This window comes from Tachyglossus aculeatus, chromosome 3, assembly GCF_015852505.1.
Source record: "Tachyglossus aculeatus isolate mTacAcu1 chromosome 3, mTacAcu1.pri, whole genome shotgun sequence".
NCBI lineage: Eukaryota > Metazoa > Chordata > Mammalia > Monotremata > Tachyglossidae > Tachyglossus > Tachyglossus aculeatus.
This window is the reverse complement of record NC_052068.1, coordinates 104,843,483-104,915,571: the sequence shown is the minus strand read 5'-3', so window position 1 is coordinate 104,915,571 and position 72,089 is coordinate 104,843,483. Positions and strand designations below refer to the sequence as shown.

Sequence of the window (72,089 nt, the reverse complement as noted above, 5' to 3'; positions counted from 1 at the left end):
CTCTGCACACAGTAAGTGCTATGTAAATTCCATTGATTGAATAACAGCATATAATCAGGGCTTTATTTGTTCTGCACACAGTAAGTACTCAAAAATACAATTGATTAATTGATTGATTTATTATGATGCTCAGCTCTGGGAGATCCAGAGAGTTGACACACAAAGTGATCAAAGCAATCCCATTAACCCTTAAAGGAACTTAGCTTGCTGTTTCTAATGCCATTATGCGGAAGCAGCATGGCCTAATGGGTAGCACATGGGCCTGGGGGCCAGAGAATCTGGTTTTTAATCTCGGCCACATAGCCTGCTGTGTGACCTTACACAAGTAACTTAACTTCTCAATGCTTTCTTCTGCAAAATGGGGATTCATTCATTCATTCAATCGTATTTATTGAGTGCTTACTGTGTGTAGAGCACTGTACTAAGCACTTGGAAAGTACAATTCGGCAACAGATAGAGACAATCCCTACCCAAAAACAGGATCACAGTCTAGAAGGGGGAGACAGACAACAAAACAAAAGAAGTAGATAGTCATCAATAACATCAAAATAAATAGAATTATACATATAGACACATCATTAATAAAATACATAGAATAATAAATATGTACAAATACACAGAAGTGCTGTGAGGAGGGGAAGGGGTAGAGCAGAAGGATGGTTTAAGGGTGATGGGGAGGAGAGGAGGAGAAGAGGAAAAGTGACGCTCAGTCTGGGAAGGCATTCTGGAGGAGGTGAGCTCTCAGTAGGGCTTTAAAGGGGGGAAGAGAGCAAGTTGGGTGGAAGTGAGGAGGGAGAGCATTCCAGGCCAGAGGTAGGATGTGGACCAGGGGTCGACGGCGGGATAGGTGAGAATGAGGCAGAGTAAGGAGGTTAGCGTCGGAAGAGCAGAGTGTGAGGGCTGGGCTGTAGATGGAGAAAAGGGAGGTGAGGTAGGAGTGGGAAAGGTGATGGAAGGCTTTGAAACTAATAGTGATAAGTTTTGTGCTTCATGCGAAGGTTGATAGGCAACTGCTGGAAATTTTTGAGGAGGGAAGTGACATGACCAGAGTGTTTCTGTAGAATGATAATCCAGGCAATACCTGATCTCCCTCCTACTTCGTCAGTGAGATCCACGTGAGATCTGTTTATCTTGTATGTACCACAGCACTTAGTACAGTGCTTGGCCCTATAAGTGCTGAACAAACACCACAGTGCTTATATGCAGCTCTGTAAGTGCTTGGTTCTATTCTGCAAGCATTGAACAAATACCAGTTATTATTACGAAGGTCTTACCAGATACTGGAATAATAAACACAGTACTTCCCCTTATTCAGTCTCCACCAAACCCAAATGAACTGCCCTCATGACTGCAGCTGGGGTGATGGGGAAGATTTGGTCTAGAAGAACCATAACAACCTTAAATCCCAGAAAAAGAGTCACAAATTTAGCCCAGTCATTAAATTGATTCATTTAGGTGACTTGAGTATTTCTAAGTGAACCTGTGGCCAGCCTTTTTTCCCCTGCAGCTCGTGCCCTGTGCTCTACTCTCTGTCTTCTGAAATTACAGCATTCTGTTGGTGCATTGTCTCATTGGAATGGCATACTTTCAATAATATTTGTCATGCACTTTCTAGTTCCAAGTTTGGGTCATTGCTAGTCTACATGTAGAGTAAGATCCATAAGAATCGAGAAGGAGAGAGGCATTTAAAAGGGAAAGATTATTCTGATTCCTTTATCTAATCAACCATTCATTGGTATTTATTGAGTAGTTACTGTATTCAGAGCACTGAACTAAACGTTTGGGTGAGTAAAAGACAATAGAGTTGGTAGACATAATTCCTGCCCAAAACTAGCTCCAACCATGGGGCTTGCTTACCCTGCCAATGTGTTTATACAGCCGTGAAATGCTATCTACACAATCTTTATGATATACTGTTTTACTGTTTTAATATAATTAAAACATCTAATTGTACTATAGTTTCATTGTTGTGATTTCAACTCAGATATACCACATTTAAATGTAACAACTGTTAAAGATCTCAGTTTTTATTAATGGGAATTTTTCGTCTATTATTTCTTTTTTCAAATGGTATTTAATGGCATTATATGTCATTTTGTATTATAGGTTACTTAAATTGTGATTACTTGTACATCACATCGTTTGAATGATTAAAAATAATTTCTCTTCTGCCCAACAAAATGCAAAAATCCTCACTGAAGTCTAGATTATCAAGACCTTGTCTCCACCATGGGTATCACTTTTATTTAATGGTATGTGCTATGTACCAGGGACTCTACTATGTGCTGGGGTAGATAAAAGTTAATCAGGATGTACACAAACCATGTTCCACATGGGGCTCATAGTCTTAGCCGCCATTGTACAAATGAGGTAACTGGGCATAGAGAAGTTAGGTATCTTGACCAAGGTCACAAAGCAGACAAAGGGTAGAATTAGGATTAAAACTCAGATCATTCTGATTCCCAGGTCCGTGCTCTAGCCACCAGGACAGGATGCTCCACATCCATGTAGTCCAATTAATCAATACTTCACAACATCACTAAAGTCTGCCCTTTCCTCTCCATCCAAACTGCTACCATGTTAATCCAAGCACTTCTCCTATCCCATCTTGATTACTACTTCAGACTCCTCATTGAACTCCTCGGCTCCAGCCTCACCCCATTCCAGTTCATACTTCACTCTGCTGTACAGATCATTTTTCTACAAAAATGCTCAGTCCTTGTTTCACACCTGCCAAGAACCTCTAGTGGTTGCCCATCCATCTCCACATCAAACAGAAGCTCTTTACCATAGACTTGAAACCACTCAATCACCATAGCCCTTCGTACCTCACCTCGCTACTCTCCTCACACTTTACTCCTCTAATGCCAACCTATTTACTGAACCTCGATCTCCCCCACTTTGCTGCTGACCTCTCGCCCACCTCCTGGCTCTGGCCTGGAATGGCCACCCTCTTCATGTCCAACAGACAATTAATCTCCATGACTTCAAGTAATACTATAGTCAAATCTCTTCAAAAAGGGCTTCTTAGGCTAAACCCTCATTTCCTATTCTCCCATTCCCTTCTGCATTGCCCTGATTCCCTCCCTTTATTCATCTCCACCAAGCCCCAAAGCATGTATGTGCACATCTGTAATTTATTCATTTAAATGAATGTCTGTCTCCCCTCTAGACTGTAAGCTCACTTTGGGCAGGGAATGTGCCCGTTATATTGTTTAGCTGTACTCATCCAAACGCTTAGTAGTGTTCTGCACACAGTAAGTGCTCAATAATTATGATTGATTGATGGACTGAAGCAGAGCGCTCTACTAAGCCCTTGAGAAAAATCAATAAAACAGGGGTTGGTAGACATGTTCCCTGCCTACAAGGAGCTTACAGATTACAGGAGGAGCTTTTACAGTCCTGGAATCATCTAGCCTTCATGCTGAGCTGCAGAGGAGCTTAATGGCCTAGTGCTTTTTTCAACAGCCAGATGCCCAGTAGAAAAAAGAACCTCTTCGGGCCCTGGAGGCTTTAATAAGTGTTCTACCATCTACTGCCTCTTGGTTACTTGGATCTGCTCTCGACAGTTCCACCCAACTTGGACCACTTTAACTATCAAAATTCAATCAGATTATGTGATTGCTTCATCACACCTGATACCTGATTAATAATAATTACTGTATTTATTATCTGACCTTCGACTGTGTGGATCACTAGAAATTCTGGGGAGCATTAAGGAAAATGGGGATGCTGGATCATTTAATTGCATTAATATGGAACCTGTAAGCCATACAGCAGGCTACAATAAGAACAAAATAAGGAGTAAAAGATTTGTTTCCCATTAGTAAGGGTGTAAGACAAGGATGTATCTCATCACCTTATCTGTTCATCCTCTATACCAAATACATAATGAGAGTAGCTGGATTAGATGAAGATAAACGGGGAGTAAAGATTGGAGGAAGGAATATAAACAATCTTCGTTATCCTGATGATACTACCCTACTAGCAGAAAGTGAAAAGTTTTCAAGGTCTTATTACTAAAAGTTAAGGAACAGAGCAAAAAGATAGGCCTATATTTGAATGTCAAGAAAACAAAGATCATGACAACTGGAAGTTTTAATATATTTGTAGAGGATGGAGAGAAGATTGAAATAGTTGACAATTTTTCTCTCCTGGGATCAATAATCAATAATAAAGACTTGCTATGAAGAGCCTATAAAAAGTCATGAAATGTGTTGGTGGAACAATTGCCACAAAAATACAAATTGTTAATTCTATGGTGTTTCCAATGACAATGTAAGGATCCAAAAGCTGGACAGTGAAAAAACAGGATAGAGAGAGCATCAATTCTTTTGAAAAGGGTGCTGGAGAAGGCTTTTGTAAATACCATGGACTGTCCAAAAACCAAACAAATAGATTTTGGAGAAAATTAAGCCAAAGTCGTCTTTGGAAGGCCAAATGGCTCAATTTAGATTAGCATATTTTGGACACATAATCAGGAGGACTAATTCTCTGGAGAAGACACTAAGGCTAGGAAAATTCCAGGGAAAACGTTGAAGAGGCAGACTAGCAGCTAGATGGATAGAGACCATAACAGCAATAATAGAAGAACCGTTGGAAAGGTTACAGATTATGACAGAAGTCAAGACATTCTGGAGAAAATATATCCATAGATTTGCTATCAATCGGAAATGACTAGATGTCACTTGATATTACTATGTGCCAGGCACTGTACCAAGCCCTGGGTTGGATTCGAGAAAATCAGGTTGGCCACAGTGCATTCCCCACGTGGGGTTCACCGTCTCAACTCCCATTTTACAGATGAGGTAACTGAAGCACAGAGAAACCAAGTGACTTGCCCAAGGTCACAAAGCAGACAATGGCAGAGCTGGAATTAGACCCTATGATAGTCTGACTCTCAGGCCCAGGCTCTATACACTACACCATGCTTCTTCTCATTTTCTTACACACACTTGTTCATAGCGAATATTGTACTATTCTTTTATACTCTCCTAAGTGCTTAGTAGAGCACTTTGACCTTTGTAGGTGCTCAAAAAATACTACTGATTAACTATAACAATCTCAAGACCCTTGTCTCATCCCATTTTTGAAGGATGTGATGCCTGTTCTGTAGGATGGCTTAAAATATAGAGAAAACTGAGTTCAAATGGTAATTAGTTGGTATTTTATTCAGTTAAGCGAGTATTCTGACATTGACCTTTCTGGAGGTTATAATGAATTAACCAGAGGAATTGAGATTGAGCATAATAGAATGGGCGAAGAGAGAAGAGACAGCAGGGGTTGTGTCTGTGTACTCTATTGTACTGTACTTTCCCAAGTACTTACTCCAGTGTTCAGTACACAGTAAATGTTCAAGACATACAACTGATTGATTGATTGGCTGACGTATAGAAGACCACTGTGAGTGGGATCAGGATTAGAGGAAGACCCAAGAGAAAAAGTAAGATGGAAGAATGGAGGAGGGTAAATGACTACCCAGAGTGGAAGGATAGAAAAATCTGCACTGAGCACCTACCCAGGTCCCTAAGGACCATACAGGACAAGAGAGAGAAAGATGATTATGCACAGAGTGAAACTCTGATAGGTAAACTCAAGATAATTCAAGGTCTGCCTCTCAACCAACGTAGTTGAGGTTTATTGCAAAAGTCATGAATGAATTTAGGGAACTTTGTGAGAAAACGAAATACTCCTAACTAAGGCATGATAAACAACTGCTTTGATTCATTTTTTCAACTCCACAGCATAGAAATAGCAATATCTACCCCTACCTACCTCTTGATTTTTTATTGGACTTAAATCCAAGATAATAAGAACACTCTCTGCAGTTTCGAGGTTAAAAAAAGTATTAAATTATCTAGTGATGCAGTTCCCAAATGCCACCTAGTATTTAATTCTCAAGGACTTTCTCAGAATCCATAAAAACAATACTTTCATGATTGGGTAAGGTTTTCCTTTCCTTTTGGTCATCTCTGACTTCTTCTTTCATGGCGGTCATGGCCTGAGACTAGGATTAGTGGAATGCAAAATTCAATGGCTTGTGGTTTAGGTACTCCCAGGTGTGATGTGTATTTGATCTAAATGAAGCTTGGAACCTTTCTTTCTTCTGAAAAATATGGAATTATTTCAACACCTTTCCGTCTAATTCTGACCAGTGTCATTGAAAATCTGATCATCTATATTGTTACTGTGGTGGAGAACCTGGTTATTACACTTCTAATTGTTTTGACTCCAGGTTCTCTCCCCTCTTTTCAATAGTCATCACTGTGCTGCCAGTCTGGTAGGACAGCAACTCCACTCTCCACTTGCAGCAGATGAAAGACAAGACACTAATGGTAGCTGGAAATGGTACTTTGGTAACAGAATTCATTCACTTTGGATTCACTGATTACCAAAATTTGCAAGCCATCCTTTTTGGATTCTTTCTAGTGATCTACATGATCACCTTGATGGGCAACCTTGGCATAACTGTGTTAATTCTGGCCAGCCCCCAATTACACACCCCCATGCTCTATTTCCTCAGTCACCTGTCTCTCTCTGACATGTGCTATTCGTCATGGGTCACTCCAAAGATGCTGGAGAACCTCCTGCAGGGGAAGAGAACCATTTCTTTTGGGTGTTGTTCTGTTCAATTTGCTGTGACTGCAATCTCTGGGACCAACGAGTGCTTCTTACTAACAGTGATGGCATTTGATTACTACTCTGCCATCTGCAGGCCTCTGCTCTAGCAACTCATCATGCCCAACAAGGTGTGTCCAGCTGGTCGTGGTTTCCTATGTAGGCAGCTGTGTCAATGCTGTGATTTTCGAAAGTTCATTGTTTAGTTTGTTCTTCTGTGAGCCAAATGAAATCAATCACTTCTCTTGTGATTTGCCTCCTTTACTGGAGCTTGCCTGTTCTAACCCCCAAGCGGCTCAAATCTTGAATTGTCTCACTTCGATTCTCATCATTTCAGTCATGATTCTCATAATAGCCATCTCCTATCTGTGTATCCTCTCTGCAATTCTGAGAATCCCCTTCACTTAGGGGAGACAAAAGGCTTTCTCTACCTATGCCTTATATCTGATCGCCATCTTGCTGTTCTATGAGACTCTGCAGCCAAACTCCAGGTACTCAATGGATCAGAAGAAAGCGATGTCTGTGTTCTACCTCGTGGTGATCTCCATGCTGAAACTCCCGATTTACAGCCTGAGGACTAAGAATGTGAAGGAAGCAAGGAAGCTCTGAGAATATTATTTGGTTCTTAAAAGATATCCTGGCTGACTGATGCAATGAACAAGAAGCTTTTTTGATCCTCACACAATTAAGGGAACTGAGGTTAGCTGTGGTACTCTAAGGTTTTAAAATAGGTTTGGGGTAGAATCTTCCCTTTGTGTGTGAGGAAATTGGGTATAAATGATTCTTTCCAGCTGAGGAGGGGATAAGACTTTCCCTCTAACCCTTTCAGTATCTCTCTTAATACTGGGCCTGGTCTGGTCTGGGATTATTACTGCAGCTGTTTTCACCATACAGCATGCCAGGCAGGGATATGGGCAAGGGAACAAATATTGCATGGAGGATAGTGCCTGGCCCTGGGAGTCGGAAGGTCATGGGTTAGTACCAAGTTAGTACAATCATTCATCCTATCCCAATTGAATTACTGCATCAGCCTCCTTTCCAACCTTCCATCCTCCTGTCTGTCACCAATTCAGTCCATACGTCACTCTGCTGCCCAGATTATCTTTCTACAGAAACGTTCTGGACATGTCACCCGACTTCTCAAAAATCTCCAGTGGTTGCCCATCAACCTCCATAGCAAACAACAAGTCATCACTATTGGCTTTAAAGCTCTCCATCACCTTGTCTCATCTTACCTCACCTCTCTTCTCTCCTTCTACAGCCCTGCCCACACACTCTGCTCTGCTGATGTCTTGATCTCTCTTGGCCCACTGTCGACCCCTGGCCCACGTCCTACCTCTGGCCTGGAACACCCTCCCTCCTCAAATCCGCCAATCACTCCTCCCCCCTTCAAAGCCCTACTGAAGGCTCACCTCCTGCAATACACCTTCCCAGACTAAGCCCCAATTTTCTTTAGCTCCCCATCCATTCTAAGTCACCTCGACGTGCTCCCTTTGCCCTTCCCCACCTCCCTGCCCCTCAGCACTTACATATATATGTATATATCTATAATTCTATTTATTCATATTGTTGCCTGTTTACCTGTGTTGATGTAAACCCTGTCTCCCTCTACTCTCCCGCATGGTTCAGTGGAAAGAGCCCGGGCTTGGGAGTCAGAGGTCGTGGTTTCTAATCCTACTCCTCCACTTGCCAGCTGTGTGATTTTGGGCAGTCACTTCACTTCTCTGTGCCTCCATTCCCTCATTGGTAAAATGGGGATTAAGACTGTGAGCCCCACGTGGGGCAACCTGTTTATCCTGTATCTAACCCCGTGCTTAGAACAGTGTTTGGCACCAATACTATTAGAGAAGCGGCGTGGTGTAGTGGATAGAGCATGGGCCTGGGAGTTGGAAGGTCATGGGTTTGAATCCCAGTTCAGCCACATGTCTGCTGGGTGACCTTGGGCAAGTAACTTCACTTCTCTGGGCCTCAGTGACCTTATCTGTCAAATGGAGATTGAGAATGTGAGCCCCATGTGGGACAGGGACTATGTCTAACCTGATTTGCTTGTATCTACCCCAGCGTTTGGTATGGTGTCTGGCACATAGCAAGTGCTTAACAAATATTATTATCATTATTATTATTAGCATATATATATCTATAATTACATTTATTTATATTGATGCCTGTTTACTTGTTTTTATGTCTGTCTCCCTCCTACTAGACTGTAGGCCCACTGTGGGCAGGGATTGTCTCTATTGCTGAATTATATTTTCCCAAAGCTTTGTATACTGCTCTGCATATAGTAAGCACTCAATAAATATGATTGAATTGAATAAATGCGTTTTATATCTGGCTCTTCCAGTTGTCTGCTGTGAGCCTCATGTGGGACCTGATTATCTTGTATCTACCCCAGCTCTTAGTACAGTGCTTGGAAAATAGTAAGGACTTAATAAATGTCACAATTATTATATCGAGGTCTTAACTGCCACTGGAAGATTAAATAGATTACCTCCCCTTCTCCAATCTCCACCAAACCCAAATGAATGGACTTCATGACTCCAGCTGGGCTAATGGGAAAGATTAGTTCTAGAAGCCCACATCCCAGACCAAGAGCCACAAATTTAGCCCAGTCATTAAACTGATTCATTTACACCACTTGAGTAGGTATAAGTGAGCCTGTGGCCAGCATTTTTTTTACCTGCAGCATGTTCCTTGTGCTCTACTTTGTGTCTTCTTCACAAACTGCTAAATCCTGCTAGCATATTGTACTGTAGGAACAACATACTTTTAATAATATTTGTCATGCACTTTCTAGTGCCAAGACTGGGTCATTTGCTAGCTTACATGTAAAATAAGATCCATAAAAATCTAGAAGGAAAGATACTTTTAGGAGAGAAAGATGATTCTGATGCCTTTGTACAATCAATCAATGGTATTTAATAATAACAATAATAATGATAATTGTGGCATTTGTTAAGTACTTACTGTGTGTCAGGCACTATATTAAGTCCTGGGGTGGATACAAGCAAATCGGGTTCATTCATTCAATCGTATTTATTGAGTGCTTACTGTGTGCAGTGCACTATACTAAGCGCTTGGGAAGTTCAAGTTGGCAACATATAGAGACGGTCCCTACCCAATAACGGGCTCACAGTCTATAAGCCGGAGACGGACAACAAAACAAAACATGTGGACAGGTGTCAAGTCATCAGAATAAATAGAATTAAAGCTAGATGCACATCATTAACAAAATAAATAGAATAGTAAATATGTACAAGTAAAATAAATGGAGTAATAAATCTGTACAAACATATATACAGGTGCTGTGGGGAGGGGAAGGAGGAAGGGCAGGGGGGATGGGGAGGGGGAGAGGAGAAAGGGGCCTCAGTCTGGGAAGGCCTCCTGAAGGAGGTGAGCTCTCAGTAGGGCTTTGATGGGAGGAAGAGAGCTAGCTTGGCGGATGTGTGGAGGGAGGGCATTCCAGGCCAGGGAGAGGACGTGGGCTGGGGGTCGACAGCGGGACAGGTGAGAATGAGGCAGTGAGGAGGTTAGCGGCAGAGGAGCAGAGGGTGCAGGCTGGGCTGTAGAAGAAGGGAAGGGAGGTGAGGTAGGAGTGGGCGAGATGATGGAGAGCCTTGAAGCCGAGAGTGAGGAGTTTTTGCTTGATTCGTAGGTTGACAGGCAGTCACTGGAGATTTTTGAGGAGGGGAGTAATTACCCAGAGCGTTTCTGCACAAAGATGATCCGGGCAGCAGTGTGAAGTATAGACTGAAGTCCCTGTCCTAACTGGGATTCGTAGTCTTAATCCCCATTTTACATATGAGGTAACTGAGGCCTAGAGAAGTGAAATGACTTGCCCAAGGTCACAAAGCAGACAAGTGATGGAGCCAGGATTAGTACCCATGATCTTTTGACTCCCAGACCAGTGGTCTATCCACTACACCAGCATTGTACTAGATGCTTCGGTGAGCAAAATACAAAAGAGCTGGTAGACACAATCCCTGTGCCAAACCAGATCCAACTGTGCAGCTTGCCCACCTTTCCAATGTGCTTATATTGTGGTGAGACACTAGCTATGTAATCTGAATTCTATTATAATTAAAACATCTAATTATACTATATTTTCATTGTTGTGATTTCCCCCAAATTTACACCATTTTACTTGTACTGTAACAAGTGTGAAACATCTCATTTCCATTAATAGGAATTTTTCACCTATTGTTACTTTTTTAAAACGGTATTTAATGGTATTAAATCATATTTGTTATTATAGGATATTTTAATAGTGATTACTTGTATAGCATGTGCTTAGAATGATTGAAAATATTTTTCCCTCTACTCAACAAAATTCAAAAAACTTCAGTGAAGTCTAGATTGGCAAGATCTTGCCTCCACCATGGTTATCACTTTTTCTTTTTCTTTTTTTTAGTATTTACTAATCAGGATGGACATAGTCAATGTCCTTCATGAGTTTCACAGTCTTAACCCCCATTTTACAGGTGAAGTAATTGAGGCTCAGAGAGGTTAAGTGACTTTCCTAAGATCCTAAAGCAGACAAGTGGCATAACCAGAATTAGAACCCAGGTCCTCCTGACTCCCAAGTCCTGATTACCATGTCCATGTTCTAGCCAGTAGTCCATGCTGCTCCAAGAGAATTTTTCATTACAGAAATGCTACATTATTTTACTAAAACACAGATGCAAGTATGCACACAAACACATGAACACATTTATACATAGGTGGGAGAGGATGTCTTTTAGGTTGTCAGTGGAGTGACTGGATCATGTTTGGGTTTGAAAAAGATTAATATTCCTATCTATTAATGTTTGCATGCAGACAAAACCTACTGAGAACAGTGATTTTTCATTTTTTAAATCAATAAAACAACATCACAGTCTAGAAGCAAAATGATAAACAGAGAATTTGGAGAGGGCCTGGAAATACCAAGGCTATAACATTAACTTCGTTTCTTGGAATTTTGAGCTTTTGATATAGCTGGCAAGAATGTTTGCATGAATAAAATATGGAGATGATGTATTTTCATATCCCCGTCCTTAATTATTTAATCATTAATCAATTCAGCAATGATATTTATTGAACACTTGCTGTGTGCAGAGTACTGTATCAAGTGCTTGGGAGCATACAATACAACAGAATTGGCAAACCCCACCCCTATCCTGAAGAAGATTCGATGACCTTGATTCTCCCTCTTACAAACAGCTGGCAGCAGAAATCCTGTATAATTTACACCCGTGTATTCTTTCCCAGCACTAAGTATATTAAGTGAGAAGCACGATTGCCTAGTAGATAGATAAAGCCTTGGGACTTAGAAGGACATCATTGTTATCCCAGCTCTGCCACTTGTCTGCTGTGTGACCTTGGGCAAGTCACTCACTTTTCTGGGGCTCAGTTACCTCATCTGTAAAATGGGGATTAAAAGTATGAGCCCAATGTGGGACAGGAACTGTGTCCAACTTGATTTACTTGAATACTCCCAGCACTTAGTACAGTGCCTGGGATAGACTGTAAGCTCGTTGTGGGCAGAGGTAACATAAAAATAATAATGGTATTTGTTAAGCACTTACTATGTGCCAGGTACTGTAAACCCTGGAGTGGATATAAGAAAATCAGATTGGATACAGTCCCTGTCCCACGTGGGGCTCACAGGCTCAATCCTAGTTTACAGATGATGTAACTGAGGCCCAAAGAAGTAAAGTGACATGCCCAAGGTCACACAACAGACAGGTGGCAGAGCCGGGATTAGAATCCACATCCTTCTGACTCCCAGGCCTGTGCTCTATCCACTATACCATGATGCTTCTCTATGCCTATCATGCCTATCGATTCTGCAGTATTGTACTCTCTCAAGCACTTAGTGTAGTGTTCTATGCACAGTAAGTTCTCAGTAAATGTCATTAATTGATACAGTAGTTTGCACACACGTAAACACTTAGTAAGCATCATTACTACTACTATTAGTTCTGAAAGGAGGATGACTGAGGCAGGTCTGGGGCAGAGGTAAAGTCCATTAATCCAACAGTGATATTTATTGAACTCTTACTATGTGCAGAGCACTGTTCTAAGTGCTTGGGAGAGTACAATACAGTAGAATTAGCAGACATATTCCTTGCCCATAATGAGCTTATGATTTGGAGAGGGAGCTTAAGTGTTTGACATAAAAAGGAGACTAGAGCCCAAAACGTATGGTTCACATATGGGATAACTGACTCTGTCCTTAGGGCTATAGGGTTGTCTCAGATACAGAATGACCATTTAAGTCAGTACCAAAGTTTTTCCATCTGAAAAGGACTGAGATTCACTTCCTGTTACATTTCCAACTTGTAGTGAACATACTTCCAGCACATAACTGCTAAATAATTTAAAATGCCCCTTCGACTCTCCCAGTGGCAAATCTGCCCTGAGAATCCTCAGGTGTAAGAGGGTGGGAAGACCAACTTCTAAGGGAAGAAGAGGGAGGAGCAGACACACTGGTAACCACCGTGACTTGTAGAAGTTGGAGTCCTAGAGGCAGGACTAGTAGCTCCTGGTTCCAAAAGTGCCTCCGTCTAATTGGCACAGCCAGAGACCAAGTAGTGCCTTTGTATAGAGCAGAGGCCAAAATGCTCTCTTCTACTGGAAAATGATCTCCCCAACACATGTTTGCCTTGGGTGGAAGGGACAGAAAGCTGATTTTCCACAGGCTACCATTCCTTTAGAACTAGATTTAAAAACTGCCTTCCAACAAATGTCATAGTTTAACTCAGCCCCCAGGAGCACAATTGATAAACACCATCTACTCTTCTGTTTACTTGAGTAACAAGACTTTTATTTTAAGAATAATTTCAAGAAGTTGAAATGACACCCAGATATTTCTACAGTATGAGAAAACAACCTCTATGCAATTATTTAGTCTTGAAGGGTTCACTTTAATGACCCATGTGGGCCTGGATTAGGTGGGGATGCAATAAGGATTTTGTCTCCATGTGCTACTCAATGAATTTAAGCACAGACACAGCCTATATTCCACTTAAACATCAACCACACCAAGAGTTACCAGTCAGAAGAAATTGGGTATGCGCAGTTGGACAACTTCATGCTTTTCCCCTTTTGTTCCATTTTACCTCAAAAATGTTATTTTCCCCATTTATTGGATTTGAAATGTTTTCACTTTGCAGAATAAGTAATAATGGAAAAGTGAAGGATGGGTATAAGCCACTGAGTGGTGGATAAGAACACAGCACCTGTGGCATCTTAGAACTTTAAGAGAGCTGGTGAGGTAGTCTAGTCCATTCCTCCATCTCCAAAGACAACTTATAATCAAAAAAAAATTTGAAAGATCTGAAACAAAACTGGCAGAACAGAAAGTTAAACCTCTCACCTCAGTTAATAAGGGCAAATTAGCCCTTTGGACTTTAAAATGATAGAACCAGAAGTGTTGAGCAACCCTTTTTTATTCTTGGCAAGAGAAGCAGAGAGATTGTGGAGAAAAAGGAGGGCAGTGAAGGGCGTAGTTTTCTACAGTGTACTTTCCTGTAGTCAGCTATCACAGTCTGCCTTCTAGGAAACGGCAAAGCCAGAGGAAGTATGGGAAATGGGCAAAGATCTTTTTGTGTAGGTACAAGGATAAAGACTAATCAAACTATCTATAATAGGCTCCTGATAAAATTTCTCTTTTGACAGGTGAGGCTCAGTCACTAAACCCTGGGTCTTATCTGGTAAAATTAATTAATTAATTCAATTGTATTTATTGAGCACTTACTGTGTGCAGAGCACTGAACTAAGCACTTGGGAGAGTACAGTAAAATGGTAGACACATTCCCTGTCCACAATGAGCTCGGAGTATAGCAGAGTTCTTGGGACTGTAAAATCTCTACCCCATCTCAAATTTGGAAGCAACATGGCCTAGTGGATAAATCGCACATCAGGGAGCCAGGGGACCTGAGTTCTAATCTTGGATCTGCCATTTCCCTGCCCTAATAACTTGGGCAAGTCACTTATATCATCTATGCTTCAGCACCCTCAACTGTAAAATTGGGATTCAATACCTGGTCTCTCTCCCACTTGACTGTGAGCCCCTTGTGAGTCAAGGACTGAATCTGACCTAATTAATTTATATCAATCCCAGGGCTTAGAACAGTGTTTGCCACATAGTGAGCACTTAACAAATACCATAAAAAATTTTAAATCAGGAAAAAAACATTTACTGTCATGGATCTGAGTGGAATATGAACGTGAATGAAAATGCTTAGTGTATGCTAGATTATGTACACCATGAGCAAGTAGCATGGCCTAGTGGAAAGAGCAGTGGTCTTGGAGTCAGAGAACCTGGGTTCTAATCCTGGCTTTGTCAGTTGCCTGCTTTCTGACATTGGGCAAATCACTTAACTTCTCTGTGCTTCAGTTTCCTCATCTGTCAACTAAGCATTCAATACTTGTTCTCCTTCTTACTTGGGCTTTGAGCTCCATGTGGAACAGGGACTATGTTTGACCAGACTATCTTGTGTTTGTCTACTTCAGCACTTAGTATTCTTCTTGGCACATTGTAAGCATTCAACGAATACCACAGTTATCATTGTTTGTGAGGGCAGAAACTGGGTCCACTGACTCTATTGTACTTTCTCAAGTGTTTAGTACAGTACTCTACATAGAATAAGTGCTCAATAAATACTGTTGCTCAATTGATTAATTGGATGAAGTGTAGGATATTAAGTGGGATCAAGCACTAAACTAAGGGGCTTGAATCTACCAGGTCCCCACTCCCTGAATGACGGATTATTTAGCCTTTTAGATTTTCCACTGAAACACTCTGTGATTATTATTATTATAATCATTTTTTGAGAACAATATTCTGTTTTCATGCAGTCATTGGATTTCCTTTTTTGCTTTTCTATCTCTTTCATATATAACTGACTTCCTCTATTATCCTACACTATCAGATAATCAGAATGGAATAGCTTGGTATCCTCAATCCCATTCATATTTAGACTGTGTTTCATTTCCAACAACATAACAGAAAGAGTCAGAATGCATTCCATTTTACTGCAGGCCTATTTTCGATTTAGAAAATGAAGATTCATTTCCTTGGAACAACCCTAATGCACAGCAAGGACTTTACAAACCTGTTAACTACTTAAAGGCTAGAACCGTATCACCTAATTCTACTGCATTGTACTCTTCCAGGAACTTAGTACAGTGCTCTGCACAGAGTAGGTGCTCAATAAATGCAAATGGTTGCTGGATTGATTACAAGCTGCATTCTTAGGTGCTCATTTGTTCTCATTTCTAGATGCTCATTGTAGCAGATCCTAGCTAGAGATATCGCTCTCAATGCTGAAATAAAAGACTAACAGGGAACATACTGCTAATTCTGTTGTATTGTACTCTCCCAAGTGCTTAATACAGTGCTCTGCACATAGTTTCTACCCCAGTACACATAGTAAGCGCTCAATAAATATGATTGATTGATTGATTGAATGGTGACTGCATCAATGGACAGTTTCCAGTCAGGGGACCTGGGATCTAATCCCAGCTCTCTCACTAGCCTGCTGTGTGACCTTGGGCAAATCACTTATCTTCTCAGGGCCTCAGTTCCCTCAACTGTCAAACAGAGATGAAATACCTGTTTTCCCTCCTTCTTAGATCTTAGATTGTGAGCTTTATGAGAGATAGGGACTGTGTTTGACCTGATTAAATTGTATCTACCCCAGGGCTTAGCGTAGTGCTTGGCACATAGGAAGTCCTTAAGAAGAACCACCGTTCATTATTATTATTGCTCCTATTTTGACTACTATCTGTAAATTATAGTTCTTGAATTTCCAGGAAATAAAAGTCCCAGGAATGGAGGAGAGAAATTGCACCATGGCATCCCATTTCATTCTCATGGGATTAACAGACCAGCCAGAATTGAAGCTCGTTGTGTATCTGATGTTTCTCCAAATCTATGTGACCACCCTCGTGGGTAATCTCACTATGGTAATTTTGATTGAGATCAGTCCCCAGCTTCACAGCCCCCTGTACTTTTTCCCCAGGAACCTGTCTCTCTTAGATGTGGTCTATTCCTCTGACATTGTCTCCAAAGTTCTGATCAACTACATATTGGAAACCTAGGTCATTTCATTTGGTGAGTATGTGGTTCAGTTTTTCTTTCATTCTCTCTGTGCAAATACAGAATTGTTCCTTTTAGCTGCAATGGCATATGATCAGTTCATTATCATCTATCACCCATTGCTTTACATGGTGATGATGTCTAAGGAAGTCTGTATTATTTTGGCTGCCAGCTCATACCCGCTTTCCTATGTGAGTGCAGCTGTGCACACTAGCTCTTTAACCAGCTTGTTCTTTGGAAGCTCTAATGTCATCAAGCATTTTTTTCTGTGACATTCCTCCCCTCCACACGATCTCCTGCTCCAACACCTACATCACTGGCTTGGTCCATTTTGTCTTTGCTACATTGGTGTAAATAATCACCATTGTGTCCGTTCTCCTTTCCTAAGTCCTCATTGCAATTGCCATCCTGAGGATCCATTCTGTTGAAGGGAAACACAAAGTCTTCTCCACTTGTACATCCCATATCACTGTGGTCTCCCTATTGTATGGGGCCCTGTTCTTCATGTACGTCAGGCCCACCTCCACCAACTCTGTGGATCAGGATAAGATGGTGGCTGTGTTTTACACCCATGTGCAACCCTCTGATCTACAGTCTGAGGAACAAAGAAGTTAAAGAGGCCTTGAAGAACACAAAAGTTTGGAAAATCTTCAGTCAGTGAATGTTATCAGTAATTTTCTTTTTCAAACAGATAACTGTGGGTTATCTTCTCCATTTTACCCTCCTGTATTGTACTGTGCCTAGTGTTTAGTACAGTGCTCTGCACACAGCACATACTCAATAAATATCACTAATTGATATCCACGTTAATTGAACACTAATACACTATTTAGCCCTTTAATATGGAAAGCTTGCATTTTCTGTGATGGTACTCTCCAAGAATTGCTCAGCTCTTGAGGAAGCAGCACAGGCTAGGGAAGCAGTATGGCCTCTTGACAAGAGCATGGGCCTGGGAGTCAGAAGACATGGGTTCTCATTCTGGCTCCACCACTTGTCTGTTTTGTGACCGTAGGCAAGTCACTTAACTTCTCTGTGCCTCAGTTTCCTCATATTTAGCATGGAGATTAAGATTGTGAACCCCATGTGTGACAGGGACTATGTCCAACCTGATTACCTTGTATCTACCCCAGCACTCAGAACAGTGCTTTGCTCATAGTAAGTGCTTAATACCATAACTATTAGTATCATTATTTTGTAGAATAATTACCAGTTAATTTCCCTAGCACTGTGCTAAGTACTGGAGTCGATGCAATATGATCAGTTTGTCCTTTTGATTTTAAAATCATATGGTCAGTTCTTAGAGCACACAGGAATTCTTGGCTGAATGGGAGTCATTCCATTCTGAGCATTCAGGGAGATTTCTGAGACCCTAAACCAACAAGAAGCTGAAGTGAAGAGAGGAGAAATCAGAGAGACTTGCTCAGTGGTTTCTAGGACAGGTCCAGCAATAAAACTAAATATAAAGGCTCGTTTTGTTCCCCATTTCAGCCTCTGACTTTCCTAAATTTCCCATGATGTTTTGTTCATTCTTATTTTCCCATCCCTAATTCTGGCTTTTCTCCCATTCACCCTTCAGTAAAATTGCCTCTCTGATCTTTGCACACTGGTTCTTGTTCTGAGACAATAATAATATCTGAAAGCAAAAGAGAAGGATGAAGCCCAAGAGAAGTCACATAGTTTTCGGTCCTGAAGGTAGTAAGAGAGGAAACAGAATATATTATTGTGGGAAACCACATGCCTGCTGGGTGACCTTGAGCAAATCCTTCAACTTCTCTGTACCTGTTTCCTTATCTATAAATAAGGATTAAATACCTGCTTTCCCTCTCCCATACACCATGAAACATTTGAGATACGAACTATGTTGAATTTGCTTAACTTGCCTCTTTCCCAGTGCTTACTAAAGTGCTTGGCACATGGTAATAATTATAATTATGGTACTTGTTAAATGCTTACTATGTGCCAAGCACTGTTCTAAGGACTGTGGTAGATTCAGGTTAATCAGGTTGGACATATTCCCTGTCCCACATGGGGTTTACACTCTTAATCCCCATTTTACAGATGGGGTAACTGAGGCACAGAGAAGTGAAGTGACTTCCCCAAGGTCACACAGCAGACATCCTGCAGAGCCAGGATTAGAACCCAGATCCTTCTGACTCCCTGGCCCATGCTCTCTCCACCAAGCCATGCTACCTCTCAAGTAAGCACGTAACAAATTCCGCTATTATTTTTAAGACCAACCAATTATGCAGAAGAATTGGGAAAGGGCAAAGTAGGAGCCATGTTTTTGGGGAAAGAGCTCCTCAACTATTTTGGGAAGACATTTTGGGCTGGGACCCTTGTTAGGATGACATAGGGTGCTGAAATGTTTACTGAAATGTGATCTGAGAGGTAAGGATACATAGGAGGTTTGAATTGAGACCTTGGAAGTACACAGGGAATGGAAGAGGGATCTGAGATGTGGCCCTAAAAGGTTAAGATACTCAAAAGGTTTGAGGTACTTAGGAGAGAAGTCCAGAAAAGATGGTCCATTATTCCTCCATGAGAGGGAGAATGACCAGAGGACTAAGAGCTGAACTAAAAGGGCATTCAGAGATTGGAGAGGGTGAAACTGCCCTGAGAAAAGAAAGGAAAAGGAAGAATGTGTAAACCAGAACATCTACAGGAAAATAGAAAAGGTCCCAGGGAAAGGTGCACACTTTTTAGAGAAAGAGAAACATATTTGGTTAGCATTATGTTCAGTGTGCAACCCAATTAATAGGTAGGTAATTCTTGTAAACCATCTACTTAAGTTCTGTTCAGATCTGTAATCAATGTGTCTGTCTGTGGCAAGAGCTGTGGAATTCCAGATGCTCAGCAGACACGTTTACCTGGGAAGCTGAGGGAGGGGGTTTGAGCCCATTCATCTCCAAGCTCCCTCTAGCCTCTCCCGGAAGGGAATATGCCCGGCCAGAGTTCAAATAATCCCTTTGATGTTCTGAGGAATTTTAGGTTGAAAGACAAAAGTAGCATCAGAGAAACCTTCTCCTTCCCAGAAAGGGGAGATCGGGAAGGCTTTGTAACCAAGTGGACATTAACAGGGATCCAGGCTCACCTGAGTGACTCCTGGGCCTATTTCAAGGATTATTGTTTATGGTGTTTGTTAAGCACTTACTATATGCCAGGTACTATACTAACACTGGAGTAGACACAAGATAATTAGGGTTGGACACAGTCCCTGTCCTATATGGGGCTCACAGTCTTAATGCCCATTTTACAGATGAAGCAACTAAGGTCCAGGGATGTTAAGTGACTTGCCCAAGGTCACACAGCATGCAATGATGGTACTGGGATTAGAAGCTAGGTCCTTCTGACTGTCAGGCCTGTGCTTTATCCAGTAGGCCACAATGCTTTTTTAGGGTGGATTTAGGGTGGAAGATCCCCAGAACAATTACACGTGGTCCTAAGAATGATATAGGGACGGAGTCAGAGGGAGAACTATCACTCTTAGGAACTGGAATATTTTGCTGTGTGCTTGTGTGGACAAGAATTGGAAAGTCCAGAAGTCCAGAACCTCACACGAATCTAGGATTAAACAAAACTCTGTCAAGGAGCTACAATCTGCAAAATCACTTGCGGGGATCTTAAAACCTATGGAGTAACACTTGGCCACTAATTTCTTCTCCCCTTCAATTCCCTAGGCCTATCCTAGCTTAGTATATTTTCCAGCCACAATCCCTAGGATAAATGCTGCGTGTTCTCATTCACTCAGCTTAAATCTAATGGCCAGTACCCGTGGATCTTCCTAAGTGCTTAATACAGTGCTCTGCACCCAGTAAGCACTCAATAAATATGATTGAATGAATCTGGGTTAGAAACAGTCTCACTGTTGAACTGTGAGCCGGGGGTGTGATAGGGACTGTATATGACCTGATTATTTTGTATCTATCTCAGTATTTAATGCAGTATTTGGGACATAGTAAATGCTTAACAAATACTACTATAATGATTAGTAGTAGTTACAATAATAATGATGATAATTATAATTAAACAATAATAATCGTTAATCATGTATTTTTGATTTCTTCATGGCGTGTTTCCCCACACCCTCTAATCCAAATGGATGTCCCTGGAGCCTTCGTTGGATGACAGACACTGTGAATACTTAGTGAATCTCCCAAACACTGGGAGCTTTCCAGATTTTTCCAGAGTCTTCAAGCCCAGTGCTAATAATAACAATGATAATAATTATAATTTGTAAAACACTATGTGCCAAACATCATACTAAACACTAGGTTAGATATAAGCTAATCAGATCAGCCATAGTTCCTGGGCCACGTGGGGCTCATAGTCTCATTCCAACTACTACTATGCTGTTCCAAGCCCTTATCCTATTCCATCTTGACTACTGCATCAGCCTCCTTGCTAACCTCCCTGCCCCCGTCTCTCCCCAATTCAGTCCATAGTGCACTCTGCTCCTTCCTGGATCATTTCTTTAAAAATAGTTCAGACCATGTTCCCTGACTCCTGAAGAAGCTCTAGTGGTTTGCCCATCCACCTCTGCATCAAACAGAAAATCCTTGCCATCAGCTTTAAAACACTCAACCCCCTTGCCTCCTCCTATCTTCACTGATTTCTTACTATAACCCAGCCCTCACACTTTGCTGCTTTAACACCAATCTACTCATTGTTCCCCGATACTATCTTCCTTGGTGCAGGTTCCTCACCTACATCCTGCCTCTGGCCTGAAACTCCCTTCCTTTTAATTACCCAGAGACCAACACTCTCCCCATCTGCAAAGTCTTATTAAAATCACATATCCTCCAAGAGGCTTTCTCTGACTAAGTCAATCAATCAGTCAATCATATTTATTGAACACTTACTTTGTAAAAGTAAGAACACAATAAATATAATTGACTGATCTAAGAGGAAAGGAAAACAAGTACTTCATCCCTATTTTACAGTTATGGAAAGTGAGGCACAGAGAAGTTAAATGACTTGCCCTAGTTCGTACAGCAGGCAAATGAACTTTTAAAGTGAACCTTGGGTCCCATTTATCTTACTCCAATATGAAGGTTTCATAGGGAAAGGAGTTGCAAGGAACTGAAAAAAATCAAGAAAAATAGTCAAATTTTGCTTTCATGCTATAAGGTTGCTGACAGAAGTGGTCTGTGGGGAGTTCAGATTATCCAAATTACTGAACACAGAGATTTCTTGCCACAACCCTGCTTCTCGGTTCACAAACTTTTGCTTAAGATTTCAGAGTGGAATTTGCATATAAATCCAGCACCTTGGACATGAACCCCTGACATGCCAGGTGTAAAGTCCAGTGGTGTTTGAGGACCTAAGTGTCCCCAAGCCTGCCCTGACCCTGACAAATGATGATGATTGATTTAGGCGAAAGTGGTATGTATATTTTGCTTTTAAACCACCAAAACAATTGCCTTCTCTTCTTTCTTTTCCTTCATAATCTCTAGGATGGTGATTCCGAATTAATCAGAATTATATCACTTCTATAATTATGATGTATTATATTGATATTATATAATTATTACTATATATTACATCAATTGTATCTTCTTGCAAGTGCCATGTTTCCTGTAAGGCCTTCAGATACTTTTGGCTTTCTGGCTGTGCTGATTTATTTGAAAGAAGGAAAGGGGGAATCTTCAGGAAATCCATTTCCACACACAAACATACTCTCACGAGATGGCAAATCAGATGTAAATCATTTTCCCATCCTCCCAAAGGACAACTGGTACTCCAAAGAGTTCCTGGAATGACATCTGGAGTACAGAGCTGCCTTAGGGACTTACTCCCTCCTTCTCCCCCCAGTGACAAAATTCCACCAATCAGAGCATAAAGCTGGAAGCATCTTTCTATTGAGTTTGAGGAAACCATCGTATGTCCAACAGAAGTGCAATGAACATCCTTCCATTTCCATCTGTGAATGTGACCTCCTTGGGTTTGTTATCCCTTTGGTTACAATTTTTTCTCCATTGCAGTTGAAGCCTGCTTGGATCTCCAATGTACTCGGACCAAGATACCTCCTGAATACAAATCACGTGAGGATAAAGATACAACAATTTTTTTAATGTTGATAAATAGTAGGTGTCCAGTGTATAATATTTGTATATAGAATTTTTGTTGGATTTGGTGAGGTAGAGTAGGAATCCCTGTTTGTTCAAAGAGAAGTACGAGCTCTTAGGGTGAAGAAACTTCCTTGGAATTAATGCCTTATCCATATTTGTTAACTAGGAGGTCAAAGTACTCAGGAGTTTGGAATATTTATATATATTCCATGATATGAGCTCTCCCCCTGCACTTCCTCCATGCCTTCCAGCATTTAATTTATGTTCAATTATGAGAGGGAGAAAACAGTTTGAAGAAGGAAGGTGTTGGAATTGGGGATTTCCTTTGGCTTCCTCATAATCTACCTTTCATTTCCCTGCAGTAACTAAGGTTATGCATTTTTATGTGCTTTTCAGTCTGTGGGTTGCGATGCCTATTTGTGTTTTTGTGTGTCCTTATGTGTTTTCCTGGGAATGGTGGAGTGGGATGGAGATATATGCATTTTCCCACATTTATGAATGCATGTATCTCTGTTCACGCATTTCCTTGGGCATTTCTCAGCGTCTCTCCATAGATTGTTCAATGTGTGAGCATCTCCCTGTGAATTTTAAGCGTGTCTCTCCCTTGGTTTTTGTGTCAATGCATTTTTTTGTGTGCTTTTCTGTCTGTATCTCTGTGCATCTGTGATTGGGTATTTGTACATTCTTGTGTGTCCACATGTTTTTCTCTCTCTGGGTGTTTGTTCATGGTTTTTTTTATTACTTTTTCTTTGTGCATTTTGGTATTTTTCTGTGCACTCATTTCTGCTACAGCACATGTTTTCACTGTGTGTTTTGGCTAGAACACTGCCAAGGAACTAGAAAATGTTCTTCCAACAATGTGAGTCAGTTAAATACAGCATACCATGGTGGTGGAAAAAAATGTACCCCACGCAGCACCTGCCACAGTAAATAGTACAATATGAGTTTTCCTTAACCCAGAGTTTACAAGAAAGCAACCTCCCTCCATTATGAGAGGACTGGGTTTATTTTTTTTTATCTCTGTGTGGGGGGGGGTGTGCGTGTATGTGTGTGTGCGCGTGCGTGTGTGTGTGTGTGTGTGTGTGTGTGTGTGTAAGTGTGTCTTCAAGCTTTGTATCCAGAGTCTGTCTCTCACCCAGCATATCTCTCCAATCCTACTTTTGGGATTACTTGAATTTGGAGATCAGGGTTTTGAGCTGCACACGGAGAGCTTCCTTACATTCATTCATTCAATTGTAGTTATTGAGCACTTACTGTGTGCAGAACATTGTACTTCCCTGCCTCCTTCCTTCCTGCTTCATGCTCCAGACACTGCAGCATGGGGTAGTGGATAGAGCTTGGGCCCAGGAGTCAGAAGGTCATGGGTTCTAATGCCAGCTCTGCCAATTGTCTACTGTGTGACCTTGAGCAAATCTCTTAACTTCTCTGTGCTTCAGTTACCTCATTTGTAAAATGGGGATGAGACTGTGAGCCCCACGTGGGACAGGGACCGTGTCCAACCCAATTTGCTTGAACCCACCTCAGCGCTTAGTACAGTGCCTGGAACATAGTAAGCACTTTAAAAATACTAGAATTATCATTATTATTATTAGTGCAGTTGCTGCTCACAATATCCAAGTCTTCCCTGGCCACTCCTGAATGTGCTTTCCCAATTCTGATGGCTGGGTTTGTAGTGACAGTAGTAGACGCTTGCAGCTTGTATTTCCCTCCTCCTGCTCTCTGTCACTTGCTGCGGGTCAGGTCCCAGTTTCCAGCTATTTTTCGTAAGATGCCTTACAAGAGTATCTGGGACTACACTAAAGTCTCAATTATTCCCTAGAGGTTTTGCAATGCAAGCTGGTTATTGATTCTAGATATAGCTTTCCTTTAAGGTAAAGAAAGGTCCAAAAACAGTAATTGTTGAGGAGAGCCAATATCAAAGAGAGCAGACAGGAAGATACCAGCCTGTATATGGTTGAATCATATGAATCAAACACATTTCTTGTTTCTTAAATCATACAGTTGCTGATATGATTTTCAGGGAAGACGCGTAACCTCAGGAAGGACATTCTGTTAACACCAGTGAGAGTTCACAGGTGGTTTCATTAGGGTAAACTCTCTGGCTAATTTGGTTCCATTCTAATGATAAATGGCTTCTTCCTAGTTCCAAGGAGCATGACAGAATAAATGGAAGAGAATAACTGTACGAGAGTGACTGAGTTTATTTTTTTGGGATTTACGGACGACCTAGACTTATAGTTTGTCATCTTTCTGCTGTTTTGGGCCATCTATCTCTTCACTGTGGTGGGAATCTGACCATTGTCTTGTTGATCAAGACGAGTTCCCAGATTCACACCCCCATGTATTTTTTCCTCAGTAATCTCTCTCTTAGATGTCAGTTATTCTTCTATCATTGCTCCTAAAATGATGGTCAACTGCCTTATGGCCAAAAAGGTGATATCGTTTGCAGAATGTGTAACCCAATTTTTCTTGTTCTTCCTAGCTGTTAGTGCTAAACTTTACCTGTTGGCTGTAATGGCCTATGATGCGTTCATTGCCATTTGTAAAACATTGCTTTATACCATTTTGATGTCCGAGAAAAGCTGCATCCTTTTGATAACCAACTCATATCTCTGCCCTTCTGTCAATGCAATAGCACACATGAGTGCCTTGTTCAGGTTGTCCTCCTATGGCTCCAATATTATCAATCACTCTTTCTGTGACATTCCTCCTCTCTACACCATCTTCACCTCGGATACCCACAGGGCAGCAACAGTCCATTTCATCTTTCCACCATCATTATTGTAAACACCATCCTGGCCATTTTCCTGTCTTATGGCTACATCACGGTTGCCATCCTGAGGATCCGTTCCACTGAAGGAAGACGCAAAACCTTTTCCACTTGTGCTTCCCACCTAATGGCTGTGTCCATTCTGTATGGGACTTTGATTTTCATGTACATATGTCCCATCTCCAGTGTATCGGCATACCAGATCAAAGTAATATCCATGTTTTATTCCTTGGTGATCCCCATGTTGAATCCCCTGATCTATAGTCTGAAGAACAAAGAGGTGAAAGAGGCCCTGAAAAAGATTCTAGGCTGAAAATTGTCCCTATTTTAATGTAACTGTAGCATTTTAGTGATAATGAATTGTTGAGTCATGTGGGTTCCCTTATGACATAGTACCAGGTAAAGGACATTACAACCTACTAAATAAAGAACTATTCTTTTTTACTCTGGGATCCGATGTTACAGTCTTTGAGAATATATATTCAATGTTATGTCGTCAAGTATATTATAAATTTCCTATTATTTCCTGTTTGTTCATGTATATCACACGTATATGACTGTTCTCAATCCACTTAATATTTCTCATATGATCTGTAAATTCCCTGAAATATTTATGGCCACATAAATATATTTTTAAAATGAATATGCCAATAAATTTACTGAGTGCTTACTCTGTGCAGAGCACTGTACTAAGTTCTGATCTCTGACCTCAAGGTGTTTACAATTTCGTTGGGAAGACAGACCCTAATACAAATTACAGGTAGAAGGAAGCAATAGAGTTTAAAGTACAATAGAGTCTAAAATTCATTGGTGCAATGGAGGATGTGAAGACCCAAGTGCTTAATTGCTGTGAAAGATCTGAAGTAATATTTGAAGGGGATATAGGGCTTGTCTTTTCTTATGCTATCAAGTCATTTCTGACCCATAGCAACACCATGGACACATCTCTCCCAGAACACACCACTCTCCACCTGCAATCATTCTGATAGTGTATCCACAGAGTTTACTTGGTAAAAATATGGAAGTGGTTTACTATTGCCACCTTCCATGCAGTAAAATTGAGTCTCCACTCTCGACTCTCTCTCATGCCACTACTGCCCAGCATGGGTGAGTTTTGAATTGTAGCTGATTGCCTTCCATTCATTAGCCTCTCCCCAAGCTAGGAATGGAATGGATAGGTCTCTACTTGACTCTCCCTCCCATAACCGAGACTGGTAGAGTACGACCTGGAAACTCTCCAAGTGTGACCCTGAGAAGGGGGTTATAGGGCAAGGAGATGAAAAATTGATTAGGGAAGATCTTCTGGAGAAGATATGATTTTAAGGGACTTTTGAAAATAACAAAAACAGTAATCTGCCATAAGCTGAAGGGGAGAGGGAATTCCAGACTGAGCAGAGGGCATAAGTAAAGATTCATTAGAGACAAGTAGGAAGCACAGTGTATAGGTTGATTTGAAAAAAATCAAAATATGCAAACTAGGCTGTTTTGGGAGAACCAGGATAACCAGCGGTGGGAAAGCTAGTTGAGTGACTTCTAGCAAAGAGGAATGGGTAGTCATAGGAGGCTTAAAGGGAGTGGGTAGATATGCCCAGAATAATGTTGAAAAGGGACCTGGGCAACAGAATGAAATATGGACTTTCTAAGGGGAGAGACTCGAGGCTGTGGAATATGGGAGAAGGCTGATACAGTAATCAAATCAGGTTATGACAAATGTCTGGACTAAGGTGGTGGCAGTTTGGATGGGAAAGAAGGGGTAGATACTGGAACTATTGCTTCCTGCAGGGATGGGAAGAACACCACAGGATTTAATCAAGAGGAAGTGTTATATTGTCTAAATATGAAAGCTCTTCTTGTGGACTCTCTGTGGAACTACTAAGATACAATAAAAATACTTTAATTTTAGAAGAAAAAATGTACAAAAGATTATTTCATTAAAAAACAAACATGGACAACTCTGTTCAGTGAGCACCTATCTCCTTCTCTTTTCTAAGTCCCCTGCCCCAGAGTTCATTGTCAGTAGGAATAAAAAAATATGGGAGGAGATAGCTACCAGGGGCCCAGAAGGGAAGAAGAGGTGGATGGTGAGGAAATATCAGTGTCAGTAAAGACATGGACTCTCAGATGGCTTCAGTAGTCTTGTATGTGTATTGAATGGGCTGAGTTGAATTGTTGGATTGGCAGCAACAAACCTTCTTTATTCCTTTTCACCCCGGCCATCTGCTCCTCTCTAGAGCAGGTTCCAGTCAGTGGTCCCAACTACCCTGGGCTAAAGATCTCAGTATTGTGGGGATGGGAGAGTTGGGAAAGGAAAGGGCAAGGGAAAAGCAGCAGGCTTAGTGGAAAGAGCACAGGCCAGGGAGCCAGAGAATCTGGGTTGTGATCTCGACTCGGACATGTTTCTGTTGTATGACTTTGGCCAATTTCTGTACTCAATTACCTCATCTGAAAAATGTGGATTAAGACTGTGACTCCAATGTGGGACATAGGCTATGTCCAACTTGATTTGCTTATATCTACCCCAGCACTTAATACAGTGTCTGGCACATAGTAAACGCTTAACAAATTCCATTAAAAATAAGGATAATGTAGATGGACAATCCAGGTTGGAAAATTGAGTATTGCCCAGTAAATTAATCATCTCCATTGTCACTACCTCAAATATCTCAAAGAGGCAAAATTATTTCCTTCCAATCTGGAGGACTGTCGAGTTCATTCCCTTCCTGTCTGTCTCTCCTCCCGATCTCCATTTTTTTTTTCGCTATTAGGAGCTTTCTCCTGCCCAGACATGTGAACTAAGGTGAGAGATAAAAGGCCACTCTCCTCTGCTCTGAGTTAGTGCTTAGGGATTGAAAGAAAATGAAAATAAAGTGAGTCGATGTGTTTTTGAACATTTATTAACATTAATTTACTTAAAGCCTGATTTAATTGAATTACTAACTCTTATGTATTTTATATTTGGAGATTCTCAGCCTCACAACTCAAGCAGCATGGCATAGTGGAAAAATAGCATGGCCCAGTGAATAGTGCATGGACCTGGGAGTCAGAAGGACCTGGGTCCTCATACCGGCTACACCACTTGTTTACTGTGGTATCTCAGGTAAGGCACTTAACATCTTTTTGCCACAGTTATCTCATCTGTAAAATCTGTAAAATGTTCATATTTTCTTTCTTGGTTTTGACTAGTCACAAACAGCTGAGTTTTCTATCATTTTAACCATATAGGTCCATCCTTACCCAAATTTCCACCAGCGTTGCTCCATTCAGTTCATTGCACTTCTGAAATAATATTAAAGCCCAATAAAGTGAGAAATAGAAGCAAGAGTTCATATTCCACAAGCTTAAGAAGCAAGGGAACAAAAGAAGATATTTCAGTAGCAAACAGCCAATGGAAATTTGATAGACATTGTTATCATACAGGCCACATTAAGAACAAGAGAGCACCTTATGAATCAATCAATCAATAGTATTTATTGAGCATCTGTTGTATGTAGAGCACTGTATGAAGTGGTTAGGAGGGCAGAATATAGAAATCATCATCATCATCATAATATTATTAATAATAATAATAATAATAGCATTTGTTAAGCAATTACTATGTGTGAAGCACTGTTCTAAGTGCTGAGGTAGATACAAGGTGATCGGGTGGGGCTCACAGTCTTAATCCTCATTATATAGATGAGGGAACCAAGGCACAGAGAAGTTAAGAGACTTGCCTAAAGCCACACAGCTGACAAGTGGTGGAGCAGGGATTAAAATCCACGACCTCTGACTCCCAAACGTAATCCCTGCCTTCGGCAATCTCACGGTCTGACAATGGGGGACAGACTCTAAAATAAATTACCCGAAAGAAGTGGAGTTCAAAGACATGTACACAAATGCAACTGGGACTATGATTTCCTCAAATGCTTAGATGACACTGAAGTGCTGAAATAGCCTTTGGGAGGAAATGACATGGTGAGAAGGGAAATTAATTGAAATCATCTCCTACCTCCTGGAGGAGGTGGTAGAGTCGAGGTCTGATATCTTTGTAAGAAGAGGGCGTTCCAGGCAGAATAAAGGATATGAACAAGTAGTCAGAGGCCTAAGAGTTGATAAGGAGAAATAGTGAGAAAATAAACTTGAAATAATAATAATAATAATAATAATAATAATCACAATAACAGTATAATAAAAGGCACAGTTCCCAGCTAGATTATCCTGTACCTACCCCAGTTCTTAGTAAAGTGTGTGGCCCATAGTAAGCAATTAACAAATAAGATTTTTAAAAAAATAGAGTGAAAGCTGAGGTATAGTTGAGAAAGAGAGTGCATAATTAAGGAGCAAGCTAATGAAGTGTCTTAAATCAAATGGTCAGGTGTTCCACTTTTTGAGGGGTGAACTGAGTAAGGATTGAAGGTTTTTTGAAGAATGGAGAGATATGCAGAAGGATGTTTAGATAAGTGATCCAGGCAGCAGATCGAAGTATGACTGGAAGCCGGTTGTGGGCAGGGATTGTCTCTCTCCTTATTGCTGAATTGTACTTTCTAAGTTCTTAGTACAGTGCTCTGCACATACAATAAGTTCTCAATAAATATGATTGAATGAAATACGATTGAATGAACGTATGGACTGGAGAGGGTTGAGATTGAAGGTGAGGGAGATCAGTGAGGAGGCTGACATGGTAGACAAGCCACAATGTGGCTGTTGGATGGAGAGGAAAGGTGAACTCGGGTAATGTTTTGCATGAGAAACTCAGAAGACCTGGAGAGTTGAGAGGTGAGAAGTTAAGGAAATTACTAAAGCTGTGACTGTCAGAAACAGGGAGCATAACTGTTTTATAAATTATCATGGAAGATGTAGGTGGCAGAGAAGATTTGAGAGGAGAGATGAGTTCAGTTTTAGGTAAATTGAGCTTAAGGTACCAGTGAGACTCCATGTGGTTAGAGGTGCTTTGGAGGTGGGAGGAAATGTGAGATTGTAGACACGGAGGTAGGGAATAACAAGAATTTGGGAGCCAGCTGCATGAGGGTGGTATCTGAAACAATGGGAGTGGATGAGATCCCCAAGTAAGAGAGTGTAAAGCGAGAAGAGAAGGGAACCCAAATCAGAACCTTAGGGGATACCTATAGAGGTTTGGGAGGAAGAAGACCCAGCTAAAAATACTGAGAAGGAATGACCAGAGAGGTCAAATGAGAATCAGAAGAGATTGGAATCAATAAATTCGAAGTTGTATAATATATATGGAAGAAAGGTGTGGTCTACAGTGCCAGAAACAGGTAGGTGATTTGTCTACAATAACTTAGGCAAGAAACAGGTCATTGGTCATCTTGTAGAGTACAGTCTCAGTGGAGTGAAGAAGATGGAAACAAGATTATGGAACGTCAAGAATAGAGTTGGAAAAGAGGGAGTGAAGGAATGGGAGCAAGTCTTCACCTGAAGACCTGTCACTAAAAGAAGGTGCCACTATGGAGTGTACATATTTCTGGCCGACCGAGCCAAGCTCTAGCTCTCTGCGTTGCACTAAACTCCAGGTGAGGCAAAAATGGCACAGCTAAAGGGATCCCTCTCTCCCCCTCCCTTCAGGCTCGTGTCTCCTCCTGCCTTCAAGACATCTCCATTTGGATGTCTACTCACCATCTAAAACTCAGTATGTCCAAGACTGAATTCCTTATCTTCCCTCCCAAACCCTGCCCTCTCCGTGACTGTTAATGGCACTACCATCCTTCCCGTCTCACAAGCCAGCAACCTTGGTGTCATCCTCGACTCTACTCTCTCGTTCACCCCTCACATCCAATCCATCACCAAAACCTGCCGGTCTCACCTCCACAACATCGCCAAGATCCGCCCTTTCCTCGCCATCCAAACCGATACCCTGCTGGCTAAATCTCTCATCCTATCCCAACTGGATTACTGCATCAGCCTCCTCTCCAATCTCCCATCCTCCTGTCTCTCCCCACTTCAATCCATACTTCATGCCGCTGCCCAGATCGTCTTTGTGCAGAAATGCTCTGGGCATGTTACTCCCCTCCTCAAAAATCTCCAGTGGTTACCAATCAACCTACATATCAGGCAAAAACTCCTTACCCTCGGCTTCAAGGCTCTCCATCACCTCGCCCCCTCCTACCTCATCTCCCTTCACTCCTTCTACACCCCCTCCCGCACCCTCCGCTCCTCTGCCGCTAATCTCCTCATTGTGCCTGTCCCACCATTGAACCCCGGCCCATGTCATCTCCCTGGCCTGGAATGCCCTTCCTCTGTACATCCGCCAAGCTACCTCTCTTCCTCCCTTCAAAGCCGTACGGAGAGCTCACGTCCTCCAGGAGGCCTTCTCAGATTGAGCCCCCTCCTTCCTCTCCCCCTTCTCCCCCTCCCCATCCCCCGCCTTACCTCCTTCCCCTCTCCACAACACCTGTATATATGTATGTACGTATTCATTACTCTATTTATTTTACTTGTACATATCTATTCTATTTATTTTATTTTGTTAATATGTTTGGTTTTGTTCTCTGTCTCCCCCTTCTATACTGTGAGCCCCCTGTTGTGTAGGGACTGTCTCTATATGTTGCCAACTTGTACTTCCCAAGCGCTTAGTACAGTGGTCTGCACACAGTAAGCGCTCAATAAATACGATTGATTGATTGATTGAGACAGACAATCAGTCTGAGAGCTAGCCTGATGGTTGGGCAGAGGGAGAGCATTCCAGGCCCGGGGGATGACGTGGGCCGGGGGTCGATGGCGGGACAGGCGAGAACGAGGTACGGTGAGGAGATTAGCTGCAGAGGAGCGGAGGGTGTGGGGTGGGCTGTAGAAGGAGAGAAGGGAGGTGAGGTAGGAGGGGGCGAGGGGATGGACAGCCTTGAAGCCGAGGGTGAGGAGTTTCTGCCTGATGCGCAGATTGATTGGTAGCCATTGGAGATTTTTGAGGAGGGGAGTAACATGCCCAGAGCGTTTCTGGACAAAGACAATCCGGGCAGCAGCATGAAGTATGGATTGAAGTGGGGAGAGACACGAAGATGGGGGATCAGAGAGAAGGCTGATGCAGTAGTCCAGACGGGATAGGATGAGAGCTTGAACGAGCAGGGTAGCGGTATGGATAGAGAGGAAAGGGCGGATCTTGGCAATGTTGCAGAGCTGAGACCGGCAGGTTTTGGTGACGGCTTGGATGTGATGGGTGAATGAGAAAGCGGAGTCGAGGATGACACCAAGGTTGCGGGCTTGTCAGATGGGAAGGATGGTAGTGCCGTCAACAGAGAGGGAAAGTCAGGGAGAGGGCAGGGTTTGGGAGGGAAGACAAGGAGTTCCGTTTTGTACGGAGTTCCGTCCGTCAGACAACAAAAGGAAATAATAGACAGGCATCAATAGCATCAAAATAGTTAAATAGAATTATAGATATATACACATCATTAATAAAATAAAAAGAATGATAAATATGTACAAATATACACAAGTGCTGTGGGTTAGGGATGGGGGTAGAGTGGAGAGAGGGAGTCGGGGTGATGGGGAGGGGAGGAGGAGCAGAGGAAAGGGGGCTCAGTCTGAGAAGGCCTCCTGGAGGAGGTGAGCTCTCAGTAGGGCTTTGAAGAGGGGAAGAGAGATAGTTTGACAGATGTTGGAGGGAGGGCATTCCAGGAATTCCATGCCAGGCCAATAATAATAATTATGGTATTTATTAAGCACTTACTATGTGCTTAGGAGAAGCAGAATGGTCTAGTGGATAGAGATTGCACCTGAGAGTCAGAGAAACCTGGGTTCTAATCCCAGTTCTGCCACTTGTCTGCTGTATGACCTTGTGCTTTGTGCCTGCCTTCGGAAGAAGGAATTCTTAGGATGGTGGAGAGAATACACACATAGAAGCTGAATACCATCAGAAAGGTGATCATTGGAATGGCCCTAGGGAAAGTTAAGAGCCAAACCTTATTGCTGTAGGCATTGAAACGGGAGAATTTGAACAATAATGGGATGTCACAGAAGTAATGGTTAAAGACATTAGGTCCACAGAAAGACAAACTCAGTAAACCACTTGTATGCATATGTGAGTTCAAACAGCCCATTACATAGGATCCAGTCACCAGGTATATACAGGCCTTTATGGTTATAAAGCCTCTGTAGTGAATTTTTTTAAAATAGTTCCCCATTTGTTTGCTAGAAGTTCTCATTTCAGATGTACCTAGGCATTTCTAAGCCAAGATGGGGCTGTCTTTTTTTACTTCACCACTCCCATTTCTATTAAAAGTTTCCTACTAAACTGTAATTACTGGATCTCAACACTTTTGCATATAAAATGAGACTCCCACTTGGAACAGTTCTATTCTCACTGCACTAAAACAGTTGTATTAATGTCAACAATCCATTCACTTGGTTCATTAACTTTTATAAGTTATTAACTCAGTGGTAACAATACGCATCTCTTTGGAGAATAAGCATTTGCTTTATCTTGCAATTTAGTATCAAGGAAATGCATTTTTTCCTACCTCATCCTACCTAATTCTGCTAGAAAGATCATGTCCAAGCGACTGTGAAAGAATTTGATATACTTCTGCAGTTCATACCTGGATGAACCTCATTTGAGGTTTTATAGGCCTCAAATGAACAGTGCCTACCTATTGTTGACCACGATTTTGTTCTTGCTTCCTTATGTAGAGAGAAGCAGTGTGGCTTAGTGGAAAGAGCAAGGGCTTGGGAGTTAGAGGTCGTGGGTTCTAATCCCGGCTCCTCCACAAGTCAGCTATGTGACTTTGGGCAAGTCACTCCAATTCTCTGTGCCTCAATTACCTCATCTGTAAAATGGGGATTAAGACTGTGAGCCCCAAGTGGGACAACCTGAAACTACTCCAGTACCTAGCACAGAGCTTGGGACATAGTAAGCATTTAACAGCACTTAGAACAGAGCTTGGCACATAGTAAGTGTTTAACAAATACCATTATTATTATTTTGGCTCCACATTTATACGTGGTTTAGGGACGATTGGGGTTTGAATCTCTAGTGATTTGTCAAGCTTTGATTTTACACTAAACATGTTCCTGATTATGAACAGTTAGAGCTATTTCTGGGAATGTCACAAATACACCAGTTTCCATCCCCTATATTCCACGAAACCACCCTCTCGAAGGTCACCAATGACCTGCTTCTTGCCAAATCCAACGGCTCCTACTCTACCCTAATCCTCCTCAACTTCTCAGATGCCTTCGACACTGTGGACCACCCCCTTCTCCTCAGCACACTATCCAACCTTGGCTTCACAGACTCTGTCCTCTCCTGGTTCTCCTCTTATCTCTCCGGCCATTCATTCTCAGTCTCCTTTGAGCACTACTCCTTCCCCTCCCATCCCCTTTCTGTAGGGATTCCTCAAGGGTCAGTTCTTGGTCCCCTTCTGTTCTCTACCTACACTCACTCCCTTGGTGAACTCATTCACTCCCACCACTTCAACTATCATCTCTACGCTAATGACACCCAAATCTACATCTCTGTCCCTGCTCTCTCTCCCTCCCTTCAGGCTCGGGTGACCTCCTGCCTTCAGGACATCTCCATCTGGATGTCTACCCACCATCTAAAACTCAATATGTCCAATACTGAACTCCTTATCTTCCTGCCCAAATCCTGTCCTCCCCCTGACTTTCCCGTCATTGTAGATGGCACTAACATCCTTCTTGTCTCACAAGCCCGAAACCTTGGTGTCATCCTCGACTCTGCTCTCTCGTTCACCCCTCACATCCAATCCGTCAGCAAAACCTGCCGGTCTCACCTCTGCACCATCGCCAAGATCCACCCTTTCTTCTCCATCCAAACTGCTACCCTGCTGGTTCAATCTCTCATCCTGTCCCGACTGGATTACTGCAGCAGCCTTCTCTCTGATCTCCCATCCCCCTGTCTCTCCTCATTTCAGTCTATAGTTCACGCTGGTGCCCGGATCATCTTTGTGCAGAAACGATCTGGGCATGTTACTCCCCTCCTCAAAAATCTCCAGTGGCTAACAGTCAACCTACGCATCAGGCAAAAACTCCTCACTCTCGGGTTCAAAAATCAAATCAAATCAAATCAATCATATTTATTGAGCGCTTACTGTGTGCAGAGCACTGTACTGAGCGCATGGGAAGTACAAGTTGGCAACATACAGAGACAGTACCTACCCAACAGTGGGCTCGCAGTCTAAAAGGGGGAGACAGAGAACAAAACCAAACATTCTAACAAAATTAAAAAAAAATAGAATAGATACGTACAAGTAAAATAAATAAATAAATAAATAGAGTAATAAATATGTACAGAGATATATACATATATATTGGTGCTGTGGGGAAGGGAAGGAGGTAAGATGGGGGGATGGAGAGGGGGACGAGGGGGAGAGGAAGGAAGGGGCTCAGTCTGGGAAGGCCTCCTGGAGGAGGTGAGCTCTCAGTAGAACCTTGAAGGGAAGAAGATAGCTAGCTTGGCGGATGGGCAGAGGGAGGGCATTCCAGGCCCGGGGGATGACGTGGGCCGGGGGTCGATGGCGGGACAGGCGAGAACGAGGCACGGTGAGGAGATTAGCGGCAGAGGAGCAGAGGGTGCGGGGTGGGCTGTAGAAGGAGAGAAGGAAGGTGAGGTAGGAGGGGATGAGGTGATGGAGAACCTTGAAGCGGAGGGTGAGGAGTTTCTGCCTGATGCGCAGATTGATTGGTAGCCACTGGAGATTTTTGAGGAGGGGCTCTCCAGCACCTGTGTATATATTTGTACAGATTTACTACTCTATTTATTTTACTTGTACATATTTACTATTCTATTTATTTTGTCAATGATGTGCATCTAGCTTTTCCTCTATTTATTCTGATGACTTTACATCTGTTCACATGTTTTGTTTTGTTGTCTGTCTCCCCCTTCTAGACTGGGAGCCCGTTGTTCAGTAGGGACTGTCTGTATATGTTGCCAACTTGTACTTCCCAAGTGCTTAGTACAATGCTTTGCACACAGTAAGCAGTCAATAAATACAACTGAATGAATGAATGAATGCACTGCCACTTCCAGATATGGTGCTTATTCACGTGTTTCATTTTTTCCTCAGCTTTTAAGAAATTGCCCCATATTTTCTTGGCATAGAAATCAAAGGGAAAAAACCTAAGTCTAAGTTCAGATGAAAGCAAGTTGTCTCTGAAACCTTGCCATTCATTCTACTGGTGGTGATAGCAGATTAATGGGAGTAAGATTGTTGTTGCTATTTATTTATTGGATAGTAGAAATTTCAGGGGAAGGAGAACAATTACAAAGAGATAACTCATCTAGCCTAAATCATGACAAGGTGATATATGTATATATAATCATACAAGTGCAATCAATCAATCATGATATTTATTGAGCCCTTACTATCTGCAAAGTACTCTACTAAGTGCAAAAACACACATTCCCAAACACACACGCATACACATCTTTTGGAATGACGGATGGTTTTACTGACTGATTTTTTTTTGTCAAAGTACACGTGTGCCTAGTAAGGAAAATATGATGGAAACTTCCTGCTTATTCTATCATGTATCCACACCAGGACTGAGGACGGTATTGGCACACAGTAAATTCCTAACAATTATATCACGGTTTTATTATTATTTTCAAATAATAACAATGATAATAGTGATAATGATCACTTCCACCTCATAAGCATGTAAATATTGTAAAGTGGGGGGAGTATTTTTCCAGGAAGAGGTCATGCTTGAACATTGCTGTCCCCTTCGGGCAGAGTTAAGCAGAAATGCTTTCCTCATTGTTCGTCCCTGAATCTAATATAGGTAACCTGTCCTTTTGAATTTGAGTCTTCTTCCAAATTCTTATCATTCATTCATTCATTCGTATTTATTGAGCGCTTACTGTGTGCAGAGCACTGTACTAAGCACTTAGGAAGTACAAGTTGGCAACATATAGACACGGTCCCTAGCGGGCTCACAGTCTAGAAGGGGGAGACAGACAAAAACCAAAACACATTAACAAAATAAAATAAATAGAATAGCAAATATGTACAAGTAAAATAAATATAGTAATAAATATGTACAAACATATATACAAGTGCTGTGGGGAGGGGAAGGAGGTAGGGCGGGGGGGATGGGGAGGGGGATGAGAGGGAGGTACCAATTAGCACATCATTATCACCAGGGGTGGTAGAGAAGCGTTCCAGTTTAGTAATCATTTTGCAAAGGAAATAGATTCTGCTAGTTTTTTTCACATGTTATTAAAAACATCCTCCAGAGATTTATTAAAATTATCCAGATCCTATACCCTTTCTCCCGGTTTATTGCAAGCTCACTCACCCAAAGATGCCAGATTATTAGACTTGAAGTTTAGGCTTTATAATATTGGTATTGCTTAATTCGATCAATCAATCCAGCATTTGAATTTACTGAGCACTTGCCATGTGACGAAAATTGAACTACAATATAACAGAATTACCAGATATTCTTGCTGCCCATAACGAGTTACAGTCTAGAGGAACTGAGCTTAACTCTTTAACTCTGAACTAGGGATAAAATAAAAGCAAAAAATAGGGATCATCTTACATTGAGAGAATTCCATTGGGAAAGAGTCGTTAGAAATCAATAAATTGTATTTACTGAGCACTTAATGAAATAGAGTAATAAATATGTACCAATATACACAAGCTTTATAAAATAAATAGAGTAATAAATCTGTACAAATATACACAAGTGTTGTGGGGAGGGGTAAGAGGTAGGGCAGAGGGAGGGAGTAGGTATGATGTGGAGGGAAGGAGGAGCAGAGGAAAATAGAGGGCTCAATCTGGGAAGGCCTCCTGGTGTATGGAAGTTCTCAGTGAGGCTTCGAAGGGAGGAAGAGAGCTAGTTTGACAGATGTGTGGAGGGAGGGCATTCCAGGCCAGCGGTAGGACATGGGCCAGGGGTTGGTGGCGGGACAGGCGAATAAGAGGCACAGTGAGGAGGTTAGGGGCAGAAGAGCAGAGTGTGCATGCTGGGTTTTAGCAGGAGAGAAGGGAAGTGAGTTGGGAGGGGGCGAGGTGATGGAGAGCTCTGAAGCCGGGAGTGAGGAGTTTTTGCTTCATTCGAAGGTTGATAGGCAACCACTGGAGATTTTTGAGGAGAGAAGTGACATTCCCAGAGCGTTTCTGTACAAAGATGATCCGCGCAACAGAGTGAAGAATAGACAGAAGTGGGGAGAGACAGGAGGATGGGAGATCAGAGAGGAGGCTGATTCAGTAATCCAGTCGAAATAGGATGAGAGATTGAATGAGCAATGTAGTGGTTTCGATGGAGAAGAAAGGGCGGATCTTAGCGATGTGTTGGAGGTGAGACCGGAAAGTTCTGGTGACAGATTGGATGTGTGTGGTGAATGAGAGAGCAGAGTTTAGGATGACACCAAGGTTGTGGACTTGTGAGACGGGAAGGATGGTAGTGCCGTCCACAATGATGGTAAAGTTAGGGAGACGACAGGGTTTAGAAGGGGAGATAAGGAGCTCAGTCTTGGACATGTTGGGTTTTAGGTGACGGGCGATATCCAGTTGGAGATGTCCTGAAGGCAGAAGAAGATAGAACCCGGGAGGAAGGGAGACAGAACAGAGAAGAAGATGTAGTTTGGGTGTCATCTGCGTAGAGATGATAGTTGAAGCTGTGGGAGTGAATGAGTTCACCAAGGAAGTGAGTATAGATGGAGAACAGAAGGGGACCAAGAACTGACCTTTGAGGAACCCCTACAGTAAGGGGATGGGAGCGGGAGGAGGAGTCCGTGAAGGAGACAGAGAATATATGGCCAGAAAGATAAGAGGAGAACTAGGAGAGGACGGAGTCTGTGAAGCCAAGGTTGGATAATGTGTTGAGGAGAAAGGGATCGTCCACAGTACCAAAGGCTGCTGAGAGGTCGAGGAGGATTAGCGTAGAGTAGGAGCCATGCAATTGGCAAGAAGGAGGTCATTGGTGACCTTTGATAGGGCGGTTTCAATGGAGTGAAGGGGACGGAAGCCAGATTGGAGGGGGTCTAGGAGAGAGTTGGAGTTGAGAAATTCGAGACAGCGAGTGTAAATGACTTGTTCAAGAATTTTGGAAAAGAAAGGTAGGAGGGAGATAGGAAGATAACTGGAAGGGGTAGTGGGGTCAAGAGAAGGGCTTTTTTAGGATAGGGGAGACGTAGGCCTGTTTGAAGGCAGAGGGGAAGAAACCATTGGAGAGTGAATGGTTGAAGGAGGAAGTTAAGGAGAGGAGGAGGGAATGGGCGAGAGTTTTTACAAGATGAGGAGGAATGAGGTCCAAAGCACAGGTGGATGGGGTGGCACTTGAGAGGAGAGAGGAGATCTCATATGAAGATACTGTTAGGAAGGATGTGAAAGTAGAGAAGAGGGTTGAGAGTGAGGTGGGGGGATGGAGAAGGGGGGAGTGTTGACTTTGGGAAGCTCAGACCTGATGGAGTTAATTTTACTAATGAAGTAGGTAGCCAGACTGTTGGGGGTGAGGCATGGAGGAGTGGGAAGAACGGGGGCCTGAGGAGGGAGTTAAATATCTGGAACAGCTGTTGGGGGTGATGAGCATGGGTGTCAATACGGGAAGAAAAATAGTTTTGTCTGGCAGAGGAGAGGGCAGAGTTAAAGCTGGAAAGGATAAATTTAAAGTGCACAAGGTTGACTTGGTGTTTATAATTTCTCCAGCAGAATTCTGCTGTTCGAGCATAAGAGTGAAGGAGGCGGACAGTGGCAGTGATCCAAGGCTGTGGGTCAGAGGTGCAAGAGCGACGAAGAGAAAGGGGAGTGAGAGAGTTGAGTTGAGTAGAGAGGGCGGAGTTGAGAGCAGTAATCTTGTCATCAAGAGAGGTTAGAGAGGCGAGGTGGTGTGTAATGCGCTGAGAGAAAAGGATGGGGTCGAGAGAGTGAAGGTCTCTTGGGGGAGTACTATAGATTTACAGGGGGAAGAGTTAGAGAGAGGAGGCAGTTGAGAAGTTTATGGTCAGAGAGAGGGATTTCAGAGTTGGTGAGGGTGGAGATAGTGCAGAGTTAAGTGATGAGATAGAGGATGCGATCAAATTGGTGAGTGGGCGAGGTGGGGTGGAGCAGGAGGTTGACGGAAACAGGACAGATAGAAGGCGGGAGGCATAGGAATCACTGGGTACATACATGTGGATGTTGACGTCTCAGGATCAGAGAGGCATGGAAAAGGAGAGAAGTAAGATGAGACAGGGGTCAAAATGGTTAAAGAAGTTGGAGGTGGGACCAGGGGGGCGATATATGATGGCTACAAGAATCTGGAGGGGGTGGGAGAGGCGAATAATATGGGCTTCAAAGGAGGGCATGGAAAGGGAAGGGGGAGGAGGGATAGTCCGAAAGCGACACTGGGGTGCGAGAAGGGAGCCAACACCTCCTCCTTTCCCGGTGAGTCTGGGGGAGTGGGAGAAGAAGAGGCCTCCGCTGGAGAGAGCAGCAGAAGGGACCATGTCATCCGGGGTGAGCCAAGTCTCGGTAAGGGCGTGGAGGAGGAGATAGCGGGAAAGGAACAGGTCATGGATGAACGGGAGCTTACCTATAATGGAGCGGGGGTTCCATAGGCCATATTTGGCAGCAGCTGTGGAGGGAGGGGAGGGAGTGGGAAGGGTGCGCAGGGTGGGGAGGGTTTGGATCGGAATGATTTGACGGGGACTGGGCGGGGAGGGGGGCATAAGGGGTGGCGATGAGAAAGGAGAACTCGGATGGGACGGGGGCGGGGAGGAGTGGAGGGAAGGGGTTGGAAGCGAGAGGTTTGTTGAGGAACTGCACAGGGGGAGAGGGATGAGGTTTGGTGCTGGTACAGAGGAATTCTAGGGAGATGGTGGGGTGGGGTGTTGGGGGGAGCAAAGAAAGCGATAGAGTTGGGTGGGAGAAGGGAAGGGGAAGGTGAGGACAGGGAAGGACAGGTGGGAGCAGGGGAATTGATAGGTCATGATGAGGTCAGCGAGGTAAATGACAGCACAGAGAGCAGTTAACAATTAGCATGCAATAGCAACAATAAAATAAACGGGTTATGCCCAGAGCAGAAGGTTGACTCCTACATGGGTCAATCAAATCAAAAAGCCTAATAGCTAGGGGAGTTCAGGGCTCTTGGCTGAATTGTCTCTGAGGCTGTGGAAGAGGAAGTACTGTGGATGGAAGTTCTGGAGAAGGGCAAAGCTGTTATGGGTTACATGGGAGTAACTCCTCCAACTCCTTTCAAAGCCCTACTGAGAGCTCACCTCCTCCATGAGGCCTTCCCAGACTGAGCTCCCTCCTTCCTCTCCCCTTTCTCCCCCTCCCCATTCCCCCGCCTTACCTCCTTCCCCTCCCCACGACACCTGTATATATATATATATATATATATATATATGTTTGTACGTATTTATTAATCCATTCATTTATTTTATTTGTACATATTTATTCTATTTATTTTATTTTGTTAATATGCTTTGTTTTGTTGTCTGTCTCCTCCTTCTAGACTGCGAGCCCGTTGTTGGGTAGGGACTGTCTGTATATATTACCAACTTGTACTTCCCAAGCGCTTAGTACAGTGTTGTGCACACAATAAGCACTCAATAAATACAATTGAATGAATGAATGAATGAATGAATGAATGAATTCATGTGAGAGGAAACACCTAGGAAGAGGAGTAAATAACCAAATAACATAGGAGGGCTGAGTAGGTGCGAATGCTGGTAATTGCTAATAGTAACACTGTGAGAACAAGGGCCTTGTTACCTGGGGGGGGGGGGGGGGGGGGGGGGGGGCGGGGGGGAAGAATCAGTCACATCCCGTCCTATCATAGGAAAGAGTGGAGGTTATTGTGGGTGTAAAATATCAGGAGATGCCACGATTAGATTAAAGGGTTTCAAATTAAGGTTTTCTTGGATTATAATCTTTTCTTTCACTGGTATAACGATCAGCATCTGACCAAGAAGTCCTGTTTATCCATGAATGTGAAACGGTATGGCTTGTCAAGACTTTAAAATTAAAAGGATGCCATGGATCACAGGGTCAAATGTTGTCACCATCTACAGGGAGAAGTCAAAGTATTAGGTGACCTGCCGTGTTTATTGGGATAGAATCCTGTGAGAAATGTGTTTAACTTCCAAAATAGTCAGAATGAAAGCACCCCAGGGGGATGATTCAGCCTCCTCATCTGTAAAATGGGGATTCGATGCCTGTTCTCCCTCATACTTGGACTCTAAACCCTGGTTTGGGCAGAGGTTGCATCTGATGTAAATACCTTTTTTTTACCCCAACAGTTATTGCAGTGCTTGGCACCTAATCAGAGCTTAACATATACTATTATTATTATTGTTGTATTATTATTATTATTATTATTGATTTTGAAGTGAAGAAGGGAATAATGAGGGAAAAGCTAAAGCAAAACCAAATTCCAGGTACAATGGTCCAAATACTCAAGTGCCTCTCGTCTTATACATTCTTTTGGCAAACAAACAAGGGAATTCTGATCAACAAGTTTCTGAAGATATGTATTACCAGCACATAGTCTTCCCCAAGACTATGACACAATGGAAGCAGCCAGGCCCCGGGTTCAGTAGCAGGAGTAAAAAGAGCAAATGGCTTCTCTTCTTAACATTTAAAGGTCTCCACCCCAGGATTTCTGGGATGGTAGGACTTTTACTTTCTGGAAAATGCAGTTTCCTAAGGGGAGAGGTTCCCAGTTTCTTTTCCTGTTTCCCCTCAGTCCATTAGTTTCACCTCCATCATTTTAACAGCCAGCCTTGCTAATAATAGGTATTGCCTTTTATTTTATCCTCAGCACCAGGAAAAATAAACCTCCAGCATAATGTCCCTGATTGGCCACAGTTTCTCAATCACGGGCTTAGAGGGACACATTACCTCTTTCTAGACCAGTAGGGGATCATGTGGAACTCTTCCCACCTCATCATGGTTATATTCAGGGAGTAATTCTGTCCTTATTCAAACAGTGATTATTTTGCTTTTGGAGCATTGAAACTCGATTTAGGGTTAGGGTTAGGGCTAACTCTAACATCGAATCCTAAAGACAGAGCTCAATTTTCCTATAGACTTTGAAGAGCAGGTTCGGTCTGGCCTGGACATAGGCAAAGAGTTTTTGTCCATAAGAAAGTAAGGAGATGGTGCCCAAATTCAGCTCCCTGACCGAGGCTTTCAGCATCTCAGAAGTGAAGCCTATTACTTCATTAAGTTGTAGCATTAACTGAGAACTTCGTATGTGCACAGCACTGTACTACGGAGCATGAGAGAGTAAAAAGAAGAATTAGAAGACATTATAACACTTTTTAAATATTTCTGTCCCCCATACATTAAGCCTCACTTGAGGATAGTACTAGTAGTTGTAGAAGTAGTTGTGGTAGTGGTAGTGGTAGTAGTACTAATGAGAGTAGTAATAGTATTTATTAAGTTTAAATCACTCTACTAAGCTCTGGTAAAGAGATCACAGCTGGGAATTAGGTACAGAGAACAGTGGGAGAAGAGCACTTCCTTAAAAATAAGCATAAAAGGGGAGATAAATCCACTCATTCTAAATTTTTATTTTGACCTTAAATATTCCATAGATCGTGAATCCTTGGTGTGCAACTGGATTAAGAACCTATTATATCAAGACTCTGTTGTTCTCACCCACACTCATTGTTGTTGCCATCTCTGTAGATACTGAGGACAACATTGATGGCAGAAGGAAATCTCACCATGTGCAATGAGTTTATCCTTTCAGACTGACCACACAGACTGTGTGCAGTGCTCTGCACACAGTAAGCGCTCAATAAATACGATTGATTGATTGATTGATTGACCAACCGAGTGGATCTGCAGGTGGCCCCCTCTGTTTTTTCTCATGGCCTATATTATCACTGTGGAAGGCAACCTTGGGATGACGATTCTGATCAAGATTGAGCTCCAACTTCACACCTCCATGTAATTTTTCCTCAGCAATTTATCTTTTGTTGATTTATGTTACTCATCATGTGTCACTCCCAGGAAGCTAATCATCAATCGTATTTATTGAGCGCTTACTGTGTGCAGAGCACTGTACTAAGCAGAGAACCCAGAACATTGGGTGTGTGTCCCAAGTTCATTTCTTTGGGGCATTTGAAACCACTGAGATATTCCTTCTGGCTGTGATGGCACATTGATAGATACGTGGCCATCTGCCACCAACTGCTCTCTCTAAACAGTCATTGTATCTCCCAGAGTCTGTGTTGTCCTGGCATCAATTACTTACTTTTGTGACTTTGCGAATTCACTTATTCATATGTATTTTACATTCATATTGTCATTCTGCCAATCCAATGTGATCAATCATTTCCTCTGTGAAATTCCACTACTGTTACAACTCTCTTGTTCAGATACAAGCATCAATTTCCTAGTGATGTTTATCTTTGTTAGCTTTCATATCTTGAGCACACTCTGAACTATCCTGATCTCTTTTATTTACATTCTTGCTGCCATCCTGAGGACCCACTCTAGAGTGGGGAAACGGAAAGCCTTCTCCATTTGTACGTCCCACCTGACTGCTGTTTTCATTTTCTATGGGACCCTGATTATCACGTATCTTCAACCCCATTCAAACTCTTCCCTGAATAAGAATGCATTTTCAGTGTTTTATACTGTGTTTATCCCCATGATGAATCCTCTGATCTACAGCTTGAGAAACAAAGAAGTGAAGAACGTATTGGAGACCATGATGCTTTCTCTGTTTTTTGATGATTAAAAGAGGTACTCAAAGTAAATCCTGTTGCGGTCTGCCTCCACGCGTCCAGCACAGTGGGGAGATGGGCACTCGCAATGGAAGAACGCAGGCCAGGCGAGTCTCAAGGTGGACAAGGAGACTGTTTATTGCGTTAAGCAGCAAGACTTTTATATCTTTCTGTCACATTCTGTATTTTTCCATGTTGCTGTGTTTATAACTAACACAGCCATTCTGTAACCTTCAAAACCAGTAACAAGTAACACCCGTCTATGCAAGGCCATAGGGCCGATAACAAGTAACTCTTGCCTGTCCACATCTCTCCTCTCAGTTCCTTGTAGGTCTTCCTGTGAGCACGGAAGGCCTGGCTTACTACTTAGGCTCAGTAATCGATGGGCCAGATGTTTGGTCTGCCACAGGTCCCCCTTTTTGTTTTTGAAACAATTGCAAAGCATGGAGTTGAGTAAGGCAAGGTGTGACAAATGAAGGGAGACATTCGAAGAATGCCAGGCTCCTTGGAGCCGATTTCGGATCGTGGACCACGAAAACCCGGGAAATGTGGCATTATAATAATATGGGGTCACACAGATATGAGGGTAACGATAACCACAATGTTGAAAAGAAAGTTGAGTGCACAGAGCATCAACCTCATTTCCTAATTCTATAAGAGAATGCTGTAGAAGAGATTGGAGAGCGGTAAAGGCTTTATCTACTCGTAACTGTGTTTGCAGAGCATCAGAAACATTTCTTGCAAGGGAATTAACAAAGGAGGCCTGTGTTATTTCAGTATGCAGGGTAATAGAGGATAAGGTGGTAGCAATAATAATGGATGCTAAAGCGATAAACCCAGTGATTAACAATCCAACAAACTGACGATGTCGCCATTTTGGAATACGAAAATGATCAGCTAGCATCTGCAGGGCAGAATCCGCAGGGGACTCAGTCCAAGGGTGGGATAATGAGGTGGGTAGTATAGCATGATGAGGTTGTTCTACTATAAGAATAGTAGCAGTGGCATCATGGGCGGATATATATTGGGTAAGTCTACAATTATCACATGTAATATTCCAGAGGGAAAGGAAGGGGATAAGGGACGGGTAGCCAACAAGGAAGGCTTGCGGTGGCAATACACATGCTCTTATTTGCCGTTCTTCCATATGGACTGGGATAGAATCGAAAGGGACCTGTCCTCAGTAATCACAACGGTGGAAAAAGCGAGGATCAGGAAAGCGATCACCATTTTGGGGAACTGGGCCGCTGATCCTCCAGAGGAAAAGTCGCAGAGTCAGTCTCCTGGTTCTCGGTCAGCTCCTGAAGTACGCAGGGTGAGGGAGAACACACTGTAGAAAGGATGCGGCGTATGTTCTTTGTAGGTATCCAGATCGGGCGGTCCTCAGTTTCTGGAAAGGCACAAGCATAACCTCGGCCCCACGTTAATAAGGGATTTGGCCCTCGCCACTGTCACGTGAGGGGGTCCTTCCATTTTACTCTTTCTGGGTGTTCCTTAGTTTCCCTACCACCCCATTTTTCAGCGGGGGTGAGACCTTTGTCATCCATAGTTAAAAAATTAAGGGTATATTTAGCGGATTGTAATTGTCTATGGGGAGAGGTCAGTACATCTCCCCCTTTTTGTTTTTCCAAAAAGGCTTTGAGCCAACGATGACGATTTTCGACAATGGCTTGACCCGTGGGATTGTATGGAATACCCGTAACAAGGCGGATAGCAAAAGTATTACAGAAAGACCGGAACGCCTTAGAAGTGTATGCGGGGCCATTGTCGGTTTTCAATACCTGTGGGATTCCCATAAAGGCAAAAGCAAGAAACAAATGATCCATCGTAGGGAGCGGGGGAAGGCGATGAGACAGGCAGTATGTGCACACAAACCGTACCCAACGGCTCAAGGCCAAACAGACTCAACAACAGGAGATAAAGAGACCAGGGCAAGAAAAACAAGCTTGCACCTGCAAGGCTTGGAGGCAACCTCAAGGCCATATCCGCAGCCAGCGATGGTTGGCAACGGGTGGCTGGGGGCGAGCCAGAGCAAACGCTTCGTGACTGGACAGAGCTGTTGTTAGGCTAGTGGCTGGAGAGCGGTGTGTGCTACATGGCAAAGCCTCGATACGCCATCCCCCGAGAATACCCTGCCCCCGGGCAACGGAGGGTATAAGAGACGAACAAGACAAGGGGCGCGCGCCTGCTCTCTTGCTCTCTCTCGCTCTCTCGTGCACCCGCTCTCTCGCCCTCTCTCTCCCTCGCGCCTCTCTCCCTCTCTCCCTCTCTCTCTCTCTCTCGCTCTCTCTCTCTTTCAACCATGTAACCGCTGATAGCAAATAAACGGCAACCAAGGTTTGAACCTCTGGCTGACTCTTCCTGGTGTGAACGCGTGGGCTGCGTCCGGAGACATCCAAAGACCCGGAGAGGGTAAGAACCCGAGAGTTGCCCCCGAAACCACGGGGAGCAACGATCCATAACATGTGTGCCTGATTCACCAGTGTGAGCCGACGCAAAAGTAAATAATGTACAGGTATCAACAGTAACATGAATAAAAGCCAATCTGCCAAAGGGAGGGTAATGCGTGATGTCCATTTGCCACAGCTTTCTTGACGCAAGACCACGGGGATTAGTGGCTTCAGAGGCCGCAGGTAATGTAGTAATACAGGAGGTACAAGCTTTCACAATAGCCCGCGGGCTTTCCCGAGAAATGCCAAATTGATGGCGTAACATTCCTGCCCCTTGGTGGAAGGGCTGGTGGGCTTTCGAGGCTGCGGCTGTAGTGTCTAAAGGGAGAAGAGCCAGAGCCAACAGTGGTGCAACAAAAATAATCGCTCTTGGTACGCCAGCAATTTCCCTAGTAAGTAGGTCCGCACAAGCATTACCTTCAACCAATGGTCCGGGGAGGGACAAATGTGCCCTAATATGAGAAATATAAAAATGATGAGAACGAGCGCGAATCGTTGCTTGAAGTTCCTGGAACAAAGGAAAAATGACTGCCTCGGAAAACTGGAGTGCAGCAGTCTCAATGTGAAGAGTAACAAAGCATGCATACCGGCTATCTGAGATAATATTAAGTGATTGAGGGAAATCGCGAAGGACTGACATCACAGCTACAAGTTCCGCGTGTTGAGCGGAATGGGACAGAATGGGGATAACGCGGGAAGTGTCCGGTGGACAATAATAGGCAGCTCGGCCTTTTGTTTCATCTGTAAAAACTGTGGTAGCCCCCGGTATTGGGTCCGGAACCGTGATGCAGGGGAATACCCATGCAAAGGGTGAGAAAACCTTTAATCGTGGAATATCTGGGAGACCAGTAACCCAAGCCCCGGTATGCATTGCCAAAAGGATCTGCCAATCGGGATCGTTGCCAAGAAGTGTGGCAAGTTGATCTGAAGTATATGGTTGGTATAATGCAGAGGGTCTGGTCCCAGAAAGGACGGTAATGCCCCGAATTATACGACCTAATAACTGGGCTACCAAAGTCGGATATGGGGAAACAGAGCGGCGGGGCTGAGTGGGCAAATGCATCCACTCAACCAATTGTTGTTCTTGACATATAACCCCTGTAGGCATGACAGAGGTGGGAAGGACAACGGCAGATAAGGGTTTCCCTGGGGTGACACGGTCCACCGTAGCCTGAGCCAATTTTTTGACTACCTGCTCTAACTCCCGGGCAGCTTGTGGTGAAAGGGAGCGGGGGGAAGAGAGCTCCGGGGCTCCTCACAAGGTAGCAAAAAGGTGAGATAATTGATTGGTGGGGATTCCAAGATAAGGGTGCACCCAGTTTAATTTCCCCAATAATCTTTCGAAATCATTAAGGGTTTTTAATTTTGAAACATCCAAGGTAGGGGTCACAGGGGACACTGTCCGATCTGTCAAAATATGTCCCAGATAGGTGATCGGGGGCTTTGTCTGGACTTTCTCGGGTGCAACCCGCAGCCCTCCAGATTCTAGAGCCGCTAGAAGAGCAAGCCGTAAGGTGTGTAGTTGGGCTGCGGTGGCGCAAGCACATAATATGTCATCCATATAGTGAACAATATATGCCTCAGGATGCTTGATGCGGAGCGGCGCTATCAGAAGCGCAACGTAAGTCTGGCACATTGTGGGGCTATTTTTCATTCCCTGGGGGAGGACCGTCCAATGATATCGCATAGTAGGTTGAGTCCAGTTAGCTACAGGGACTGAAAATGCAAATCGAATACAATCGTCTGGGTGGAGCGGAATAGAGAAAAAACAATCCTGAATATCTAATATCGGCCAATTCCTAGGGATCATAGCCGGGTTCAGGAGCCCAGGTTGAAGCGCTCCCATCGGCTGCATCGTCTCATTGATTTCTCTGAGATCAGTCAACATCCTCCAGGCCCCCGAGCGCTTTTTTATCACAAAGACAGGGGAATTCCAAAGGCTATCGGAGGGTTCACTATGCCCCGCCGCTAATTGTTCCGCGACTATCACTTGTAAAGCAGCCAATTTCGGGGTTGGTAGCGGCCACTATTAGATTCATTGTATAGGACGACTGTAACCCATAATCGCGAATACTTTTCCACAACTCCTTAATCAACTTATAAGGGAGAGAGTCATACTGAGCCGGCCGGCCGGGAAGATAAGCCACCGGCATCGCTTGAAGTAGCTGTACATCCCCTCGGCGCAATGCCACCTGCCGGCAGCCCGAAAGGGCCCCGGTCTAGGCAGGCTGCGCCGTAGCAGACACAGCATATACATACGGTGGCGCAGCAGACAAAGGGGGAGCAAGGGGGGAGGGGGAACGATCGACTAACGGGATACCGCCTGCAGGAGCTGGGCCTGCAAAAGGTCCTTTGCTGTGGGCGCGGCAGCAGCCGTCGTTGTAAGACGGGCCAAAGGCGGGTATAGATCAGATCCCTCCTTCGGGTCTGCAGTCCCAGAGTCAGAAGGATCGCCAGAGTCATTATGATCCCGGTCCCGATACAAGTCCTCGGGATCTGGAACAGTAGCGTACACCGGCTCCAATTCTTCTGTTGGAGGCAAAACTCCAAAGGACAGGGGGTCCCCCTGATCACTCCCTGCCCCCAAGTCACACGCCGCCAGCGTCTCCTGCAACACCCATTCAGCGGGATGCAGCGCCCGCAGCGCCGTAAAAACAGCTTTCCATGTAATCAGTACCCCTTTGGTAGGGGCTGGGACAAACTTTCACGAGTCTGTAGCTCCCTGTAAGTCCCTGTAAGCATCTCGAAAGTGATTTGAACTGGAGGTCGTGCGCGATCATTGTGACGCGCTTGCTCCGCGCACAAATAAAAAAAAATTCTGCCTTCTAAAGCAAATAGTCTCCGCCATCCAGGACAGTCTTGGCTAAGGTTTGCCAATCATACGGGCAAAGGATTGAGGAAGCAATACTTTCTAGGAGTGCCAGCACATAAGGAGCCGTGGGCCCATATGTCGCAGCACCCTGTTTCACTTTTAATAATTTGAAATTCAAGAGTTCATGGGTACGTATTAACTGACCAGGATTAGCAGGGTCAGGTTGCTCTATCACAGGGAAACCCATCAATAATTCAATAGGTATCTCTTCTCCCCCTTCCATAGCAGCCCCCATCGCTCGCTACAGAGGTGTTTGTGCTGGCTTTGGGACCCATGGAGGGGGTGGTGGAGGTGGTGGTGCGGAAGGAGCTGGCTCAGTGAAAGGATTCCACTTTCCTTCCTTTGGAAACAAAGGGCAGCATTTTTCCACGCATTCCAAAAATTGTTCAATCTGGGCAGTGGTGATAATCAACCCACCCTCCTTTACAACATCCTTAAGTAATTGGATATAATGATTCCGAGAACAGAATTGAATTTGTCCCAGTTTCTTCCCTGCTGTAAGCCTGGTGTTTGAAAATGAAAGTAAACTTAAATGCCCTCACCTCTTCCTTTCTTTGGTGAGTCACTGCGCAGTGATGAGTTGCTTCGTGAGGGTTGCAGTGCTGAGTCTGAGGGTCCAGGTTTCATGTCCCTGTCCCTGTTCGGGTGCCATTTGTTGTCGTCTGCCTCCACACGTCCAGCGCAGTGGGGAGACGGGCACTCGCAATGGAAGAACGCAGGCCAGGTGAGTCTCAAGGTGGACAAGGAGACTGTTTATTGGGTTAAGCAGCAAGACTTTTATATCTTTCAGTCACATTCTGTATTTTTCCATGTTGCTGTGTTTATAACTAACACAGCCATTCTGTAACCTTCAAAACCAGTAACAAGTAACACCCGTCTATGCAAGGCCGTAGGGCCGATAACAAGTAACTTTTGCCTGTCCACAGCTCTCCTCTCAGTATGTCTTACTGTGAGCACGGAAGGCATGGCTTACTACTTAGGCCCAGTAATCGATGGGCCAGATGTTTGGTCTGCCACAAATCCCTTTTCCTCTTAGAATGTTTCATAAATATTGACACTTCTTCTTTTAATACAGAGATAAATCTATGTCTTGGGAATTATATCTTACTCCTCCAAAATGCATGTTAAGATTGTATGATCAGTTTCTTCCTCCCTCTATACCTCCCTTATGCTCTCTCTCTCTCTCTCTCTCTCTCTCTCTCTCTCTCTCTCTCTCTCTCTCTCTCTCTCTCTCTCTCTCTCTCTCTCTCTCTCTCTCTCTCTCCCCCCCCCAGGGGCTATGCCTCCATTCTTGAGGGAAAAGAAGAAAAATCACTATTGTCTTAGTCTGCATATAACATACCCAATGTGATTTTAAATTTCTGAGTGTCCCTAATGAAACCTATTTAATTAACCGGTTATCAATAGGGGGATATGCTACTAGTTCTTGGTAGTATAGTTCTACTCAGAATATCACTTAAAAAGTGAAAGATTGAGGCAACATAGAGTATTTTTTCTCTCTCTTAGTAGCACCTACTTTTATCTACCTCCTGATGCATCTAGAAGGATGTGTTGTTGATGCCACGTGGTGAATTATTATTTAGTTGTCCTTTGGGTTCAAAGATGGAATTTGTATATCCATACACCAGCCTGGATTGGCTACCACTGGCATCTCCCTATAGTCCAGTATCACAGTGACTCCTTTATTCTACCCAGAAAAGTTGAAATTCAATTAATATGTCTTCAATACTGAAGCATCAACTGCATTCCACGAACATGCCTTTTGTAATCTTGGATAGCTATATGTTATGAATTAGAACTGCCTGGTAAGAGAAGTGATGCATACATGATTTTGTTGAAACTGCTTGAGGAGCTGGATATGTTCTCTTTGGGAATCCCGGGTTTCCCCTCCCCTTGGTCTCATGAGCAGATTCAGACCTGGATGTTCACAGTTCTAAGTATCGTCTATTACTTTACAGTGTAATCCCCTTGTGGGCTGGAAATATGTCACTTCCTTATTTTGTATTTTCCAAGGACTTAGAAAATTGTTCAGCACCCAGTGGACTAAATAAATGCTATTACCATTACTAAAAGGAATAATATTGATTATTGTTTTTGTTCCTTTACAGAGAAGCATAAGAGTGTCTGTGTTTTGGGTTCAGGTTTCTTTCACTTCTCATCTGCAGGCGCTTTTTTTGCACACAGTAAGTTCGCAATCAGTACCATTTATTGATTAAGTGGGGTTTGGATGAAGAACCATGCCTTTCTCAGGAAGAATGGTTCATGGATTTTCTCAGGGCAAGACCTTTCCCATTTACTTCTGTATGTTCCCAAGAACCTAGAAAACAGAGTAGCTTCTCAATGAATAATACTGATGACACCAGACCACCAACCAGTAAATCAAAGGTACTCTGATGATATTCTGTAGAGAAAGATTGAGAAATGTTTTCCTCAAGAAAGTTTAGAATCAAAAATGCACTTCATTGTGTTAAATATGACTGCTATCAATTTCCTCTATCAGTCCCCTAATTCTGAGTAATTATTTTCCCAGTGCCTCAAAAATCATGAATTTAACAAAACAATCTAATTGCATGTCTCAAAATGAGCATTCATTCAGTCAGTCAATCAGTAGTATTTACTGAGCACTTACTGTGTGCAGAGAAATGTACTAAGTGCTTGGGAAAATACAGTTCATCAGAGTAGATGGACATGTTCTTTGCCAACAAGGAGCTTACAACCTAGAGGGAGAGAGAGAGAGTCAATAATATAAATAAATAAATTACAGATATTTACATTAGTGACATGGGGGTGAAGGTGGGGTGAATAACGGTTACAAATAACTTGGAGTGGCCTCAGAGAAGGGAGGAAATAAGGGCTTAGTTTGGAAAGGCCTCTGGGTTGAGATGTGATTTTAATAAGGCTATGAGGGTGTGGAGAGTAATGATCTATCAATTATGAAGGGGAAGGGAATTCCAGGCCAGAAGCAGAACGTGGGTGAAGTGTTGGTGGTGCAGTAGATGAGAACGAGGTATAATAAGTAACAGTGGGACTAAAGGAGCAAAGTGAGCATGCAGAGTTGTAACAGAAAATCGCTGAGGTAAGATAGGAGGGGACAAGGTGATTGATTCATTCTATCGTATTTATTGAGCGCTTACTGTGTGCAGAGCACTGTATTAAGAGCTTGGAAAGTACAAATCGGCAACAGATACAGTCCTGCTTTAAAGCTAATAGTGAGGAGTAAGATCATTCGGGTTGTCAAGGTGCTTATTCTAAATCACAAGGTAGAAAAGTAGTTGAAGGTAAGGTGGGTGAATGGAAAGTTGAGTCACTCATCTCTGTTCTCAAAATGCTGGTGCACTGTGTCATCATTCCAGGCAAGTGATGGGATAAGCTAAATAGGTGCATAAATTCTATGGGTGGTTTAGAGTACATCTGGGCTTATATGGTGAGGAAGTGTTTAAGTGGAAAGCAGTGAAGCCTAGTGGAAAAAACCCAGGCCTGGGAGTCAGAGGACCTGGATTCTAATCCGGACTGCCACTTGTCTGCTGTATTACCTTGGACAAGAAACTCAATGGTACTTGTGCTGCTCGTGGAGTGCTTACTATGTGTCAAGCACTGTTGTAAGCACAAGGATAGATACGAGTTAATCAGGTTGGACACGGTCTTTATTCAACAAGGGCCTTCACAGTCTAAGTAGGAGGGAGAACAGGTATTGAATGCCTTCTAGACTGTAAGCTTCTTGTGAGCAGAGAATGTGTCTACCACCTATGTTCTATTGAACTCTCCCAATAACCTGCTATGTTTCTGCACACAGTAAGCCAGCAAGCCATCAATAAATACAAGTTGAATGATTGATTTTACAGACGAGGTAACTGAGACACAGATAAGTCAAGTGACTCGCTCAAAGTCACATACCAGGCACACGGTGGAACCAAGATAAGAACCCAGTTCCTCTGACTTCCAGGCCCATGATCTTTCCATTAGGCCATGCTGTTCTTCTCTGTGCCTCAGTTACCTCCTCTGTAACATGGGTATTGATCCTCCTCTCTCCAATTTAAACTATGAGCTTCATGTGGGACAGGAACTGCAATGCTTGACATAGAGTAAAAATTTAGCAAATACCATTAAAAAAGAGATAATGGAATATTCCAGTTTTGCTGTTAATTAGTACCCTAGCAAACACATCCACATGTTTATTGCTCAGTAAAATGAAGCCTTAGTCAACTATAGAAGTTCCCTAAGTATTTGAAATGCAGGGAGAGTCGTGAAGAAACCAAACTGAAAATGTATTGAAATTCCATAAAAATTGCAATTGTCAAAGGGAAAGGTTTAAGAGGAGCAACAATTACCATTCTTTCCCAAAGGATGTGCTTATTTCTTCTTTGTACATGGGCAACTGGGGAATTAGGAGGAGAATTTGAATCCCAAGGAACCTCAGAGTAACTATAAACACAACCACAAAAGGGAAGTTGGAGTTATTGATAATCAGAGAGTAAATGATATAAATGTTTGCTCCGTCATTTGAAAGAACTAGGCAATTTGATTTCGTCATAAGGCTTTACAGAATTTAATAAAGAATATGAATTTTAGACCATCATGGAGAGACCCAGAACCCAGGAATGTATGTTTCTTGTGAGTAGGGAATGTGTCTGTAATATTAGTGTATTGTACTCTCCCAAGAGTTAAGTAGAGTGCTTTGCACACAGCAAACTCTTAATAAATGATGACTGATTGACTAACTAAAGAATGTTGTCTCTGAACCACTTAGGATCAGTACTGATAAAACATAAATAATTGAGATAAAACAATCAAAATAAACCATAGCTTTTGCAGAGACTTTTCTTAGGGGTTATTCAGGGAAAACAATTATAATTAATACATTAGATACAACGGTAGTAGAAGGGATTTCTAAGAGGGCTGAGACAGTAGATTAAGATTTGGGGAAAAGGAAAGATTCAAGCAGAGAAAGGGAGAGGGACACAGACAGCATGGCAGGCAGAAGGGACATATACAGAGACCATAAAAAGGAAGAGAAAATAGAGAGCAAAGGCTAAGAGAGGAAACACATACTTTCATAACTACACACAAACTTTCAACTCCCTTTCTAGCTCTACACACACACACACACACACACACACACACACACACACACACACACACACACACACACAATCCAGAAGAATCTTCCAGAATGCCTTCTCCTTGGGCAGCTTGCAGGATACAGGAATGGCAGAGATCAGCTGAGAATGTCCCACCTCTGTCTGTCACAATGCTTCCTGCCATGGGTTCGTGATGTTTCCGTTAATGCTCCTGAAGTGAAGCTTCCTCCAGCTGGGGGAACAGAAGGTATGGTGGCTCCCAGGATCCTAAGAAACTCTGGAGAACAGCAGAGAATCTCTCTGTCCTCCTCTGAGATAGTGAAATGAGCTTGGGGCTCGAACAAGGACAACATGGGAAGCACGGAGGCCAAGTGAGTAAAGCACAGAACTCTTATCTTTAAAAGATAGCTGAAGAAAATGGTAGATAAGTTGAAAATCGATTTGCTCAACTCTATCCTCAAAATAATGGCCCACAATGGCATCTTTCCAAGCAAGCGATGGGGTAAGTAAGAAAAGCACATCAATTTTATGGGAGGTTGAGAGTACTTCAGGGCTTACATGATGAGGATGTGCTGAAGTGGGATGCAGCATGGCCTAATGGAAAGAGCCTGGACCTGGAAGCCAGAAGATTGGGGTTCTAATCCTGACTCTGCCATGTCTCTGCTGTGTGACCTTGGACCTCTCTGTCTCATTTCCTCAACTCCAAATGGGGATTCAATAGCTGTTATCTGTTTTCCTTTGACTGTGAAATTAATGTGGGACAAGAACTGTGTCTGACCTTATTAACTTGTATCTACCTTAGTGCTTAGAGCAGTAATTAGCATATAGTAAGAACTCAACAAATACCATTTTTAAAAAATGGAGGGATAGCCTAGCCCCAAGAATGGAGGTAGAGAAGATGGAAGGGGCAGGGAGGTTGTGGTTATGTGACCACTCTGACGCCAGCAAACCTCCAGGAATGAACCTCTAACCAGATTCTAGAAACTCCGATTTCCTTTCTGCAGGATTTCCTTTCCTTTCCCCCTTTTAGACTGTGAGCCCACTGTTGGGTAGGGACTGTCTCTATATGTTGCCAATTTGTACTTCCCAAGCGCTTAGTACAGTGCTCTGCACATAGTAAGCGCTCAATAAATACGATTGATGATGATGATGATGATGCAGGAAGCCTAAGCAGGATGGAGACTGGCACCACTTAGAGGTTGCTCTAAACACTGGCCTAGGAGCAGAGGGGCAGGTGCCAGAATTCTCTTCACCCCTCAGGCACCCAGATAAAATGGAAATTCAGAAAACAGCATTCCCAACCCCTCCACCCCCAAGCTGAGTCAGGATTTGGGGAAGTAGAAGCTTAGGGTGAAAAGGCTAAATGCAGCTCAGAAATCAATTATACTATTTATGGAGCTCTTACTGTGTGTAGAGCACTGTTGAAAGCATTTGGGGAAGTACAGTACAGTAGAGTTGGTAGCCTGATCCCTGTCCTCTAGGAGTTTGCAGTCTAGTAGATTGCCCATGCCACACAGTGTCACATGTGTTGCAGTGCCCACAAGGGCTGAGTGACCACCCTACAAACCAGCTTTGGACCAAAGGAACTAGACCCTTGGTGTCACTCTACACACTCAGGAAAGGCAACATTTCTTTTTGATTTTAGTGTTTTTCTCCTCCTTAAGAAAATTTCTCTCTAAGATTCAGAGCAAAAACTGTCCATTAGCAGTTTGCTTCCTGATGCTCTAAATCAACCCTTAACCCTTCTTTTACTGCGGGATTATGGGAGTCACAGGCTTTATGTTTCCTCATCTGATATTGATGGAGAAAACCTTCAGTGCTGTAGGTTTAATACCGAATTAATCTAGAGATATTTCCAAGAGAGCAGTCAAATACAGGGCATCTTTTACCCAGTTGGTAACATCAATTTTTGAGGGCCCGAGAGAGACTCAGTGAGTGAAGGCTAGATCTTCCTCCAGGAAGGTAAAAAGGAATCTGCTCCTTGTCTACACCAGTTATTCACTTCAGTGATTTTCAGGGGGCAGATTATCAGATAACCTCATACTTTCTGCTTTCATTCCTTTGACCAGAGTCTGTCACAACCCAGCAGAGGAAAGACACATATTTTGGAGTTCTGGCTGCAGCAAACAGCACAGTGACTGAATTTATTCTTGTGGGTCTGATTGACAACCCAGATATGAAGGTCATTGGCTTCCTGACATTCTTCATGATTTATTTGATCACCTTGATTGGAAATCTTGGGTTGGTCACAGTTATTAAGGCTGATGCTCAACTGCACACCCCCATGTACTATTTTATCAGTCATTTGGCTTTCTTAGATGTCTGTTATTCCTCCGCTGTTCTTCCCAAGATCTTAGACAACCTCTTAGCACAGAATGCAACCATTTCCTTTAACGGATGTGCTGCCCAAATGTATTTTTTAATCATTCCAGCCAGCAGCGAGTGCTATCTCCTGGCTGCAATGGCCTAAGATCGTTATGTGGTGATCTGTAAACCCCTGCTTTATTCATTCATTATGTCACAGAGAGTCTGTTACCTCTTAGTGGCCGGCTCCTATTTGGTTGGCTTTATAAATACCACCACGCAGACCTATCCCACCTTCAGATTATCCTTCTGTGGCTCCAATGTCATTAATCATTTTGTCTATGATATTACCCCACTGTCATCTCTGTCTTGTTCGGCTACCTATGTCAATGAGTTTGTGCTATTTGTCTTTGCCATCTTTCTTGGAGTATTCACCTCCTCAGAATCTTGCTCTCTTATATATGCATATTAGGTACCATCCTGAGAATCCAAGCTGCAAAGGGGAGGCAGAAAGCTTTCTCCACCTGCGCCACCCACCTGTGTTCGGTGGTACTTTTCTATGGGACATCAACATTTATTTACATGCGATCAGCATCTGATTACTCTCTAGGGTGGGATAAAGTGATTTCGGTGTTTTATACAGTGGTGATCCCCATGTTGAACCCCATGATCTACAGCCTGAGGAACCAGGAGGTCAAGCGGGCTCTGAAAAGAATCACTAGTATAAAAAAGGCTTATTCATTCTAAATTTAAATACAGCAAAATAATAGTATTGGAAATGGAGTGATTGCTTTCTAGTCAGTCAACAATAGTTTTTGAGCACTTACTGTGTGCAGAGCACTGTACAAACACTTAGGAGAGTATATTATAACAATATAACAGGAACATTCCCTGTCCACAAGGAGTTCACAGTCTAGAGGGGGAGAAAGATATTAATATAAATGACTAAATTACAGATATGTACATAAGAGGGGTGGGACTGGAAGGGGAGGATGAAAAAAGGGAGCAAGTCAGGGCGATTCGGAAGGGAGTTGAAGAAAAGGAAAAGGGAGATTAGTCAGGGCTTGGTCTACTTAGTTAATCTCTAAAATGAGGATGTTTACAAATGTTAACTAAATTCTGAAATTTAATATAAAAATGAAATTGAAAAATCCAAATATTTCCTATGCATTTGTATGAACAGATGTGCCTCATAATTTGCTGCTCTGACATTCAAGAATAGCTGAAAAGAATGATATATACTTTGTTAACTGTCCTATACCAGGTCTGTTTTAACAATAATAATAATAATGATGGTATTTGTTAAGTGCTTACTATGTGCCAAGCACTGTTCTAAGTGCTGGGGGAGATATAATGTTATCAGGTTGTCCCAGATGGGGCTCACAGTCTTAATCCACATTTTTACAGATGAGGTAACTGAGGCACAAAGTTAAATGACTCACCCAAAGTCGCACAGCAGACAAGGACCCAGGATTAGAACCCCAGATTCCAAGACGGCACTCTTTCCACTGCGCCATGCTGCAAGCCTGCCTCTTAATATCTTAATCTTTGTGAAGACTTTGCTCAAAGAAGAGCAACCCCTACCCCCTCTTACTGATGGGCCACTTTTACATTCCAACATTCAACTACTATTTTCCACTGGTAGAGATTGTGCTTCACCAACTCTTTACACAGTTCATTCTGCCCTTGTGGCATGGGTGTGTGTCCCCTCTCAGTTCACCAAACCACAATTATTCAACTATTTGTCAAATACTTCCTACCCAAGGGAGCTGTGTTGCTGTGACCACCACTGTTCTGTTGCGCTGACTGAGTTTCAGTTTCCCATTGTTGGTAATCTCTTCCTGCCATTTGATAGTTAGTGTGGTTCATAGATCTTACTGACTTTAGGATCTGGATGCAGATCATGAAAATAAGTAGCAGCCTTGCCTAGTGGGTAGAGCACCAGCCTGGGAGTCAGAAGCACTTGGTTTCTAATACTGGCTCTGTCACATGTCTGCTGTGTGACCTTAGGCAAGTCACTTTACTACTCTGGGCCTCAGTTATCTCATCTGTAAAATGGAAATTAAGACTGTAAGCCCTATATGGGACAGGGATGGTTTCCAACCAGATTAGCCCCACTGCTTAGTACAGTGTCTGGCACATAGTAAGTGATTAACAAATATGATTTTTAAAAAAGTACAAACATCCAAGTCCTGTTCAAGGTTAGATGCCACAACAACCCCCTCAAGGACTCAAACTAGGTTTGGCATCAGTTAACCTGTCATCTCATATTATTAATCTGCCAAAAGTCTTTCTGGATGTCTGGATTCTGTGTTCTACTGAACTCTGTTGCACAGTTTAATCTCTTCACTACGGTCTACTTCATCACTGCACATTACCCCATGGCAGTGACTTGCTTTCCTGTTTCCAGGGTTTCCAGTATTCTTTACCTTATTGTGATAGTCTTGGCAGTTCTCTGATTATACCTCCCTACTCAGCTCAGGACTTTCTTGGCTCTTTGCATTATCAGCATCAACACCATTTCGTGAGCCTCTACTGTGTGCAATGTTCAGTATTAGATGCTTGAGAAATCAATCGATGGTATTTCCCGAGCACTTACTATATACAGGCCACTGTCCTAAGCATTTGGGAGGGATAAATGCCACAGAATTAGCAGACATGTTCCCTGCCCACAGCACGAAAATACAGATGTAAAAAAGGTGATTCCTTTTCTTGAGGAGCTACACTATCCTCCCTATCATGGTTTTTGATCAGGGGCACAGAGGAAAATATTGTGTTTGATTCCAAGGTCAGGGAGTGGAGAAGACTAGTGAATTTAGTTGGGGAGGAAAGAAGGGAAAATCTAGGATAGATGCACGAGGGTGGAAGTTGTATGATAATAACTCTGTTGTTCTATCCTAAGTGCAGAGTACCCACAGAAGCAATCAATCAATCAATCAATCAATCGTATTTATTTAGCACTTACTGTGTGCAGAGCACTGTACTAAGCGATGCTATCGATTAATAAGGAACAACCAATTTAGAGGTAGGAAAGGACTTGGAAAAATAAATGAGAAAATATTTGAGAACCTGAGAGACATGACTAAGATGTCCTGCAACTCAGCCCTGGATCTTTCAAAATCTGTGACAGGCTCCATTTTACGGAAGCTTTGTCTCCCAGCTAATCCTGTGCCTGTGTTTTCTGGGAACTTTTATATTGTACTCTTCCAAGCGCTTAGTACAGTGCTCTGTAGAGAGTCAGCACTCAATAAATATCACTGATGTTCATCAATGATGATGTCTCTTAGAAAAGAGACCTCACAGAGACCTCCACTCTCTCTACCCCATCCATACCTTTCTCAGCGCCTCACACCCCACCTCGCCTCCTTTCCCTCTCTACCCAATCTTGATGATGAGATTACTGCTCTCAACTCTACCCTCTCTACTCAGCTCGACTCACTCACTCTCCTTTCCCTTTGCCGCTCTCATACCACTAACCCACAGCCCTGGATTACTGCCACTGTCTGCCTTCTTCGCTCTTATGCTGGAGCTGCTGAACGCTGCTGGTGAAAGTCTAGACACCAAGCCAACCTCGTTCACTTCGTTTATCCTTTCCTGCCTTAACTCTGCCCTCTCCTCTGCCAGACAAAACTATTTCTCCTCCCTTATTGACACCCATGCCCATCATCCCCATCAGCTCTTCCATACGTTTAACTCCCTTCTCAGGCCCCCTGTTCCTCCCCCTCCTCATTCTCTCACCCCCAACGATCTGGCCTCCTAATTCATTAGTAAAATTAACTCTATCAGGTCTATGCTCCCGAAAGTCACTCCTCCCCCTTCTCCAACCTCCCGGCTCTCAACCCTCTCTGCTACTCTCCCATCCTTCCCAGCAGTATCCTCAGATGAGATCTCCTCCCTCCTCTCAAGTACTACTCCGGCCACCTGTGCTTCTGACCCCATTCCCTCTCATCTCATGAAATCTCTCACCCCGTTCCTCCTCCCCTCCTTAACTTCCATTTTCAACGGCTCACTCTCCACTGGTTCCTTCCCTTCTGCCTTCAAATGTGCTCACGTCTCTCCCATCCTTAAAAAACCCTCTCTTGACCCCACCTCCCCTTCTAGTTATCTCCCTGTCTCCCCCCTACCATTCCTTTCCAAACTCCTTGAACGAGTCGTCTACACCCGCTGCCTCGAATTCCTCAAGGCCAACTCTCTCCTCGACCCCTTCCAATCTGGTTTCCATCCCCTACTTTCCACTGAAACTGCCCTCTCCAAGGCGACCAATGACCTCCTGCTTGCCAGATCCAACGGCTCCTACTCTATCCTAATCCTCTTCGACCTCTCAGCTGCCTTCGACACTGTGGACCACCCCCTTCTCCTCAACACGCTATCCAACCTTGGCTTCACAGATTCCGTCCTTTCCTGGTTCTCCTCTTATCTCTCCGGCCATTTATTCTCAGTCTCCTTTGTGTGCTCCTCTGCCCCCTCCCATCCCCTTACTGTAGGGTGTCCTCAAGGATCAGTTCTTGGTCCCCTTTAGTTCTCTATATACACTCACTCCCTTGATGAACTCATTCACTCCCACGGCTTCAAATATCATCTCTACACTGATGACACCCTAATCTACATGTCTGTCCCTGCTCTCTCTCCCTCCCTTCAGGCTCGTGTCTCCTCCTGCCTTCAGGACCTCTCCACCTGGATGTGTGCTGGCCATCTAAAACTCAATATGTCTTAGACCGAACTCCTTATCTTCCCTCCCAAACCCTGCCCCCTCCCTGACTTTTCCATCACTGTAGACGGCACTACCATCCTTCCCGTCTCGCAATTAATCAATCAATCAATCTTATTTACTGAGCACTCATTGTGTGCAGAGCACTGTACTAAGCGCTTGGGAAGTACAAGTTGGCAACATATAGAGACAGTCCGTACCCAACAGTGGGCTCACAGTCTAGAAGGTTACAATCCTGCAACCTTGGTGTCATCCTCGACTCTGCTCTCTCGTTCACCCCTCACATCCAATCCGTCACCAAAACCTGCCGGTCTCACCTCCACAACATCGCCAAGATCCGCCCTTTCCTCTCCATACAAACCACTACCCTGCTGGTTCATTCTCACATCCTATCCCGACTGGATTACTGCATCAGCCTTCTCTCTGATCTCCCATCCTCCTGTCTCTCCCCACTTCAGTCTATACTTCACGCTGCTGCCCGGATCATCTTTGTGCAGAAACGCTCTGGGCAGGTTACTCCCCTCCTCAAAAATTTCCAGTGGCTCCCAATCAACCTACGCAACAGGCAAAAACTCCTCACTCCCGGCTTCAAGCCTCTCCATCACCTCGCCCCTCCTACCTCACCTCCCTTCTTTCCTTCTACAGCCCAGCCTGCACCCTCCACTCCTCTGCCACTAACCTCCTCACTGTGCCTCGTTCTCGCCTGTCCCGCCGTCGAACCCCGGCCCACGTCCTCCCCCTGGCCTGTAATGCCCTCCTTCCTCACATCCACCAAGCTAGCTCTCTTCCTCACTTCAAAGCCCTACTGAGAGTTCACCTCCTCCAGGAGGCCTTCCCAGGCTGAGCCCCGTTTTTCCTCTCCTCCTTCCCATTGCTCCCGCCCTACCTTCTTCCCCGCCCAACAGCACTTGTATCTGTGTTTGTACAGATTTATTACTCTATTTATTTTTACTTGTACATATTTACTATTCTATTTATTTTATTTTGTTAATGATGTACTTCTAGCTTTACTTCTATTTCTTCTAATGACTTGACACCTGTTCACATATTTTGTTTTGTTGTCTGTCTCCCCCTTCTAGACTGCGGGTAGGGACCATCTCTCTATGTTTCCAACTTGTAATTCCCAAGCGCTTAGTACAGTGCTCTGCATACAATAAGCGCTCAATAAATACGATTGAATGAATGAATGAATGAACAGTGCTAGGCACACAGTAAGCCCTTAACAAATATCAAAATTATTATTATTATTGTCTCTACCTCAGCTCTTAATACAGAATTTAGCACATAGTAAGCACTTAACGTGACATTATTATTATTTTAAATGTGTGGGTGTGGAATTTAAATGAACAAATGCTGTCTTCACAAAGTATGAAGAAAAAGAACTAAGGAAGCTCCATCCCTTGAACTACACACTGATTAGATGAAGAAAAAAATTAACATATGGGACAATTCCGGCCCATAAAAATATTCTGGTAAGGTAGAGTAAAATCTTATATTCTGCCCTTCAGAATTCAAACTAGCTGTCTAAAACTGACTTGACAGATCCAGTAATGGTGAGAACATTTGCCTCAAAAAGGTGTTGCATTTTTCACTTTGAGAAGCTGCTCTTACAAAGCTGAAAATATCATAGTCAACAAAACAGAGCATCCTGAATCCTGAGAAAAGTAGTGGAAACTGTGGGGAGTTGGTTTCATAGTGTATTGTCCATGACTCACCTCTAGTGCTTCTCTAGTCCTAATTCTCCAGAACTTTGTCTAGGTGAGCCAAATGGCTTCCTAAATTCCACATGGAGAATAATGGGCTACATAGCTGAGCCATTGAAGAAATCAATCTGCTCCCTCTGGAAATGTAAGCTCCTTGGAGGCAGGGATCTTATCTACCATTTCTATTGTTGGTACAGTCCCAAGTGTTTAGTTCAGTGCACTGCATGCAGTAAACACTAAATAAGTACCACTGAATGATTGTGTAATTTGTCTTAGTACAATGAGTGGGTGAGCTATGCTCTTTGTATGCTAGGGAGTCTATTGATGATACCTTACATATTAAATATGCTAACTTGCGAAATAAAACAAATTACTGCAGAACCCAAGAACAATGTTAGCCAAACAAGCATCGAAAAATAAAGATACCATGATTTTTCGGGGGTTCACAGTTCAACACAGAGATCTGCCCTCGTCCTCAGAAATCTGATGTCAACCTGAGAAGAATCTCCAGGGGAGAGAGTTCCACAGCCTCGTCTTTGCCTGATGGACTTGATCCTGTTTGTTTTTTTTTAAAGGTTGCAGGCTACACCTTTTCTAAATTCCAGTCTATTCTTAAGCTCAGAATGTTTCAAGAGAATAAATGCTCTCTTTCTCGAAGGTCAAAACAAAAGCACATTTTAAAATAGCCAACTAAGAAAAATTTCCCTTTTCCTTCTCCCTTGTCTCTTTGATGCTAGAAAAAGTGGGAGAACTTGTGATGGAAAAAATAATGAAAAAGCTAATACCAATTTTGTGTAAGCTTTCAAAGTATCTGTGTCTCCTTGTCCATTTGAGTTTCAGGTTTTTACCTCAGCTGAAGATCCACATGCCTTTCACTACAAATCGCATAAATATTAATTCAAAAAGAGGATAAAAGTTTTCACTTTTTTTTTAAAAAAAGTGAATGAATAAAGAGGAATGGCCAATAAGGTGATTTATGGAGATATGAGGCAAAAGACTGACTGGAAAGTGAGTAAGGGGGTGAGGTTTTTTTCCTCATTCTGAAGCATGAAATTTATTTTAAGAGTTGTCAGGGGCAAAGATGTCAGCGAGGATCTGAAGACCACTCTTCCCTCAGAAGCTAGGAGGCGGCCCTCCCCACTCTAACTCTGAGGCACAGCCTCTTTCCCATAAGCCACATTGCAGAACCTGCAAATGCTATCAGGAAAAGTATGAGAAACAGTGTTTAGGATGTTCCAGTGTAATGACTGTTAGCATATGAAGCAGAGAAATAGAAATGTAAATCTGCATTATAGCATATGATAACCTGTAGAGAATGTACTGTAACCAAGAAGATTTCAAAAAAGTAAAAAAAAACTAATGTCACAATAAGACTTCCACAAATTAAAACTGGATAGGTGACAAAGATTTCAGAAAAGTGAAATGAAAACAAGGGCCATAGGGAAGAACAAGATTCACCCAGCTGCTATTTTTCTCTGTTGCTTCCTGGGCATTGATAAAAGACATTAGCAGTAAGAGCATGATTTTCTCTCTATTACCTTCCTCATGGCATCTTTCATTTCCTTGTTACTCACACTATAGATCAGGGGATTCAGCATGGGGATCACAAAAGTGTAAAGTACCGATATTCTTTTATCTCTCTCCAGGGAGTAGCTGGACATTGGCAGTAAGTACATAAAGCAGGTGGTACCATAGAATGTGGAGACCACCATGATGTGCGAAGCGCAAGTGAAGGCTTTGTGTATGCCTTCAGAAGAGTGTATCTTCAGGATGGTGAACAGGATGTAAGCATAGGAAACCACAATGATCGCTGTCATGCTGAGTCCATTCAAATTAACGAACACAAAAAGCAGTTTCTGATTGACACATGTGTTGGAACAGGAGATAGATAAGAGTGGTGGGCCATTACAGAAACAGTGATTAATTGTCTGATGCCCAGAGATGGATAAACTAAAGGTGAAAACCGTGTGGATCACAGAATTCAGGAATCCATACATATAAGACCCAACTATAAGGAAGACAGATATCCTGTGGGACATCATGGCAGAATAATGCAGCGGGTGACAGATGGTGATAAAGTGATCGTAGGCCATGGCACCCAGCAAAAAGCACTCTGTAGTCCCGAGAGCAGCAAAGAAGCATATCTGAGTGACACAGCCAGCATAGGAAATGGTTTTCCTCTCCACCAAGAAGTTGATCGGTATCCTGGGAGCAATGACACAGGAAAAGCAGGTGTCCAAGAAAGCTAAGTTGCTGAGGAAAAAGTACATGGAGGTATGAAGCTGAGCATCAATCTTGATTAATAGTATAATTCCCAGATTCCCCAGTACAGTGATCATGTATATCATAAGAAAGACCACAAAAACTATGATCTGCAAATCTGGATCATTACTCAACACCAAGAAAATGAACTCAGCAATGGCACTGTAATTTCCCTCATCCACCCTGGGTTTTTCCTGGTATCTATATGGGGAAAATGGTCAATATTAGCAATCGAATCCATATAAAGTAGGTAATAAGATTATCATATTTTGGCCACATATTCAGGAGAACTAATTCTCTGGAGAGGGCACTAATGCTAGGAAAAGTCCAGGGAAAACGTGGAAGAGGCATACCTGCAGCTAGATGGATAGAGACCATTACAAAAAAATAAGGAAAGAACCATTCGAAAGGTTGCAGATTATGGCAGAAGATAGGACGTTCTGGAGAAAATATATCCATGGAGTCCCTATGAATTGGAAATGACTCAACAGCACTTGATAATAATAATAAACATAGATAATACAATTTAGCTCTATTCCCCCTTATCATGCTCTGTTGATTCTAGATGAATTTTTTAACTGATATTTTGACATAAGCTTAGCCCCCGCCGATCTTTACTTCTAATCTCTGGGGAAACCATACCCAGAGAATGCAACTCCAACAACTTATGGTAGCCACATTTATTACAATGCCGTGACTGAAAGAGAGAATGAAAGTGTCTTGTCTTATGTTGTTGAGTCGTCTCCGACCCCTAGCAACGCCATGGACACTTCTTTTCCAGAGCATCCTGCTTCCATCTGCAGTCGTTCTGGTAGTGTATCCATAGAGTTTTCTTGGTAAAAACATGGAAGTGGTTTACCAATGCATCCTTCTATGCAGTAAACCTGAGTCATCACCTTCGACACTTTCCCATGCCTCTGCTCCCCAACACAGGTGAGTTTTGGTTTGTTGCAGATTGCCTTCCACTCGTTAGCCACTGTTCAAGCTAGAAATTGAATGGATATGCCTCTGTTCGACTCTCCCTCCCATAGCTGAGAGGAAAGAGAACTGCAAACTCTCCACGTGTGACCCTGAGAGGGGGAGAATCAACTAGGAGTAGTTGATTGGGTGTAACTTTTCCCTATCTAGGGAGTGCACTGAAGATGTCAAACCGTCCTATGAGAACTATCATTGTGATGCAATGTGGCCAAGTGGAAGGAACACAAGACTAGGATTCAGAGGATGTGGGTTCTTATCCGGGCTCTGCCACTGAACAACTATAATAATAATAGTAATAGTAATAATAATAATAATAATAATAATAAACAAACAGTCGTATTTGTTAAGTAATTTGTGCCAAGCCCTGTACCAAACGCTGGGGTAGATCAAAGGTAATCATGTCAGACACAAATCCCTGTCCCACAGGCAATCCTTCGGCCGCTTTGCGACCTTGGGCAAATCACTTAACTACTTAAATGATCTGTGCCTCAGTTTCCTCATCTTTAAAATGGAGATTCAATACTTGTTCTCCCTCCCACTAAAACTGTAAGTTCCATGTGAGACAAGGACTCTGTCCGACCTGATTATCTGGTATCTGTCCCAGTGCTTAGTACAGTGCTTGACATACAGTAAGCGCATAATAAATACCACAGTAATACTAAAAATAATAATTTGCTTTCTCCTCCCATCAACCAAACTCTTCATCCAATTCAACCCAAATCATACCCCCTTTTGGGGTTGGGGATCTGGTGCTGGCCCAGCTCTAGTGGAGTCTGACATTAGGAAGCATGATAGAGCACAGGCCTGGGAGACAGAAGGTCATGGGTTCTAATGCCGGCTCCACCACTTGTCTGCTGGGTGGCCTTGGCAAGTCACTTCACTTTTCTGTGCCTCAGTTACCTCATCTGTAAAATGGGGATTGAGACTATGAACCCTGCGTGATACAGGGACTGGGTCCAACCCGATTTGCTTGTATCCACTCTAATGCTTAGTACATGCCTGGTACATAGTAAGTGCTTAAAAAATACCATAGTCATTCTATCCCCCTCCTCTGTGAAAGTTGCTAGAGTTGGGCTTATGTGGTCTTACTTCAGTTTGCGACCTCTAATACGGTGATTTGGGGAAAGGTGTGGTGGGATGATCCCTTTTGATGAAACAGAGCTGGACAGGAAGACTTGATATATGTTATTATAAAAATCAAAGGCCTAGAAAACAAAGAAAGATAATTATAGGCTGAGAGAAACTAGCTTTACATTAATTTGAGCACACAAAACACAATCACTGTTCACTCTCCACTGGTTCCTTCCCCTCTGTCTTCAAACACGCCCACGTCTGCCCCATCCTAAGAAAACCCTCTCTTGACCCCACCTCTTCGTCTAGTTATCGTCCTATCTTCTTCCTACTATTCCTTTCCAAACTCCTTGAACGAGTCGTCTAAACGTGCTGCCTCGAATTCCTCAATGCCAACTCTCTCCTCGGCCCCATCCAAACTGGATTCCATCCCCTACATTCCACGGAATCTGCCCTCTGAAAGGTCACCAATGACCTCCTGCTTGCCAAATCCAACGGCTCCTACTCTATCCTAATCCTCCTCGACCTCTCAGCTGCCTTCGACACTGTGGACCACCATCTTCTCCTCAACACGCTATCCAACTGTGACTTCACAGGCTTTGTCCTCTCCTGGTTATCCTCATCTCTCTGGCCGTTCATTCTCAGTCTCTTTCGTGGGCTCCTCCTCCCCTTCCCATCCCCTTACTGTAGGGGTACCTCAAGGGTCAGTTCTTGGTCCCCTTCTGTTCTCTATCTACACTCTCTCCCTTGGTGAACTCATTCGCTCCCATGGCTTCAACTATCATCTCTACGCTGATGACACCCAAATCTACATCTCTTCCCCTGCTCTCTCTCCCTCCCTTCAGGCTCGAGTCTCCTCCTGCCTTCAAGATATCTCCATCTGGATGTCTATCCGCCATCTAAAACTCAATATGTCCAAGACCGAACTCCTTATCTTCCCTCCCAAACCCTGCCCTCTCCCTGACTTTCCCATCATTGTAGATGGCACTACCATCCTTCCTGTCTCACAATCCCGCAACCTTGGTGTCATCCTCGACTCTGCTTTCTCGTTCACCCCTCACATCCAATCTGTCACCAAAACCTGCCGGGCACACCTCCGCAACATCGCCAAGATCCTCCCTTTCCTCTCTATCCAAACCACTACACTGCTGGTTCAATCTCTCATCCTATCCCGACTGGATTACTGCATCAGCCTTCTCTCTGATCTTCCATCCTCCTGTCTCTCCCCACTTCAGTCTATACTTCACGCTGCTGCCCGGATCATCTTTGTGCAGAAACGCTCTGGGCATGTTACTCCCCTCCTCAAAAATTTCCAGTGGCAACCAATCAACCTACGCAACAGGCAAAAACTCCTCCCTCTCGGCTTCAAGCCTCTCCATCACCTCACCCCCTCCTACCTCACCTCCCTTCTTTCCTTCTACAGCTCAGCCCACACCCTCCACTCCTCTGCAGCTAACCTCCTCACTGTGCCTCGTTCTTGCCTGTCCCGCCGTCGACCCCCGGCCCACGTCCTCCCCCTGGCCTGGCATGCCTTCCCTCTGCACATCTGCCAAGCTAGCTCACTTCCTCCCTTCAAAGCCCTACTGAGAGCTCACCTCCTCTAAGAGGCCTTCCCAGACCAAGCTCCCCTTTTCATCTGCTCCTCCTCTCTTCCCCATCACCCCCAATCCATTCCTCTGCCCTACCCCCTTCCCTTCACCACAGCACTTGTGTATATTTGTACATATTTATTACTCTATTTTATGAATGATGTGTGCATCCCCGCCCGAGAACACCGAGGCCCCTGAGCTGCTCCCCGCACCCCCATCATCACTAGACTCACGCCTCGAAGCCATCTCCACTCTGTCCAAGTAGCCAACAGGGAGGGTGGGACATTGTGTCCCACTGCTTCCGCCCCCCACCCCATAAGCGACCTTCTTTGAGGAGCCCCTCACTCCCTTTTTCCCGGATCAGATATGACTGATTTCCCCTCCCCGCTCCCCTCCTCGGGGAAAAAGGCATTTCTTATCACTGAGTTCTTTTACCAAAAAGTCCATTCGCACCTAGTCAGCCCACCCATGTTATTTGGCTGTTTACTCCTCTTCCCAGGTGTTTCCTCTCCGATGACACCCCTTAAAAAGTTCTGCCCTACTCCAGAACTGCCGTCCATAGGGTTCCATCCTCCACCAACTCAGAGACATTTTTGCCAAGAGCCCCGGACTCTCCTTGCCATTAGCATTTATTTGATTTGACTGACCCATGGACAATTCATCCTTCTGTTCTAGGCATCTTCTAACTATTTTATGGTTGCTTCTGCATGTTAATTGTTAACTGCTTTCTGTGATGTTACCATCTGCTTATTTTATTATTCCTATCGAATGTTAATTATTAACAGCTCTCTGTGATGTCATCACCTGCTTATTTTATTGCCATCGCATATTAATTAACTGATCTCTGTGATGTCATTAACTGCTTATTTTATTACTGCCATCCCATGATAATTGTTAACTATTCTCTGTGATGTCATCTTTTACTTATTTTATTATTCTTACTGCATTATTGCTACTGCATGTTAATTGTTAACTACCCGCTGTACTGTCATTTACCTTGTTGACCTCACCATGAACTATCAATTCCTCTGCTCCTAAATGCCCTTCCCATTCCTCACCTTCCCCTACCCTTCTTCCACCCAGTTCTTTCCCTGCCTTTCCCCTGTCCCCCACTCTTCACCTCCCCCCTGCCCAGAATCCCTCTGTACCAGCTCCAACCCTCAGCCCCTCAACTCCAATCCCCTCCCTCCACTCCTCCCCGCCCCCACCACATCCCAGTTCTCATTTCTCATCGCCACCCCTCTTCTCCCTCTCCCTGGCAAAGGTCCCCGCCAACTCATTCCAATTCAAACCCTCCCCACCCCTCACACCATTCCCCCTCCCTCCTCTCCCTCCCCAGCTGCTGCCAAGTGTGGCCTTTGGAACCCCCGCTCCAATATAGGTAAGCTCCCTTTCATCCTTGACCTGTTCCTTTCCAGCTCCCTCCTCCTCCTCACCCTACCCGAAACATGGCTCAATCCAGATGACACAGTCTCTTCTGCAGCTCTCTCCAGCAGAGGACTCTTCTTCTCTCAAGCCCCCAGACTCACCGGAAAAAGAGGAGTTGTAGTTTTCCTTCTCATACCCCTATTGTAAAATGGGGATTAAAACTGTGAGCCCCATGTGGGACAACCTGATTACCTTGTATCTACTCCAGTGCTTCAAGCGCTCAATGAATATGACTGAATGAATGAATGAATGTCGCTTTCGCACTATTACTCCTCCCCTTTCCTTTTCCTTCCCCTCCTTTGAAGCCTATATTATTTGCCTCTACCACCCACTCCAGATACTTGTAGCCATCATCTACCACCCCCATCATCATCATCATTATCAGTCGTATTTATTGAGCGCTTACTATGTGCAGAGCACTGTACTAAGCGCTTGGGAAGTACAAATTGGCAACATACAGAGACAGTCCCTACCCAACAGTG

At 43.4% G+C, this 72,089-nt stretch overlaps 1 protein-coding gene and 3 pseudogenes across 1 annotated transcript; 3 read left to right on the top strand and 1 right to left on the bottom strand.

Annotated features, from left to right (window-relative positions):
• Nucleotides 1–24,541: 24,541 nt before the first annotated feature.
• On the top strand, nucleotides 24,542–25,856 carry LOC119925339 (annotated as a pseudogene).
• An 18,482-nt stretch (nucleotides 25,857–44,338) lies between these two features.
• On the top strand, nucleotides 44,339–45,178 carry LOC119925446 (annotated as a pseudogene).
• A 7,133-nt stretch (nucleotides 45,179–52,311) lies between these two features.
• Nucleotides 52,312–58,615, top strand: LOC119925338 (annotated as a pseudogene).
• Nucleotides 58,616–58,945: 330 nt separating this feature from the next.
• On the bottom strand, nucleotides 58,946–71,741 carry LOC119925337 (olfactory receptor 1019-like). The gene is made up of 4 exons (XM_038743434.1): nucleotides 71,709–71,741; nucleotides 68,609–68,724; nucleotides 65,818–66,742; nucleotides 58,946–58,987 (listed from the first exon to the last, which is right to left on the bottom strand). Exons 1-4 carry the CDS (start codon nucleotides 71,739–71,741, stop codon nucleotides 58,946–58,948), a joined length of 1,116 nt encoding a protein of 371 aa, XP_038599362.1.
• Nucleotides 71,742–72,089: the final 348 nt, after the last annotated feature.

Coding starts and splice junctions, on each gene's coding strand:
- LOC119925337 (XM_038743434.1), bottom strand. CDS start 71,741: ATGAGAAGGAAAACTACAACTCCTCTTTTTCCG. Junction 66,743..68,608: donor ATTAGAGGTCGCAAACTGAA/GTAAGACCACAT, acceptor TTCCCCATATAG/ATACCAGGAAAAACCCAGGG. Junction 58,988..65,817: donor TGAAAGATGCCATGAGGAAG/GTAATAGAGAGA, acceptor ATTAAATTTCAG/AATTTAGTTAACATTTGTAA.